At 35.3% G+C, this 72,089-nt stretch overlaps 2 protein-coding genes across 2 annotated transcripts; both read left to right on the forward strand.

The window, feature by feature from the left end:
- The first annotated feature begins 7,312 nt into the window (after window positions 1–7,312).
- Window positions 7,313–22,710, forward strand: LOC142335957 (protein ABHD1-like). The gene is made up of 4 exons (XM_075384373.1): window positions 7,313–7,617; window positions 7,882–8,243; window positions 16,747–16,992; window positions 21,987–22,710. Exons 1-4 carry the CDS (start codon window positions 7,397–7,399, stop codon window positions 22,319–22,321), a joined length of 1,164 nt encoding a protein of 387 aa, XP_075240488.1. The 5' UTR covers window positions 7,313–7,396; the 3' UTR covers window positions 22,322–22,710.
- Window positions 22,711–29,247: 6,537 nt separating this feature from the next.
- LOC142335958 (uncharacterized) lies at window positions 29,248–37,362 on the forward strand. Its single transcript, XM_075384374.1, has 7 exons — window positions 29,248–30,095; window positions 30,623–30,784; window positions 31,114–31,264; window positions 31,640–31,832; window positions 33,348–35,609; window positions 35,902–36,106; window positions 36,666–37,362. The coding sequence occupies exons 1-7, from the start codon at window positions 29,911–29,913 to the stop codon at window positions 37,105–37,107; spliced, it is 3,600 nt and encodes a 1,199-aa protein (XP_075240489.1). The 5' UTR covers window positions 29,248–29,910; the 3' UTR covers window positions 37,108–37,362.
- The last annotated feature ends 34,727 nt before the right edge of the window (window positions 37,363–72,089 follow it).

Raw genomic sequence — 72,089 nt, forward strand, 5'->3', positions numbered from 1 at the left:
GTCCTATGAACTGTTTTTTCGGGGCTTTTTTCTATTTTTGAGCTACAAATACGTTGACCTATCACGTTATGGCATGTGTTTTGGACCCGGAACGCGTTTTCATTGTTCGCGGGGGTATGCTAAATCCGTGGATTTGGTGGTCCAAATTCAGAAATGCCGTAGTAGTAGGAGTAGGAGTAGTAGGAGTAGTAGTAGTAGGAGTAGTAGTAGTAGGAGTAGTAGTAGTAGGAGTAGTAGTAGTAGGAGTAGTAGTAGTAGGAGTAGTAGTAGTAGGAGTAGTAGTAGTAGGAGTAGTAGTAGTAGGAGTAGTAGTAGTAGGAGTAGTAGTAGTAGGAGTAGTAGTAGTAGTAGGAGTAGTAGTAGTAGGAGTAGTAGTAGTAGGAGTAGTAGTAGTAGGAGTAGTAGTAGTAGGAGTAGTAGTAGTAGGAGTAGTAGTAGTAGGAGTAGTAGTAGTAGGAGTAGTAGTAGTAGGAGTAGTAGTAGTAGGAGTAGTAGTAGTAGGAGTAGTAGTAGTAGGAGTAGTAGTAGTAGTAGTAGTAGTAGTAGTAGTAGTAGTAGTAGTAGTAGTAGTAGTAGTAGTAGTAGTAGTAGTAGTAGTAGTAGTAGTAGTAGTAGTAGTAGTAGTAGTAGTAGTAGTAGTAGTAGTAGTAGTAGTAGTAGTAGTAGTAGTAGTAGTAGTAGTAGTAGTAGTAGTAGTAGTAGTAGTAGTAGTAGTAGTAGTAGTAGTAGTAGTAGTAGTAGTAGTAGTAGTAGTAGTAGTAGTAGTAGTAGTAGTAGTAGTAGTAGTAGTAGTAGTAGTAGTAGTAGTAGTAGTAGTAGTAGTAGTAGTAGTAGTAGTAGTAGTAGTAGTAGTAGTAGTAGTAGTAGTAGTAGTAGTAGTAGTAGTAGTAGTAGTAGTAGTAGTAGTAGTAGTAGTAGTAGTAGTAGTAGTAGTAGTAGTAGTAGTAGTAGTAGTAGTAGTAGTAGTAGTAGTAGTAGTAGTAGTAGTAGTAGTAGTAGTAGTAGTAGTAGTAGTAGTGGGGGACAAAATCCAACCTCACCTCCACGTGGTGTCCCCTGGGGGTAGGTCATGTGCTGCGGCTCTACGCTCACATGGTCGAGCTAACGAGGCACTGGTCTTCTAGTTTGTGGCGCAACTAGTCGTATCTCAGCCTTCAAACACCAAAGCAATGAGTACAATCAACCATGGCCCCGAGTCCCGGGTAAGGGGTGCTAAGAATCTCCCGAGGAACCAACTCAGAATTGCAACTTTAAACGTCAGAACACTGACCCAAGCCGGATCTCTAGAGGCTTTGAAAATGGATCTGGCGCGATACAAGTTGGATATTCTGGGAGTGCAGGAGACGAGATTGCAGGAGCAAGAAATTGATCTCGGAGACCACAAGCTCTACCTGTCTGACTCGTGGTTGTCTGGTGTAAAGTCGAGACAAGGAGGAGTGGGCGTTGCTGTAAAGAAGTCATTGATAAACAGCATCGTAGAACAAGTGGCTCTAAGTGAACGTATTTGCTACGTCAAGTTCGCGGCTCAGAGGAGAGCCAATCTAGCTGTTGTTGTCTGCTACGCACCTACGAATGAAGCTAGTCTCCAAGAGAAGGATTTGTTTTGGAGTCAACTTTCAGACCTAGTTTCCAGTTTCAAACATAGGGAGCGTATTTGTGTCATCGGTGACCTCAATGCAGAGCCTGGACACCAGTTGAATGACACCATGAGCTGCAGAGGCCCGTTTGGAATGGGTGAAGAAAATGAAAACTCTGAAAATTTGTTATCATTTTGCACTTCACACAAATTGCTCGTAGGTGGTACATGGTTCCAGCATCGACAAGTGCATCGGTACACCTTCAACCCTCCCGATCCGAGTTGTCGAAAAAAGATGCTGGATCACATTCTGTTTGCAGAGAGATACAGAGGATGTCTGACGAATGTGAGGTCCAGAAGAGGGAAAACCACAATTACCGATCACGAACTGGTCATTGCGGAAGTATCTATGAAACTTCTGTCTAAAAAGTCATGCTTCACGCCCAGAATCAGTTCTGCAAAGCTGCAAGATGAAACAACGCGTGACTTATTCACGCAGGAGGTCAAGTTACATCTTGATAAGAGCGGCGATTTCGAGAATACAGAGCAGTCTTGGGACAATTTTCGAAAAGCCCTGAACCAAGCAGCAGTGAAATGCCTCCTTCCGGACAAGCGAGTGAACAAACCTTGGATTTCTCCAGATTCTCTGGAACTTATCCGGAAACGAGCCGATCTACAGTTAAAGAAACACAGCAGCGCGGAGGCGCTGTTAGAGTTCACAAACTGCTGTAAGGAAGTCAGAAAAGCTCTACGTGCAGACAAACGGGCATGGCTTGAACGCAAAGGCCAAGAAGTGCAAAGCTTCGCGGACAGAGGCAACTTAAAGGAGGTTTTTGGGGCATCACAGCAGATTTGCCGAAATTGGAGGCCCCAGTTGACCAAATTAGTTTCAAGCACTGGCGTCAACTTACGGACGAAAGAGGAACGAATTGAACGCTGGACGGAACATTTTAGTCAACTCCTGAATCCCTCAACATTCAGTTGCAGTACGAGATTGGATCCCGAAGAAGCAGCTGAAAGCTTGCCGATTGACCTGAGCCCAATTCGATTTGAAGAAGTGCTTGAAGCTGTCCGCAGGTTGAAGAATGGCAAGGCAAGTGGACCCGATAACATTTCCTGTGAGATGTTGAAAGCACACAAGGGTATTGTCGAGTGGCTCTGGGACATCATAGATAAATGTTGGTCGACGGAAGTTCTGCCCGATGACTGGAAGGTAGCAGAAATTGTCCCATTATACAAGAGTAAAGGAAAGAGGTCAGAGTGTTCGAACCACCGAGGGATCTCTCTATTGTCAGTACCAGGCAAAGTGTTCGCTTCCGTTACTCTCAATCGATGCAAAGATTCAGTGGATCGCGTCTTAAGGGAAGAGCAGTGCGGCTTCAGAAAAAGCAGAGGATGCGCCGATCAACTCTTTGCCCTGCGTCAAATAATAGAGAAATCAATGGCGTTTCAATTGGATATTAGCTTTTGTTTCATAGACTTTCGAGCGGCATTCGATTCTGTCGATCGTGAGCAGATGTACCAGATAATGAAACACTATGGTCTGCCGCAAAAAGTGATAAACATCATAAGAAACAGCTATGATGGATTCAAATGTCGAGTCAAAGCCGAAGGTGAGAAGGGACGCTTATTTGATGTCAGAACAGGCGTTAGGCAGGGTGATGTGTGGTCCCCAATCCTATTCGGCCTTGTCATCAACTACATTTTAGCTAACTCGGTGCATGGAGGATTAGACATTGGGAGATTGGTGGCTGACTTAGATTTTGCTGATGATGTTGCTCTCGTGGGGGTCTCAGACAGTGAGGTGCAAGAAAACCTACATCGAATCGAGGCCCTAGCGGAAGCCGCTGGTCTGAAGATTAATGTGGCCAAAACAAAGAATATGGGTGTAAAATGCGACAGCCCAAATGTTGTTGCAGTGCCTAATATCCAACAGAACGTGGAGATACTCACTGGAACACATAAAGGCAAACTAGGACTCCTGGCAGAGACATCTAGCCAGTCACGACTAACCATCGGCACGGAGGTGCTGCTGGGAACGAAAAAGAAAGCGGGCTGGCTCGAAACACAAGATAGCCGGAAGCTCAGATTGAAAAGCTTAGCGGAGGCTAAGCCAGCGTTGGTAGCTTCACAACAACAATCTGCAGTAGCGGATTTAGAGTCGCTAGAAAATGAGAGTGGGTCAGCGGTGGCTGATCAAGAGTCTTTAAGATGTCAGAACTGTCAGCGGCAATTCAGTACAGTTACTGGACGCAAAGTGCACCAAACAAGATTCTGCAAAGCCGGTTTGTCAAAGAATGTCGTCGACAAGTCAAAGTTTGAGCAACTAGAGGCGAGCCTCACCTGTGACAAGTGTGAAAGGAAGTTCAAAACAGTCAATGGCCGAAAAGTTCACCAATCGAGATACTGTGGCAAACCTAAAGCAGCTGCCACACGCGTGTTTTCCTGCAAAGTACAAGATGTTATCGGAAACGAGTTTGAAAACATAGAAGCGTTCAAGTATCTCGGATCATATGTCAGCCTCAAGCATGGAGACCTCCAGGAAGTCAATTGCAAACTTGCAGAAGGTAGACAACGGTTTGCTAACTTCCAAAATCTCTGGAAGAGCAAGCAGCTCAGCGTGCACCTCAAGTGCAATTTGTACAAAGCACTCGTTTTATCAGCCGTGCTGTACAGCTCAGAGACTTGGACTCTTTCGAAATTAATGGAGAGAAAACTTGAGAGTTTCCACTGTGGTTGTCTTCGGAGAATTCTACGTGTGTCATATCTGGAGAAAGCAACGAACGATGAAATTATGTCAAGATCGCGAATGCCCCAACTATCCACGATGATCATGCTCAAACGGATAAAATGGTACGGTCACACCCAGAGAATGGAACCAGGAAGATTAGCCCGCAGTGCCTTCGATTGGGACCCGCCCGATCAATACGCCCATGCCAGACGCGCTCCTGGGGGGCAACGGAAAACGTGGATGAGTCAAATCGAAGGAGACTGTGTACGAAACAAAGTATCGTTCACCAGATTGCAGGAGAAAGCAGCAACCGGGTCAAAGAATGCCTTCAACAATTTCGTCGTACAGCACTTCACAGAATAACCAAACAAATAACTCTTCTTGTTTTGTTTGTATTTGTATTTGTATTTGTTGCCAACCGTGCCTTTATTTCATATTTGGAATTAAAGTGTTGAAACAGTAGTAGTAGTAGTAGTAGTAGTAGTAGTAGTAGTAGTAGTAGTAGTAGTAGTAGTAGTAGTAGTAGTAGTAGTAGTAGTAGTAGTAGTAGTAGTAGTAGTAGTAGTAGTAGTAGTAGTAGTAGTAGTAGTAGTAGTAGTAGTAGTAGTAGTAGTAGTAGTAGTAGTAGTAGTAGTAGTAGTAGTAGTAGTAGTAGTAGTAGTAGTAGTAGTAGTAGTAGTAGTAGTAGTAGTAGTAGTAGTAGTAGTAGTAGTAGTAGTAGTAGTAGTAGTAGTAGTAGTAGTAGTAGTAGTAGTAGTAGTAGTAGTAGTAGTAGTAGTAGTAGTAGTAGTAGTAGTAGTAGTAGTAGTAGTAGTAGTAGTAAAGAATTCGGGTATGTTTCCCGGGGCTCACTTTGTTCCCCTGTGTCAGTCCAGTTTCAGTTGTCAAGTTTTTTCTAATTGTTACAATCGTCACATCTGCAAATTATACGCCAAGAGCATTTGTTTGTTAGGCTGAATTGAATTGTGAATAAGACCCAGTATGCTTTAGTGATAGTGTGTTTGTTTAATCTGCTTCCAAATTTTTGAATACGTTGTACAGTTGTTTCGTTCGGTTGAAAAAATTTTCATCGGATTTGACTAGTCGGTTGTTTTCAATATTCGGTTAACCTCTACAGTGTTGCCTTGTCCTTTCGTCTTCAAAGGCTTTAAACTTCGTTGGAATGTCATACTCAATACGTGTAATAGCTATGACGAGAAGAAAATCATGCAGTTCAACGTAGTGACTGAGTGGGAGGAGTTTTAGGCTAATCACACTTTCTATGTAACTTTGAAGTGAATTCCCTATAAGCCACCTAGTGACCATGATCTGCGCTTTTTCATTTTTTAAGTTGTTGGTGCGGTTTGGCAACGATGCTTTTGAGCAATACGTCAGTAACTGAAAAATATAACCAGTATAGCAGTTCATTTTTGACGTTGAGCTGATTGCTGACATATTTCGTTTTATTCGGAAAAAACAGTAGTCGTTTTTTTACTTGGTGGTTACTGTTGCCTTGCCATGAGACGTTTGATGTTATTACTAAACCAAGGTCTTTTTGATATCCAGATGTCGTGAGCTTACCCCTAACATTTAACAACTTGCGTTTGTTTGCATTTTACACCATTCCAATCTCTCGGCAACAGTCTTCAGTATTTTTTGCGCTTCTGTCTAATTCTACTCGATCATGAACAATGAAATTTTAGTCTTCTGCAAATCCGAAACCTTGAATATCTGGGTTTGCATCTGGCAAGTCACTGACTTGTTACGTTCTCCAAAATTGAACAACAGTTTCCAATTTTGACAAATTATTTTCTATCTTATATTGTGTCGAGAAACAGTAGAAGCTTAGGTGTTGCCGATCTATTCTTGCGGAAGCCAAATTGATTTTCGTTTAATCTTTGACGACAACGAGAATATATTTCGTCAAAAGTTACTTTTTCAAAAATTTTGACACAACAGTAGTAGTAGTAGTAGTAAAAGACTTAAATTCCAACAAGAGGAATACATACTAAAAGAAAGACATGACAGTACAAATTAACAAAGCACAGTAGCAAATTAAGATCTGCAGTCCACACGGCGACATTTAAGAAAATATGTACAGGGCCGATAGTAATTAAAAGAAAGTGTTTTGGCTATGAGAAAATTATCTAAATTCTTACAAAAAATATTGAAAGATGACCTAAAGTCAATGAGCCTGTAGACTAATGAGCCTGTAGCAATTCACTTCTGCTTCCCTCCTTATAAATTGGATTTATTTGACTTATTTTCCAGAAAGCTTAGTAAATAATGCTTATAACGTTTTACATTTTTAACATCCGGAGAAAGGCAGTTGCTCATTATTTAAACTGCATCAAATGTTTGCGCTTTAGTTTCCTTGGAAACTTTTTCGGATCTTTTCGCTTTTTGCCGCCCAGCTTAGTGGGTGCATGTTATTTACGCCCCCAGACGTACGTGCACTATTTTTTTACTGGGGGTGCATAACGTACGGGGCACAAACGGAAAAGATCCACTTTCTAGAGTAATTGACCAAATAGCTTAATTAATACTTAGTTCTTTTTCACAATAGCGTTAAATGAGGCAAGGTGATGGTTTCATTAAATGTTGTAGTAGGAAACAGTATGCTGCATATCATACTTATATGGTTACCAGAAAGAGTGCAGGTTCAATGCCCTGATTTTCTTCACGGTGATCGTTATTTTATGCTTGGTGCAAAGTATATTACCATAGTAAACATGAAGCGGAAACGTATATTTTAATATAACTTGCTGTGAATTGGGAGCAATGTTTGCAGATCTTATCTGACGGCGCATGGCAGTGGAGAGCGTTCAATAACGTTCTGTGATAGCTGGAATTTTTTTTGACTGAGTAGGAAATTTATCGGGAAATATGAGAAAACAGATTATTGGCTAAATTACCAATCGGCTAATTTGGTGTTTGCATTCTACAAATATAGACCTTGTGAGATTATCGATGCTAAATTGGGCAATTGGTTTGTTCAAAGATATCTGATCTAGCACACTGTGAACAAACGAGTTCAATAAACTATTGTCATTCACTTGATTATACTTAGAGAAAATATTGAATTGGCTGTCCGTTTGATTTTCAGGGCTATGGCGGATTGGCTTTTCATGATACTGTTTGTTGTTTTTCTCTTCTTGCTCAAATTTTTCCTAACAGACAAAGCACCCAAGCTACATGTTACCAATAATTCCAAAATCAAGATAGTTACCGCCAAATGTGGGACCTTCAAACAGCGATACACACCGACATTTTGGTGTTTTCCTGGACATCCGATGACTGTGGTCTCTGCCTTGATGAGATATCTACTCAGGTAAATTTGTAATAAGATTAATAATAAGCTTCAATATATTGCGTTTTTTGGTTGAAAATAGGAACTTCTTCCCAGTAGATTGCCATCCATAATTTGATAAATAATTTGTTTTTTTCGCATTATAGTGAAACCGAAAGTTTTTCTGTCTGGACCAGGTTTAAATCAGTGGGATTCATTTAAGATATCTGTTCCGATCAGATACGGAGACCAGATGCAGTTTGTAATACATGGGGTAATTGTCTATTTGAAATCGTTAGTTTTCAGGCAAGACTATCCATATGAGAGAGAAGTACTTACGACCCCAGACGGAGGCTGTGTTAGCATAGACTGGGCCAGAGGTCGCAATGATAACAAAAGCAATTCCTCTGGAAATCCTCCAGTAATTATCTTTCTATCCGGCATTACAAATTCCAGCAAGGCTGCGTATCTCATTAAGCATGTGCATCATTTCCTGGAAAAAGGATGGATATGCGCTTGTTATGTGTACAGAGGAGCAGACCACACAGAAGTTAAAACACCGATATTGTATTATGGGTCGTTCTACAATGATTTGGAGCTGATTGTACAACACGTAAGGACAGAGTATCCAAAGTCACCCATTTGTGTTATGGGCGTTTCTCTCGGAGGTTTGTAATTATTAGATAATAAATCCTAACTCATAAAATGCGTCAATCAAGTCATCACTAGAATAAACATAAAGAAATTCACCTGATCTTCGATATGCAGATCCGAAAACTGCACGCAACGGAGAAGTAAGTTGAAGAGCAAGGAACCTGCATAATGATTTACAGCTCGCCACATTCTGGTAGTCGAAAAATTCACTGTGAACGATTGTGCAGACGACAGAGTTAAAGAAGCCATAAGTTTAAGTTAGTTAAGCCAACCTACATTACGCATAGCCAGCCAAGTAGTCACGCATAGCCAGGATCAAGTAGTTAGCTCTTAACTACCAAAGGGCAGAAGTTGTTCGTCAACGACGTTGCTCCGACACCAGAAAAAGCCACCAGTTGTTTTAGTACAAAATTATTATACAATATTATTATCAGAGTGTACACCAGCTACGGAAAATATCTCAATAAAGACACCATCTCCAAAATCTACTGGGACTACTTTCTGAGAAAATATGACAAGAGGGACAAATGCACTTGGCGAATTGTTTGCAAATGTGACCACTGCAATAACTGGAAAAAACTAGACTAAACTAAAACTACCTTTGGACTGAACTCATGTGGGTCTAACAAACCCTTGGATTTATTTATGTTTAAATCCTAAAGCCTTTACTACTACTACTACTACTACTACTAGTAGTTGTCTAAGTGTTTGAAAAATGATCCCAGACACACAGTTGAAGCCGCACGTAAAGATGGATTTAAGTGAGCCAATCTGTTGTCATAAGGATGACTCAAGCTTTCATATATTGGATGCCCCGGAAGGTGAATCATCTGCTGACTGTTTCCCTCATTATGTTTCTTACATGTTACTAGCATCTTTCCTTCAGATTTAACAATTAATGGGTGCCCGGAGAAGATTTGGCATGGGTGCCAGGAATGTCCTCCAGTTACTTCTAAATAACTTTGTCACGAACTAGATAACTGAACAAATGGTCGATGGCTACATGCCCACAGTCATAAATGTACCGAACAGCTACGGATTTTTGGTTCCGAAAACTTTTCAAGTACTACCACGAATTTCTGGCTCATAGTTTTTTATCAGCTAAGAATTCTTTCACTTCATGCGTGAGGTCAAGAAACAACGACTGCGAAAACCTGCCCGGAGGCTCAAATGAGCTTCATCTCCTGACATCTGAGGCAGTTTCCACCAATGTCATCATTCAACGAAAAGGGGTCGAACAACACAAGCGCAGGCGACTCCCCGTGGTTGAGCACCCGAACATTTATTAATAGCCGCACAGCGATAGCTGGGGCTATTATTGGCCTTCTCTTGGTTTTTTACAATTCAAAGAATTTGAATTGTATTGGGGCGCTGTCTTTTTTTTAAAGATCTGTTCACACATTTTCATGATTTTTGAAGTCAAATTGGAGTAGTGATTTTGGTCACGCCGAAACAGGAAATGGAGCAAAAAAGCGAGTGGTTTTGCGGCGTGAAATTTTTTCGCTCTAATTTTAAAGTAGAGTGAGAATACGGTGTTTGAACAAAAATTCGCTTTATCGGTAGTGGTTTTTTGTTCACATGCGGCAATTTCACTTTGATTTTTTACTGTTTTTTCGATTTTTTTGGATCGGATTTTTTTTCTAAATGGTTTCTCCAATCCATTCATAGTCCGTTCAAGGTCTAGTTTTCTGTTTAGTCCATGAAAATTCTTTGAATTGTACGTCAGGACTTGTCCTGCTATGTTTTTTATTTCGTCGTCATGATTTTTGTTACGACCATTTGACGTCACAGCCACTTTTTGTTCATTCGTTCATGCAATTTCAACTGAATTGCATGTGTGACGTCATTTTTCGCTCTTAGTGGAGCGAGTTTTTTTGTTCGTGTGCGTGATTAAATTATTGGTCACACTTGACTTACCTCACTCTCAAAAATGACTTCCTCACTTTGAAATTGACTTTTATTTACTTTAATTCAAAGAGATAAGGTCAAATGGGTGTGTGTCACTCTAAATGAAGGTTATTTGAGATCAGCTAATAGAGGCAGCAATAACTTATACAGATTTTTAATCAAAATATAACAGATCAGCCTTCAATGAAAAGACGAGTTTTTTGTCTGTCTTTTTTACTGTTTTTTTTTAGACTGCCGATCTACGAATCTATTGCGGCTATTTTCTGGCAATCTGCCAGCTATGTTCTAATTTTGGATACTGGAAGCAGAGAAAGCACAATGATACCTCTGTACATCTTTGTACTGAAGCAAACTTTTGTCGCTTTGTTGTCGAAAACGATACATTTCTCAAATAGGGTGGATACTTAACAATAGACACCCTGCAGTGTGCGTCACAGAAAACCGTAGATTTGACATCCTATTTAAACGTATTAGAATCTCTTTGTGTTTCAATGTCATCCGTTAACACAGGAGACAGATCGATTCGAAACCCTGGAGGATTTGCATATTCTGAAACAACGCGTCCCTCTTTCCAAAATACAGAACCGTCGCAAATCTGGTTGACAGTTTCCCGTTCATCTTGAACACTCGACAGAAGTGTACTCAAAGTTAGCCGAGGATCAATAATATTGATGAGGATCAATAATATCAGCAGCTAGCTGCTCATTTTTGCGTTGCCTCTGGCAACAATTGCTCCAGGCTCTGAAGGTATGTAAGTTTTTGAATTGAACTTGGTTGAAGTTGAGCAAATTTTGATTTTCGGTGAACACCTTGCATGCAAAAACAGCATTTGGGGTAATTTCAGGCTGCCATTTATTTCATACACACCTCCGATCATTCAGAAAATGAAAAACAGTGAGTGTTATCTTAGTCATCGATATCACAAGGGTTTATTCATGAGTCAGTAGCTGGCCACGACGGAACTTTTTCATCGGTCATTGTCCGTGCTAACCGCTTGGAGCACGAAGAGAGCTCATCGATTCCGGTGACATTCAGCTAATCGCATTTAAAAACAAACTTTACTCACCAATGTTTTCTGCTGGGCGACAGAGTACACCCACACGCTGCCTCGAGAAATTCGGAGTCGCACGTCAATCCTCTGCCAATGTTGTATTTGTTTGCAGCCTTCAGCAACCGAACAGTTGACGTCAGAAAGTCTAAGTAAACCTATAATTCGTTACCGAAATAAGCTGTAAATCACAATTTTCTGACCGATACTACCATTTGATGCGGGGAAAACAACCAAACCTTGTCTCCTGGACCAAAGGTTTGCACAAAACGTAAAAACACTTGCTTTTCAGCAGCCGTTGCCTGAAAAACGAGATGTGGCGTTGCAGGCACAACGAAAGCACCGAAAGTCGCTAGTTACCCCCATTTGTCATCCGCGCAAAATTTTTGGGAGTGGCAAATTGGAATGACCTCAAAATTGTGCGCTTTGTCGCACATGCATACAAATACAATACCCTCAGTCTTCAACGTATGGGAACTCATACTCCACATCTACACACGCCTCGTATTTGCCCTAAACCACTGCGCTAAAGAAGCTGATATATTTTTAAAGGCTGTAAAGCGTTGTAGCTGTGAGCAATGCTCAATTAAAACAAAAAATCGAGACGCCAGATTGAGAGACTGAAATGGAAACCTTAAACCATTAGTACTTTTTTACTGCGGTGTGCTAGTGAAAGTACTATCTATTTTTGAGCGCCAATAATTTAGCATGCACTTACCATTTAAAATAATCTGGTTCTACGCTCGGAAACGGTTCAGGCAGTTTTTAGTCGTAATTTACTACTCCCGACAGAGCGCCTTCCGATGGAATCAAAATTTGAAGAGATACATGAACACACTAGCATGGCTAAATCAAGAACAATCGTTGAAACGCTGACTGAAATAAAGTTATTGCAAGTGGGAATGGAACTCTCGACCTAAGTGCGAAAGTAAGGCTTTATCCCTTGCTCCACTGAACCCATTTTCTGAAATGTTTTCAACACTATATAGCGAAAATTGTACGTCATCAATTAGTCCCTCCATTTAATACTGATGCTTGTGTTAACCTTTTTATAAAACATTCCTTTTTATTGAATAAATAGAATTCAATTCCAGTTTTTGCGTTGCCTCTAGCAACAAATGCCCTAGGCTGCGAAGGTGCATTGGATTGAGGGCGCACAACTAATGTAAGTTACTAAATTGAACTTAGTTGGTGTTTAGCAGTGTTTGATTTTAGGTTAACATATTGCCTGCAAAAAACGGCGATGGAATAATTTCAAATTGCCCTTTAGTTTTTACAACCGCTTGGGGCACAAAGCTCATCGTTCGCGATGGAGTTCATCTCATTGCATATAAACACAAACTACTCGCCGTTGTTTCCTGCAGGGTGTCTTAGTGCACGCACACGCTGCATCACCAAATTCGGCGTCGCACATGAATCCTCTGTAGACCTTATCTTGGGGTGCAGCATTGAGCAATGGAAGAGTCAAAGTTAGAAAATCAAAATAAACATATGATTCTTTACCGACATAAGCTGGCGGTAAAACAGAATTGTTCATCTCTCAGAATACTAACCGGTAGATTAGCCCTCTGCCCTTAATCAAATTTTTCGGGTGATATTGCCATCTGATGCGGGAAAAGGCAACCAAAGTCGGAGAAAACTTATGCGCAAAAACACCTAGCTGTTGCCTGAGAAACGAGGACATATGGATTTTCAGGCACCCCAAAAACACGAAAAGCGGCCATCTACCTCCTTTGTTTTCCTCGGTCTTCGCAAAGCTGTCGGGTTGGCAAATTGGAACGATCTGTCGCACTTGAATACAAGTACGATCTGTCGCACTGGAACGATTGTGTCTATTTTCGCACTTGAATACAGATACACTAACCTCAGTCTTTCACGTGTGTGTGCACATCTCCCCTACAAGCTCCCTATGCTGTTTTCCAGTGATTAATATGAAAAAATCAAGTACTGCGAAAGCTATTCGAACCCGAGACAACAGATCGAAAGGCCATTAAAATCGAGAGGCTAAAATGAAACCATTAAACCATTATTGTTTACACTGCGATAATTTCAGGACAGTACTATCTATTCTTGAGCACCAATAATTTAGCATGCACTTACCATTGAAAGTTAACTGTTTCTACACTCAGAAACAGTTCAGACAGTTTTCGATCGTAAACTACCATTACCACCAGAGCGTCGTCCAAATGCGAAAATATGCGAGCGTCGACAATATAGCAGCCAAAATTGTATGTTAACAATATGCAACTTCATCGGCTAATGATGATCGTAATAACCTTTTTTAAAAACAAATCTACCAATTTCTGGACAGTAAGCGAGCAACAGAGATCAAATTAAAAGAAAATAACAAGAAACGTGAATAAATGTTTTGGAAGTGACTGAGTAAAAAAAGCAAAATTTAATTACAATTATAGTTTATTACAATTACAGTTGTATTGGACTGAAAGAACACAACTAATGTAAGTTTTTAATTTGAACTTAGTTCGAGTTAAGCAAAGGTTCATTTGCGGTAAACACATTGCTCGCGAAAACGGCAATTAGGGTAATTTCAAGCTGCCATTTAGTTCCTGCGCGCTTCCGATCATTCAGAATTTTGAAAGCAGTGAGTGCCACAAAATACGTGCAAGACTTTCTAACAAATTCAACTGGCTTTAGATCGCGCCAATTTAACAAATGGTTTATTTCAGAAATTAAACGTGATGTGAGAAGAAAGTTTCACTTATTTCTTCATCATAAGGTTTTATTTCCGAGGCATTAGCTGGACACTTTGAGACGTTCTTAATGGATTGGAGCACAAAGAGAGCTCATCGTTCGTGATGGCGTCCAGTTCATCGCATGTAAAACCAAACTTTATGCAGCATTCTGCAGTCGATCAATTGACGTTAGAGAGCCAAATTAAGCACATGATTTGATACGGAATTAAGATGGCCGCAACACAGGATTATTCATCCCTCAGAGAATACTAACCGGAGGAATAGCCTTCTCTCAATCATTTGTCTGACCGATATTACCATCTGATGCGGGGAAACAAACTTCGTCTACCGGGTCAAACTTCTGCGCAAAACGTGAACCTTTGTTTTCAGTAGTTCATGCCTGAAAAACGAGGACATATGGCGTTTCAGGCATCCCGATGTCACGGAAAGCGGCCACCTACCTGCTTTGTCTTCTGCGCTCTTTTCGCAGCTCTTGGGTTAAATTGTAACGAACGCGAAATTGTGCGCTTCATCGCACTTGAATACAAATACACTACCCTCAGTCTTTCACGTATGGGCACAGCTCCCGCAAAAGTTCACTATACTGTGTCAAAGAATATTGTCTCTACTTCCCTCTGACATGTGCGCAGTGATTTATATTTAAAAAATCCGCTAATTTTCATAAAGCAACGGGTTCAATAACGATGAGTCGGCAAACGTTTTCCAGCTCTGCAAACTGAATTTTTAAAAGTGTTTGCACTAATCAGCGAGCTCAGGGAAAAATAATAGCGCCTACATCAAGTTTCATAATGAACAAGGAATGAAAATTAGCTCTTGTCTCAGGTTCGAAATCGCTCCTCACATCTACACACGCCTCTTATATGCCTTACACCACTGCACTAAAGAAGCTTATCCTTTTCTCCTTCCAATACTGATTACTTCTCAAAGGCTATAAACCGTTGTAACTTCGAAAAATGCTTTAATTAAAACGAAAAATTCAAATGCTGCGAAATGAATTTGATCCCGAGACGACAGATCGAGAGGCTAAAATGAAACCTTTAAACCATTTTTGTATATACTGCTATAAATTCATGACTACTATATATATTCTTGAGCACCAATCTTTTAGCATGCACTTTCCATTGAAAGTAAACTTATTCTACCCTCAGAAACGGTTCAGGCAGTTTTCGGTCGTAAACTACCACGCCCGCCAGAGCGTCGTTCAAATGAATCAAATTTTAATGAGATACACGAACGCAACAGCGCGGACTTAAAAACGAAACGTTGGAGTGCGGAATAGAATTCTCGACCTCAGTGCAAAAATAAGGCTTTATCCCTTTCGCCACTGACAGTTTCTTCTGAAATATTTTCAACATTATATAGCGAAAATAATATGTTATCAATATGTACCTCCATGTGCTACTAATCTTATGAACCTTTTATAAAACCTAATGCTCAAAAATGAAATCACGAAACAGGATGATAAAATGAATTTATTTGATCGAATTAGTAAAATAAACCACATTTAATTAACTTGCTGCGTTGCCCTCGTGTTCCTTTCCCCATTTCAAAATTATTTTATCTGCAGTGCAGCTACGTGAGTAAGAGTTCAACTGTTAACCACCCCGTTCAGTAAACTTATCCCAAGCATTAATTAGGTTTTAACAACTACAAGGTTTTTCATATACTTCTTCTGCAGTTTAAAACAAAAACTGACTTCTTACATTCTTACATCTGGACTAAATAAGAGTTTGCTTTTCAAAACAAATCCTCTTCTTCTCCTTGGACTAGTCTAGATATCAATGTTCAGCTTACATTTTTGTGAGCAATTTTGAGAGTATTTAACATTTGAAGGTTAAAATTTTTGCTTGCTGCGATTTTTGAAACAGGGAAATGAATTCAGATTAAAATAAACATTCAATTGAATTTTTGCGTTTCCTATTGCTGGACGAGCATTTGGTGGGTAAGAAAATCATTTTTAGAGAAAAAAATGTCCTTTGCCATACATAGTTTTTAAAGTTTTGGAGTCCAGTGGAAAGCGCCTTACGTCGCTGTCCACTGTAGTCGTGACCGACGCCATTACTTGCTGCAAAAACATTCCACAACAGGTTTGAACCCCGGTCTCGGTACCAGCTGTTTCATATTATATCCACTCTGCTACTGCAACTTGGTTTCCACGCTAATTTTTAATTCTCTTTACTAGTAACTAGTCAATGATGGTAACTAGTAGACGGAGCGAGAACATCTCGTTAGCGCTGCCAGGCCTAGACACATTGATCAGTCGTTCTTTAATCAAAATGGTTGTTTTAGACACGCAACTGTACTTAGATACGACAAATTGATATTTCCGAGGTAACAATTTTTCATTTGAAAGCTGTCATTACCTAGTGTTTTTTATTTATAACAATGAAGATTTCTCTGATCGACCAGACAATAGTTTGTTTTGAAAAACACACACGCAGTAAAAGTTCCGGGTAAGAGTGAGCTTGTAATGCTCAGCCGGTAGGGCGCGTACCCAGCCAACTCTACGCGATTAGCGATCGCATGCGTGCGCGACCACCAAGCATTAACTGCTTTTGCAGCACATCGTTTACATATTTTGTTTGCTCAATGCATTTGTTAGATGAGACGTTCCGATCTAATGATGAGAGTTGATGAGTGCCATTAGCTTTGGTGGATCATAGAGAGCGATTGTGGTGCAATCGGCTAGCGCGTTTGGCTGGTAAACAAAAAGTTGGTGGTTCGAGCCCACCCAGGAGCGAACTAAAAGTTCTTAATTTTTGGTCATTTATGAGCAACCCCCCTCGCATCTATTAATGGCAATGAAACGGTAGCAGATTTGCATTAATTGTATACTGCACATTTCAGGCATGATAACATTCAACTCTCTATGCAGATCGCAAGTGGTCAAACGAGAAGTATCGGCAATCACCTGTCTATCGATGCCATGGAACCCATTTGTGTCGTGCAGAGACATCCATTCCGGTATCAACTACTACTTGTTCAACATGCCCATTTCCGCATCTCTCAAGCAGTTAGCTACTAAGCACGTGAAGGTGTTAGCAGGACTAGGAATCAACCAGAAATTGCTGGATCAACTTCACACTATAAAAGGTTATTTTTTAAACTCATATGCGTGGGAATGTATTGAGTTGTTTTTTATCGATTTTTTGCTTTCCCTAGTAAACTGTCAATGCCTAAAATCATCGGCAAGTCATGAGTTGTGTATTAATGGTGTCACTGTATTTTTTGTTACTATAAAATCAACAATAATGAAGTTTTTCGTAAAAAGTTCAGAGAGCGTTTATGCTCCAGTGGGGATTGCATGTGGGGGTTGAAAATTTTTGTCGATTTTAGGTTTCTCCAGCCTCAAGAGCAAGGAACCTCCCCAAGGGTTTGATTATAGATTACTGTATAGTTTCTAGATGTAATGGAATGTTTTTCTCGAATGGAAAGATTTTAACATCACATTAACTTTTTTTTGTCTTTTTGACATTTATTGTCATTATTCAGGTTTTTTCAGACTCAGGGTTCAGAAAACCTCCTTAAGGGTTTGATAATAAGTTACTGAAAATTTTTTATTGGCCGTGGAATAGTTTTCAGCTTTTTAATATCACAAATTTTAGCAATTTTTGTTATATAACTTGCATTTTTTTTCAAGTTTCTAGAAAATAAGTTACTAAAAATATTTTTTGGCCACGGAATAGTTTTCAACTTTTTAATATCACAAATTTCACCATATTTTGATGAAATTTGCATTTTTTTACGTTTTTTGAAAATTTTTGCCGATTTTAGGTGTCTCAAGACTTAAGAGCCAAGGAACCTCCTCCAGGGCTTGATAATAGGTTACTGCATAGTTTCTAGATGTAATGGAGCGTTTTTCTTGATTTCAATATCACAAATTTAGGCATTTTTAAAAAAATATTCAGTTTTTTGAATATTTGAATATTTTATGTTATTGGAATGGCTATCAATATTTTAATGACTCAAGTTTCAGCAATTTTTTTATATGTTTTTTTTTCAAATTTTTGAAAAATTTTTTATCATGTCCCAAGCTAATGGATCTTTATGAGCCAGTGAAACTAATTTAGGCTTGAAAAAGGGATGCTGGATAGTCTCTTGATACAATGAAATGGCTCTGAAGATATTAATATCACGAATTTTAGCAAGATTTTGTTGAATTTTGCATGTTATTAATAGCCGCACAGCGATAGCTGAGGCTATTATTGGCCTTCTCCTGGTTTTTTTTATTTCGTCGTCAAGATTTTTGTTACGACCATATGACGTCACAGCCTTTTTTTGTTCATTCGTTCATGCAATTTCAACTGAATTGCATGTGTGACGTCATTTTTCGCTCTTAGTGGAGCGAGTTTTTTTGTTCATGCGCGTGATTAAATTTTTGGTCACACTTGACTTACCTCACTCTCAAAAATGACTTCCTCACTTTGAAATTGACTTTTATTTACTTTAATTCAAAGAGATAAGGTCAAATGGGTGTGTATCACTCTAAATGAAGGTTATTTGAGATCAGCTAATAGAGGCAGCAATAGTTTATACAGATTTTTAATCAAAATATAACAGACCAGCCTTCAATGAAAAGACGAATTTTTTTGGTCTGTCTTTTTTACTGTTTTTTAGACTGCCGATCTACGAATCTATTGCGGCTATTTTCTGGCAATCTGCCAGCTATGTTTAAAATTTTTGAATATTGTTGTCCCTTTCTGAGTTTAATGATCATTACTGGCCAACCAAATTTTATTGTCTTGCAGATGGGTTACATGACAGAACTCAAGAGACAAAAAATGGTTTTGAACATTTTTTCCGGGTTTAAATGTGGAAATTTTTCTTCGGAATTTTGCACGTTCATTCCTTTATGATTTATTTACGAACAAGGCTGGAAAAGTAGAAATTGCAGAGTCGGAGCTCATCACTCTCCGACTCTGCAACTTCTTTCTCTCTCTCTCTCTCTCTCTCTCTCTCTCTCTCTCTCTCTCTCTCTCTCTCTCTGTTGGTTGGTGTTTCTTTTGCTCTTTCTGGTTCACGTTTCATCTCTCGCACACTATCTCTCGTCCTCTCTTTCCTTTCGTCCTCTCAACTCTTTTGTTGATGCCGCACTTCAGCTGCTGTTATGTGGCATGATGTCATCATCTTTTACCATCACCTCACGCCCCTCCAATTAAGCTAAAGCAAGCCTCACAAAAGCGTGGCTAGCTACTGATGAAGTCAACCGCTCGCCGGTCGTTTGAGATCATTTCGCCCGACGCTAGTCGGCTACGTTTAACAGCCGCAAAGGGATAGCTGGGGCTATAGTTGGCCTTCTGGTTTTGGTTTCGTCATGAAGATTTTTGTTATGAGCATATGACGTCACAATCCCTTCAAATCTGCTTTTTCTTCATTTGTTTATGCAATTTCAACTGAATTGCGTGTGACGTCGTTTTTCACTCTTATTGGAGCTAGTTTTTGTTCATTCGCGTGATTAAGCTTTTGGTCACACGTGACTTTCCTCGCTCTATAAAATGACTTCCTCACTCTGACATTGACTTTACTTTCAAAGAGAAAAAGTAAAATGAGTGTGTGTGTCACTCTAAATGAAGGTTTTTGAGAGCAGCTTATAGGAACAGCAATAACTTATACATATTCGTAATGATTTTTTTCCTGCTATGTATTATTTTGGGTTTATTTAGGAATAGGTTTTTCGACTTTATTAAACTGAGTGGTTTTTTATTTTGTTAAAGCTGTTTGTAGACGTGTCTTTTTTCTTGCATTTTTTCTTGTCCTCTTGAGTTTTTGTCTTGGCATTGTTTAGTTTGATCTAAATGGTTCTCACTTTAATCTGGTTTTCATTAGTTATGTTTGGCTGTGTCTATAATTTGGACAGTTCTATTTTCGGCGGCAATATATTAAGTTTACTTCATGTTTTCGGGTGTTTTGTGTATTAATTGTCCTTTTTGGAAAAACATGTATTTTTCGTGATGAAGATACATAGCTGAGTAGTTTTCTTTAGCCATCGTAGTGGTATTATGTTATTAACCGCACCTGCTGATGAGACTGAAACTCAAGCGTGAAGTGAAGTTCGTGAGACTTGTCTGTGTAAACTTTCGGTTGCTACACAAAGCCAACCCCATGGCAGTTGTTTATGATTAGTTCGTCTGACGTTATTGGGTTGTTTTTAATTGCTCTCAAACGAAGTTTGTAGCAATTATATTAGTCCTGTTGGTCTTTTTTATGCGATTTTTCGCTTGACCGATTTTTCGTCTGACGCTTTTGACTTTTCGTCCTCAAAAACGGGATAAACAGGTAGCGCCCAGCGGGCATTAAGTGCTCTTAGAGCCTTTCAGCTCTGTTTCAGCTCACTGTTTTGGAGACTTATACTTATACTTATGGTGTGAAGGGCGGTTCTGAGAGGTTGAGAACCCCCCCCCCGTTGACCCCCATCCCCACCGCGCTGTTGCCCCCCTCAACCTAGTGTTGCCCCCAGTGCCCCCCCCCCCCCCGTGGCTAGCTACTGACGAAGCCAACCGCTCGCCGGTCGTTTGAGAGCAATTCGCCCGACTTTAGTCGGTTATGTTTCTATTATTTGTCCTTCTTCAATCCTCCTATATATTAAATGCATGAGAGTTTATAAGGCACCATGTTTATTGTAAGGCGAAAATGCATGTTTAAAAGGCCTCTGAAGAGCATTGTTAAAAGGACAGGTTGCGAGAGGTCACTGACTGAAAAAGCTGATCTCTTGAAAGTTTAATGCCAGACAAAGAGCAGATTGAAAGTCATTGACCCAAATGCAAAAAGACTCAATGACAAAAAAATGAAGATGCAAAAAGTTTTTGTGCCAAAAAGTGATGTAATGCAGTGACCGAAAATGTGTAAAATTTAGAAATAGATGCAAATAGAGGATAGTGACCAAAGAAATTTCTGATGAAAAACGATTCTTCAAATAAGCGCAGTTTTTCCCTTCTGTTTATTGATATTAATACAGTGATCAAATGATTTTTATTAATAGCCGCACAGCGATAGCTGGGGCTATTATTGGCCTTCTCTTGGTTTTTTACAATTCAAAGAATTTGAATTGTATTTGGGCGCTGTCTTTTTTTTTAAGATCTGTTCACACATTTTCATGATTTTTGAAGTCAAATTGGAGTGGTGATTTTGGTCACGCCGAAACAGGAAATGGAGCGAAAAAGCGAGTGGTTTTGCGGCGTGAATTTTTTTCGCTCTAATTTTAAAGTAGAGTGAGAAAACGGTGTTTGAACAAAAATTCGGTTTCTCGGTAGTGGTTTTTTGTTCACATGCGGCAATTTCTCTCTGATTTTTACTGTTTTTTCGATTTATTGGATCGGATTTTTTTCTTTATGGTTTTCCCAATCCATTCATAGTCCTGTTCTTGGTCTAGTTTTCTGTTTAGTCGATTAAAATTCTTTGAATTGTACGTCAGGACTTGTCCTGCTATGTTTTTTTTATTTCGTCGTCTCGATTTTTGTTACGACTATATGACGTCACAACCACTTCAAATCTGCTTTTTGTTCATTCGTTCATGCAATTTCAACTGAAATGTGTGTGTGACGTCATTTTTCGCTCTTAGTGGAGCGAGCTTTTTGTTGATTCGCGTGATTAAATATTTGGTCACACTTGACTCACTCTCAATAATGACTTCCTCACTTTGAAATTGACTTTGATTTACTTTAATTCACAGCGATAATGTCAAATGGGTGTGTGTCACTCTAAATGAAGGTTTTTGAGAGCAGCTTATAGAGGCAGCAAAATCTTATACAGATTTTTAATGAAAATTTAACATATCAGCCTTCAATGAAGACGAATTTTCTGTTTCGTCTTTTTTACCTTTTTTTGAGACTGTGGATCTACGAAGCTATTGCGGCTATTTTCTGGCAATCTGCCAGCTATGCTCGTTTCATTGCGTTCCAACAATTTTTTTCATGACATATTTTTGCTTAAGGGATATGGATTAGCTAAAAATTTTACAATATCGATTTTTCATATACTGTTACTGCTTGGATTGGCAAGTATTGAGGTGTTCCAAAATAAGGTCTTATTGTTTTCAACTAGTAGCTGATGGTTCAATAAGCAATTAAGTTTTCATAATTTTCGTCCAGGGTATGACCAGAATGTTGTTGCAAAAATGGGTGGGTACGAAACATGTGAAGACTATTACGCTGATGCTGGGCCTGTATTCAAACTGGACTTAATCGAAAAACCAGTCCTGGCAATTAACGCACGCGACGATCCATTCTCAAGCCCTGCGGGATTCCCTTCTCAACTTGAGATGGACAAATGCACGTCACCCATTGCCCTGTTGGAATACAATTTCGGAGGACATATGGGATTCGCCTCTAACTGGCTGGCTTCTGACATCATAACGTGTCCTATTGTGTCCGAGTTCTTCGAGAATGTCATCTATTATGACCAGAATCAGGCAGTGAGTGCATAACTGAGTAGACAAGTTAAAGATAAACAAGCTACAATGTCCAAATTTGAAAAGCCACTGCTGCATGCAGATATTAGTTTGCAGAGCACATCTATAAACAGACATGATCAAATCTTTTGCTGTTTAGCAAATCTGTTCCTTCGCTTGCTCCTCTTCAGGAGTTAAGATACATACGAACTCCTACGGATTCATTTTGTGTTGCAATTGAATGCTCCTGCCTGTTGTTAAGTTTGACACCATTGCTAAAAATTTTATTGTCTGTGCTATATTTATATGCAGTAGGAGGATTGCGCCTCATTTAGATGTTATTTTCCAAAATCAGGGAAAATAGCAAAAGAATTTATCAATGACTAATTTAAATACTATTTTGTTTAACAGAATTTTTCACATTCTGCTTTTTAAATCCCTTGGACAGGAAATAGTGAATTTGGGACTGAAGCGCCTCCGAAAACAATATCACATTCTTTATCAGAACAGTCAACTACCACAGATTCTGAGGCATTAAACCTTTTTGGTAAGTGTATGGATGAGCGACAGCGTTATATTGATGGGCCATATCTTAAAACCTGCTTTAATGAGATACATTAAGTTTATCATTAAGTTTACCAAAATTTTGTCCTGCTACGGCTGTTTGGATTTAGCTCATTCCTTATTGCAAAGTTTACATGCTGCCTGAAGCATATGTTCCCTTTATGCTTCAATTTTCCCTCAATGTATTTTGGGAAGCAAGTCTAATCTTGTATTGTAATAAAAGGCTTGGTCTCAGAAGATTGTTTTTTTTGTTCAATATTAGTTTGGAAGATGTGGTCTGTTGCGTGGAGAGTATTTTGATGCCATGAAAGACTTAGAGTGAGTTCACAGATTTCACAACTCAAATACCATAGTCACCTTTCAACAAAATTCTTTGGGAATTTTCATTAAACAATGATTTTGTGTCAATTCAAGTACTTGCTAGACGTAATTTATTAAAATTTTCTTTCTATCGCTATTCTAGAGTGTTATTTATCTGGCGTATTTAAGTTTCTGGTGGTTTTGCAGTCCTGAGACAGACTTTGGCGCAACTTCAAAAGTGACTCTTCAGCCCGAATTTGTTTATTTGTCAACGGTCGTCGGGTTATACCAATGTGACAATTTTGAGGGTCATAACACTTACCAGGCTTTCTTTAAAAAAGTTTTTAGATGGCAGCGAGTTTCTTTGGCAGTTTTGAGTATACATATGAGGGCTTAGAGTTTTCACCTAAAAATTAAGATGGTTGTTCAGTTTTGACCAATGCCTGAGCTCGATAAATTCGCCATAAATTGCGATAATAATGAGGCACAGTCATAATTTCAGTGAGCCAGCGCCTGGCGAAGTACATGCCAAGAACTCAGAGTGGGCAAGTGAAGTGGGAAAGTAGGTCATTGCCGGTTGTTTCTCATATGAAAATTGAACACCGTAGTGTTTTTCAAGGGAAGCCTCTCATACGACGTTAGCAGCCCAGATGAGCGATCTTAATTTTTTGGAAATTACGTAATGAAGGAGTATCGTAGTTGTCTTCATTGTATAAATTGTGCATGTCTATGCCATGTTTATTTTTACAGCATTTAGTTATGGACTTTGCTAAAGTACGATCTGCCGGCAACAAGAGGCTATAGCTGGTATGGACATTATAGGGTGTATCCTCAAGATAATTTGAACATGCTAGTCGCAAATTCGTTCAACTACAGCGTCCCTCGTTAGAGTTCACAGCTAATGCAATTAGAACGCCCCTTTTCATGTTGTAGTGAACTTGTAGATTTTGATTCCGATTTTAAAAACAGGGAGGTCGGTTTCATTAGAGTGCCCAATTTTAAAGATGAATAGCTTGTTGAGAGTCACTGTTTAATTGCACTCAAACGAAATTTGTAACAATTATATGAGTCCCTTGGTATCATTTTTCGCTTGACCGATTTTTCCTCTGACCTTTTGACTTCTCGTCCTTAAAAACGGGATAAACAGGAAACACCCAAAGAGCATAAAATGGCTGAGCAGCTCTCTTAGAGCCTAATGCTTTACTATTCTACAATTATGGGATTCATCGGAAATGTTTTGAAGAGACATAAATGCATGATGTGAAGAGGGGTTCTTAATTAATTGCTCTCAAACGAAGTTTGTAGCAATTATATTAGTCCTGCCGGACTTTTTTATGCGATTTTTCGCTTGACCAATTTTTCGTCTGATGCTTTTGACTTTTCGTCCTCAAAAACGGGATAAACATCTAGCGCTCAGCGGGCATTAAGTGCTCTTAGAGCCTTTCATCTCTGTTTCAGCTCAAACTGTTTTTTAGACTTATACTTATGGTGTGAAGGGCGGTTCATGAAGGTTGAGACACCCAAAAAAGTTTTACAATTTTGTTATTTTTTTTCCATTATTCACGTCTTTCCAGACGCAGTGGCCAGAAAACGTCTTCAGGGGTTTGATAATTAGTTACTGATAAAATTTTTCTTGCCATGGATTAGCTTTCAATTTCTTAATATGACAAATTTTTTTTTTGGTAGCTTGCATTTTTCCAAGTTTTTTGAAAAATTTTGTGGGCTTTTAGGTTTCTCCAATTTCAAGAGCCGAGGAGCCTCCTCTAGAGTTTGACATTTGGTTACTGTATAGTTTCTAAATCTAATGGAATGTTTCAAGATGTCAACGCCATGAATTTGAGCATTTTTTTTAAAACTTGCAGTTTTTTTCAATTTTGACATTTATTGTCACTATTCAGGTTTTTCAGCCTAACAGAAATTTTTTCTTTATGGTTTGATAATAATTTACTGGAAAATGTTTTTTGGCCGTGGATTAGTTTTCAACTTTTATTATCAAAAATTTTAGCAGTTTTTTCATGCAATTTTTTCAAGTTATTGTGAAATTTTATCATTTTTTAGGTTTCTCCAGCCTCAAGAGCCACATAGCCTCCTCTAGTGTTTGATTATAGGCTATTGCATAGCTTCTAGATGTAATGGAATATTTTTTTTCAAGATTTAATTATCAGCAATTTTTAAAAAAATATTTGCATTTTTTTCAAGTTTTTTGAATCTTTTTGGTTTTTTATCATTTTTTTGCGGCACCAGAGTCCTAGGGAGCTACTCCAAGCTTTGATGATAAGCTGTCGCTTAGTTTCTAGATTTAATGGAATTTTTTCATTATTTTAATGACTCGGAAAATTATTATCATGTTCCAAGTTTATGGATCTTTATGAGCCAGTGAAACTATTTAAAGCTTGAAATTGGGGTACTGGATAGTCTCCTGAGACAATGAAATGGTTTTGAAGATTTTAATATCTTGAAGTTTTGCCGGGTTTTGTTAAAGTTTGCAATTGTTTTCTAAACTTTTGAATATTTTTGTCCTTTACTGAGTTTAACGATCATTTCTGGCCAACGGAGCTTTTCAAGTCTTTCAGATGGGTTACTTGACATAACTCCAGAGACAAAAAATATTTGTGAACATTTTCACTGTGAAATCTGGAAGCTTTTTAAAATTGCAATATTTTGCAAATTTTTAAAATATCAGTTTTTTATTTGATTTATTTACTAACAAGGCTAGAAAACTAAAATGGCAGAGTCGAATCAAGCTAAAACTAGCCTCGCTAAACCGTGGCTAGCTACTGATGCAGCCTACCGCTCGCCGGTCGTTTGAGAGCAATTCGCCCGACGTTAGTCGGTTATGTGAAATGTTGATCAACCTATATAACACTGAAATATATGTAAGCAATAATTGGTTCACTGCTCTGGTCTTGTGGTATAGTCAGTCTTTTGTTTCAAGTTTTTTTATTTATGCTTTTATTTCATCATTGTTTCAAAAGGTAAATTATTTGTTTGTTCATCTTAGAGGAAAGAAAGAGACATCTTTCTGTACTATATAGGGGCTAATTTTGATTTTTGTAAAGAAACTACTTTATTAATTTCAAGTTGTAAAAGGGCAGTAGTATAAAAAATGAAAAGAAAACACGAAAAAAGGGGAGTAGTATGCGGTGGGGGGTCAAAATTATGAGGGGGATATTATTTAATTATATTGATAACTTTTTGAAATAATATATTGTTACATGCTGTGAACTTCCATCAGTTAATTATATCTGATTATACGAATTTGTTTGAAAACAAAACAAAGGGAAAATTTAATTATAGGAAATAAGTCTTCACAACACAAAAAATGAAAGAGGAAACAACTTAACTTTTTACGGACTCTATATCTTCTTCTTAGTGCCCATTTAGGTTTCTAGTTTTCGCAACTCAATAATTTCAATCTAACCACAACAGAAAAACTTTATAGAACATGGGTGTCGAAAAGATACACAGGCACAAAAATTGTATCAAAATATGGAAAAAAAGTTATCTTCCTTTCTGTTTGAACTCTGAAATGGATTTAAGATTTTTTTTAGTATCTCATAAATTATTTTTTGATTTCATTTGCTAGAAAATGTGTCGAATTGAACAACTGATTCTACTTATGTACATGAAATTTATAGAAAGAAATTTTTCTATTCGTTAAGGATTTCCGTAGAGATTTTTCATTAAACTTTGCTGATTTCTTTGGCTTCTCGAACAAAATAATTTCTATAAAAAAGAAACTCTATCGCAGAGACTATTTGATTCCACGGAAAAGTATGAACTTTTTGAAATACGAAAAAGATCAATAGTTTATTTAAAATTAAATATTGTTAAAATCCTGTTGGCAACTACCGCTTAACCTCAAATGCACGTCCCCTTTTTCATTCAAAAATTGATTGGAATGAAATTTTACTGACTTGAATAATTGCGGGATATTTGAGAAGAGAGAAACAGAAAACATAATGAATTTCGGACAAAGGAAAATTTGTAAAATAATTTTTTATTTCTACATTCTCTTGTTTGTTGCTGATTCTTCAAGTCTTAGAGTTCAAGGTTCCTTTTGGCCTCCACTTGACCACCAATATCATTTGATGAGCAGTTCAGTTTAATGAAAACTCTCTTGAAGTGATCTACGTCACTTCAAAAATAAAGGCCGTTTTTTGAAGTAGAAAAATATTTATCAAGTAGAATTTATTTTTTAAAAAAGAAAATACTAGCAAAGAGCTGCTGCAGTAAATTAAGGATTATATATGACTATGATTAGCCAAATTGGTGGCAGATGGCGAATCAGTCATTTGATGGCGAAATATATGAGAAGCAGTCATTTGAGAAAATGAAGTGTTATCTTTGTCAACACTGCTCATCCTGTGCTTTTTTATGCCTTTTTACTTCAAAAAATAGTTTTCGATTTGACGGAAAATTGATTGATTCATCAAATTACAGAATTCACCTGATTTAGGTAATTAAAGTACAAAAACGTCATTATTTCGTTGAGAAAAATGTCAAAAACTTTAATTGCATACTTTTTCTTCGATATCTCTCTTAAATATCGCATGGAAATTATTTTTTGTTTGATTTCGATTGTACATATTTATTAATTATTCTAATATAAGACAATTCAAGTGAAGTTTCCAGTGACAAAGTTTTAACCAAATTTTTAACAAAGTTTTAACCAAATTTTTAACCAGTGACAAAGTTTTAACCAAATTTTTAGGATTTTTAAAAAACATTGACTTTTAAAACCTCGCCATCTTAGGAAAGTTCCATGGCACCGTATGGTGAGTGGTAATTTTATTTGAATTATGAGGTCTACCTGGATACTCTTTGTCAGTTTTTAGCCATCTTTATGTAATCAGTTGAGAAAGTGTCAAAAGTGAGATTTTGTTATTACCAGAGGGAGACTAGTACTAATTTAGGGCAAGTAAATTTTGAGGATTGTGATAGAAGAATCCTATCATGCTACTTTTACGTGTTGTTTTTCACTGCGTGTTCACGTGAGTCTATGACGTAACTACAAAAAGTAACTGGCTAAGTTCAGCTGCTGTTTGCCGTAGACGCCTTATTATCCTTATTAATTTTTACCCTTATTTTCCTATACCGTTATTTTTACCGTAAGATTTATAGCAGCTCATTAATATTGTTGACCATATGATATGAGGCCGCACCATCGTTCCAGCTTTATCTCCAAAAAACTACCTCTCATAAAACATTTTACATGCGCTTTAAATAGTCTGTTTTGTTGGATGTCATTTCCCGAAAGCTCAGTGTGATTGGTCAAAATTGTGCAAGCGCACTTTGCCGAGCCTCTTTCTTGACTTTGTTTTCTCATTTTTGTAGGTCACAATGGATTAAAAGTAAGTCGATCACCCATAAAGAGCCATGTGTTCATGGAATGGGAATCAGATCGAGATGAGAAACGTTGGACTGACTGACATGCTGACTCGAATAAGGAATCTTAAATAGTCAAAGCCGACATTGAACGCTATATGAAGTTTTATGTAAAACGGAGGTGATTGGTACTTTTTAGAGGACTCCGGTGAAATAGAGAATTGAATGATCAGAAGATCTATTTGATTGTAGCATGCAATTTTGTCTTCTAAGTTCAATTCAAGAAATGAGGGGGGGGGGGGGGGGGGGGGGGTGATTGTTATATTTTGATTTCATTATAATAAATTATTTATTATTTTAAATGTGTTTAATTAATCCTGTGTGTAAGTGAAATGTTGTCACGTGTTGCATGGGCCAAGGTGTGCCTTCATGTGCCGTTTGATGTGACCAAATTTTAATTAATAAGAGCTAATGAGAAAATAAATAAGCTGTAATTCTTTCTTATTAAGGGTGATGCACCGAAGATTTTAATAAACGATTTCAACACATCACAAATGCTGCCAGTAGTTTTCAAAACAAATTGATAGCCAGAGAAATGTCATTTGTGTACTATAAAAACAATCATAGCCGAGTTTGTTTAATTGCTGTTAGATGAATTTATTTAGATTTATTGTTTGTTTTGCCTACTTATTCCTTTAACTAAGATAAAAAAATTCATACTGATTTGAACAATTTTTTGTTTCGCTTAATTTCATTAACAACTAGGTTTTTAAAAATGTCTTCTTAATTTGATCCTGTTTCTGATAGAAATTACCATTTCTAACATCGTCTTTTGCTATTTCGACACATACAGTTGCAGACGTTTCTATTACAAAAATTAATTTACTTTAATCTTCACAATTTCATGTCAATCAAGTGAATTGTTACTGCAGTATTTTCCCCCATAGCTCTTAATTAATGACGTCCCGAAATAATCGATCAAAATTTGGAAACACCTGCTAAAATACCTGAGCGCTTAATTGATCACACCTGAAGCTAATATCCACAGGACTCACTTGCAATCAACAGCACCAACCAAAGTAGGACATTCTTAATTGCTGTTTAATTGAGAGACTAATTGCAGCTTTAATCAAATCACAAATTGACAAAATTCATTTTTTTCATTTGAAAATTTTATTTTTATTACCAACTTTTATTATTAAGTCTATTTGACCTATCTTATCTTTTGAGTTTTCCCCGAAAGCTCTAAATCCTCGAATATTCCACATAACTCACATTCAACTCAAGTCAGGTTGTCAGAATATCAAAACTAATAAAAGATTTTATTTTATCTTTTAAATCAAAGTTTTAAACTTACGTATAAAATTCTACTGTCCACTGGGTGAATTAAAGTCATCCGATTCCTAACTTTGGGACTGGACTCTTCAGTGAAGATGAACATCCCGCCTGACAGTTCGTGTCATTTTCATCACCCAAATAATGATTCAGTTAGAATGGAACGACAGCAGCAACAACAATTGGTGATGGAGAAGATGGGAGGTGACGTCACGGTGAAGTCTATTGAAGACACCCTCCTGGCTGAGAAATTGATGGACGCTGTACAGGATAAACACTACGGGTAAGTGATTGTTGGTGGGGGAAAATGTATCTTGCTGTCACTGATGGCTATGTCAGTTATAAGGAAACTGTGCGGCTATATGAAGAATTGAAACGAGTGCAGTTTTTGTGGTTCAGGCAAGAAACTCAAATTTTAAATCATATCTGTTTTGAATTTTAGAAATTGTTCCCCACGGTATAATATGGCTACCCATGCAGTTTTTTACCTTGATTATAGATAATAGTGGCTAGTACCACCTCTTGTAAGGGTATTAAAACAAATTTCGTTATTAAACACGCATTAGTTAGTTCACGCAAGGTTATGAAAACAAAATATTATTCATCGAAAAAGGAGACATTTTAGGAAATTGGTCTATCAAAATGTTTATTTGCATTAAGTTCGACAAATTATCAGACGCTTTTGCTCTTCAGAAGAAAGATTCGCATATAAAGCTTCTCAAATTGCATAGTATATAGTCTCAATTAAATGTCATAACCCAAAAAATCGGGGTAAAGAGCCGCAAACAAAAAGTTAGATTGATTGTTTAGGTTGTGCCAAGTGTTGTTGTGTTTGCGAGCGAGAGGTGATCTGGTATGTGAAGAGAAAGGAGGTATGGCCCCCATCCACTTGGCAGTCGGTTTGGAACCTCTGGGAGACTCGCTTGATTTCCTCCGTCTCCTGTTGCAATATGGAGCCAATCCTAACGTCAGGTCAGTTCATTTCTAGCTGCTACAAAGGTAACTTTACTTTAACTATTGCAGAAAAAAAATAAAATTTGTAACCCTTGCACTTACATTCAACAGTATATAGTATCCACTTATGTATATCTTGGGGCATCTTGCAGAGATGAGGATTGGAAAGGGTTTTTGTAACGACGATGGCATGTGAAGAGTTAGGAGATCCTAGACTCAATGTGATCAAATTTTTTTCTGCAACATAGTAAAATACGTTTGCACATCTTTTAACTCAGATTTCAACTCTAAATGGAATCGAAGCTCATTGAATAGTTCAATGTTTTTTTAAGTAGGCTTCTGTTTAGAGCGACTTGTGACGGCATCACTCCAGTGCACTTAAGTGCCATTCTACAGAAGCCCAAGGCCATGAAGCTCTTGCTGGCATCTGGAGGAGATCCAGACATTCTGGACCAAGACGAGAAGAGTGCATTCCATCACGGATGGGACTGTGAAAAAGTCAACACTTTATCATCCTACAAAGCATAAACTTCATTGCTTTTTTGTTGCATTAACCTTCGACATTCGTTAATTAGTGAAAGTTGAAGCTTATCTTTTGTTTGAAAATTGATGGAAAACAAGTTATAACGATATTGTTTTGAATTTTTGTAGTTTTAGGCCTGCAATGGGTATTCATACGTTTATTTCGCCAACTTTTTTCAGTTTTCCTTTCAATGCAGTATAATTATAAAAAGACTGCTGTTTAAATAATAGAATTTAAATTTCACTTTAAACATTCCGAAATTGTTCGTCCACGACTGAAAGAAATTTTATGATATCACAAGTCTCGTATCTCAACGGTTGTTCCTCATTTATAATTGCTGTACTTTTCAGATACGAAGGATCCTGCAGAAGTATCTCAAGGAGCAGCAGAGCTCAAGCAGTTCAAACAGCAGTAGTGACTGTTCCAGCTCCGATATGGACATGGATCCAAAATTTTCGCCAGTTGTTGCACCCAAGAAGAAAGTGAGACGCCCACTGGTGGCGTTAGATGTGAATCAAAAACCAAATTATGGTACTGATTTAGGTACGGGCTCCTCTTTCTTCCCTTGTCCCAAGAGGTGGGGAGGGTGTAGTCCATAGTCCACATACTCCTGAATAACACAAAGACCTCTAAGACTAGCTGCTCTGAGAAAAACCATTTTTATCAGCTAAAAGTAGCAGCAAGGTGTAAAATTGCGTCCACTAGATCTGTTGCCTCTCTAAAAACAGAAGCGGTGCTGACAACTTCAAACTACATACATGGATATGTTAGGGTGACAAAAATATATTTTACGATTTTAAGAAATAGGATAACATTTTGAAGATTCCAGCAATTGATCTGATTTTCCCAATGATTGTCAGTAGCTTTTTCTAACAACCGAGAGATATTGTTTAATGATGTCCAAAATTTTTATTCATGCGCAACCCATACAACTTCGACTTAAGTTCAAAGTAATTGTTCAAGGTCAATGAGGTGTTATGAAGTTCTGACGGAAATTATATTGATAGTTTGAAGATGGAGATGTCACGCATCAATTAAGCTTGCAGTCAACTGTCTTGTTGCTACCTCAAATTTAATGTTCCTCAATAATGCATTGTGAATATCTCGGAAATTTTTTCAACCTTATTTTTTACGTTTTTTGAAAAGTGCTAAGATTTTGAAGGCAGTTTAAATTCAAATTTAAACAAAATTTTATTGTGATGATTTACGCTATTGTAGACAGGTAAAAACATCGAACTAATGAATTGAATAACAACGCTTCAACAAAAATAATTATTCAACTGGATTACTGTACTTCTATAGGTTCCTTGTAGAAATTTGAAATTCAGAAACAATGTGTTGTTTTTTCTTATTATTTCCTCTTGTTGAGAAAATTGTTCCAGATTAAAGGTTTATTGTTTTATAATGGTTTCCTTTATTTACACAAAGATTCTTGAATGATAGCACCACGTTTTAGTGTATGCTCTTTGGCTTACTGACTATTAATTTATCTTCGAAACACTTGATAGTTTTTAATTGCTCTCAAACGAAGCTTGAAGCAATTATTGTAAACGTGTGTTTTATCCAAAATTTTTGCTTGACTTTTTCTGCGCTTTTATTTTTTGACAGTAAAAGTTTTTCAAAATTTATGGAACATGCACTACGCAATGAGAAAAGTGTAATGCAATCAAGTCAATAGTGACAATTCAAGAAAAAGGGTAGTTGGTTGAGCATATTTGACACTTCTGATAGTTTACATCTTTTTCGCGATCTATTTAGGACAAAAATTAATAGAGGTTTTTTCTTTCAAGTCTGACTTAACAGTTAGAACAACGTATACGAGCGGTCCTGCAATTTCTTTATAATGTGATGCATTATAAATAGTATAGTGTAGGAACATTATATGACGCGGGCATAACGATGCGAGACTTCTTGTTTTGTTTTTGGTTCGTCTTGAGGTTCATAGCCACATTTCGGTTATAATAGGTATCTAATATATCAGTTATATCTGTTCAAGAATTACTGAGTATTATAAACCCTCACATACGTCGTGTATTTATATGTTATGATTTATTCTAGATGTACCAAGGACTCGTCGGCCAGCTACCAGTGACCAAGAGGCACAAAAGTGTGACTTGTGTGTATCACTGAAAAGACGTCGCCATTTTGATAAAATGATGTTGAAATCAATGGGCGTCCATTTCTCCAAATACCACAGCGTCAAATTAGCTGAAAGTCAAAACAGCCGACAACAAATTGTGAGTAATCAATGCCAACGATGCTTCTGCTCTGAGAAACGGATGAACTTTAGCTATCCGTTAGAGCGAAAACTGAAACTGTGGTATGAGTGCAATGCTGGTAAAGAAAGTTTCATGAAGAATTTGGCGAAGTCTTTGCCAGCTGTTTCCCCAACCAATCTGATGAAACATAAACGACCTTCAACCAAAGTTGAGGCTGTTGAAAAAATTTGTCGAAGGTTCTCATCGGGTCAAACTAACATTTATCAAGAGATCACGGGAAGTAACAGCAAAGCTAAAGCCGAAGCCTCAAGCAGTGGAAGCGAAAACGAACCAATTTCAAGTAATGAAAGTCTGTCAAGTCAAAATTCGAATTCGGGCTCAACTTGCAGTTCAATTGAGAGTGCAAAGAATTTGCTGAACATGCAAATAACTGAGAAAGACTTGGATAAGATTTCTTTAATTGATGGTGAAGCTGTTGGACTGAAGCCGAATGCCCAACTTGATGTCTCCTCGCCTAATAATCCTGTGATCAGAGAGAAAAAATCACTCTCTAATCCAAATTTCAGCGAAGGCAGTTGTACTTGTAGATGTTCGAATCATAGAAGAAATTCAGGATTGGATGTCACCCTTGCTCCTAGTCGAAGATCTTTATCCTTGTCAAACGAGAAGCTCTCAAAACCAGAACTCGTGACTAAAGATGTTTCGATGTGCTGCTCTCCGTTGAATAACCAGCATTCTAAGCCTAGGAAGTCATTCACTAACAGTCCATTGCTATTCTGGAAGAAGAAAAACAATCTTGAACTTGAAAAAGAACTTCTAAAAACACCTAAATTACTTGAGCAAAATTTGTCTCTGAACAGTGGAGAATTGGTGAACCATAACTTGCTTCCGATAGAATTATGTGTCGCCAATGGAATGGAGCTCACGCCTCGGGAAAAAGTATCGATGCCTTTGAAATACAATCAGAAGTCTAAATACACTCAGTGCAGTCCACACACCACAAATTGCCAATCATCTGAGCCAAGGTCTGACTCTGAATTCTGGGACACGATAGACAGTGCAAATGTAAAACCCAAATCGCTGTCACATTCTAAACGCCTAAAATTTAAAAATGTGAAAAGGACAAAACAAAGACATGTCCATAATTCAACTAAGTGCAATGAATGCGGATCTAAATTTAATTCGCCAGTTGTACAAAGGGTGGTAGAAAAAAACTCTTCATCAAAAACTGTTCAGGCCAAATCTGTTCAAGCAGGCAGCTTTTTATATCGTGATGACTTTACAGGAGGGTTCAAAACTGGTCTGGAAAAGGTTTCACGAATAGATGAAGTTACTGGCAGCTCAACCACTTCTAGAAAAACTATCGCTTCTGGGCGTCGAGTAACCTTTTCAGATCAAGCGAGTAGCCACTATTCGAACCCGCACTCAAGTGATGAAAATAATTTATCGCCCTTGTCAAATGAGGACCTTGTCTGTTCATCATTTAGTTATTCTAGAAGAGCAAACGACAGTGTTCGGGTTTCTCCTACTCAGTTTTATCGCTCAATATTCAATCGAAACAACTCCAAGCGAGTTAGTAACTGTTCGAAAGTGAGCAGTGAATTGATTAGAGAAGGTGATTTTGTGTTTGAACAAGTCTTCATTAAACCAAAATCGGAAGAATCTTTGATGACTAACGATTTGAGCAATCACTCTTTCAATACTTCTTTCGTCACCTGTAATGACTGGAAATCCTGTCGTACCGCTTCAACTAGACAAAATTCGATTCACAGTGAGTTCCAACCAGCAGTTAACAGCTCGCGAGTTGAACCAAAGGAAGCTTCAAATAACGATGCCACGAACCAAGGCACAGTTCAAGAGCAGGATTCGATCAGAGTCACTGATAACTTACAGCAACTTAGCAATGCGGAAATTTTTGACAGATTAAAGTCACTAAATTGCAGCAAATATGGACCGGTGACAGATACGACGAGATCTATCTATCTCAAGATACTGGCGGGGTTCCAAGCGAGACTGGATGGATCTTTTGAGAAGCTATCAATAGAGTCTCAGAAGGAGAGTATGATGGCCATACAAACAGAATACAGCAGCAATCCTAATGGTTTGTTTGTTTAGTTTTTCACTTGAACATCTTTTTATTGAACCATTTTCTGTTAATCTTCCTTTTTCTCCTTGTTTTGCTTAGCATCTTCATTTGATTTAGCATAGTAACAAAGTAGCATAACTGAATCCTGTAATTAAATTAGAAATGAATCAAAAATGTTATTTGAATAGGTTTCAACAAATTAAAAAAAGTAAAATAATAACAATGAACCGCGGATGTAATGAATCTTAGAAACTAAAAATAATTGGTATTATGAAGGTTCGGAACTTCTTATTGTAATATGTTGCAGAGTTTCCACGACTTCTCTCTGACTATCTGATGCTTGAGGAACGAGCCCGAACAGGTGCTGCAGCTTCTGTGGTGACGTCACTGCCTGACCTGGAGGGAGAAGAGCAGCTGATGACGTCATTGTTCGGTGACCCTAAGCGCAACTGGAGAGAGGGCAAAAGAAAAAAGTGCTTCAACTATCTCCTCTTAGACCCTCGAGTAACCAAGTTAGTATGTTTTGAGTCAACGATTTAAAAGTGATATGGGTTAAAATATTTTTCCATGAAAGGAACCTGAAACTCACCTTCCTATGAGAAGAGTTTTGAGCTCTTTCATATTAAAAACAGAACTGCTATCAGAAAATGAACACTGTGAATGTCAAACAAAAACAAACAATGTTAACTGTGAGTGAATATCAGCAGCCAACTGTCAGTGCTTAGAAGGTATGGATCCAATTTTGAACAGCAGGAATATTGGCTTCATAAACTGTACACTGAAGCCTGAACCACTCACAACAGTTGCATCCTCTATCGCTTCCCGGCAAATTTCAATTGATAATAATCAATCGGTGCTATGCTATCAATATGATTGCATCGGCAGGATAAATTTAATTTCATAAGCTTTACTTAAACAGTTCTCGATATCTGTGCTTAACTTGAGTCACTGATACGAAGAGTATCGATTCTATAGTTGCTTCAACAAAGTGCTTAAATTTTCTGTTTATTAATGATGGAATGTTTTAAAACTGATTCAGCTTCTTACGTTAACTGGTTGACTATTTCACAGGAACCTCCAAAACCGATCAAGAGACCTGAGCGAGATAGAACTGTTCGGATATTTCGTGCGAGCAATTTTCTACGTCGGAAAAGGTCAAGCTTCTCGGCCTTTAAGCCATTTCAACGAAGCTGTCCGACATACCAAATCTGATTCGACATCCTTGCCCGAAAAGATTTCACATATCAAAGACATTTGGGAATCTGGATACGGTGTGGTCAACTTGCAATGTTATCAAAACGCGATTCCAGCCGAAGCGTACACTCGAGAAGCGCTCATGATTGGTGCTTTGGGGCTGAATAGATTGACCAATCAGAGGAAAGGGGATTGTTATGGAGTGTGTAGTACATGGCCTGATTCGAGACGGCAACAGTTGGGTATTTATTTGCTCAAAAAAGCAATGCTGATATTTTTACAGGATGGAGAACGACAAATTAAGCCTACAGATTTCTGAAGAGTTTAGCGTGGAAGTGGCTGCAGTGTAGTTCTTGTACTATTAGTGATGTTCGTCCCTTCGTGAAATTCTTTTCCCTTCAGCTAAATACTCTCGACCTTAGTTATTTTTGTTGAAGCTGAACTTTGACTGCAGCTCTGCATTTACAATTTGGACACATTGCATTATGAACTCATGAGTCTTCGTTGTTTTTCAAATTGTGTACATGAATTGTATAGCCCGACTTTATAAATCTAATTTACCCATTTTTAGAAATGCTTGTTTTTAATAGCTGCGATAAAGATAGCTGGGAGGAGCTACTGTTGGTCTTCTCTTTTGTTAATAGCCGCGTCAGCAATTCCAGGCGGCTATTATTGCGCTCCTAAGTTTTTTTACAATTCAAAGAATTTGAATTGTATTGGGGCGCTGTCTTTATTACGACTCGAGGAATTTTTTCTAAGTGAGCAATTTTTTTTGTTCACGCGCGGCTTTTGAAAGCAGTTTTTTGCAACTTTTGATGATTATGAGGTTGGATTATGATACTGTATTAGTTTTAGGCTTGTTTTGATGGGAATTGAAGGTTTCAAGTAGTTAATTTGAGTTTAATGCTAAATTGGAGGTTTTTGATTGGTTTGCTGATTTTTAGACAAAATTTAATGATTTTTTGCCTCATTTTTGTTTTAATGCTTTAAGTGGGATTTGAAAAGAAGCTTTTTACTAAAGGAATATTAAATTACCAATTGACTAAAGTTGTCGTGGTATAAACCATTTTTTCTTAGGAAAATTGACAGAAAAATTGAGAAATTTTAAACCTTTTTTCTTTTTTTTGCAGTTTTTCTTTAAATATTATACAAGTTTCTTAGCTTATTATGACTTGCCCATTGTTTTGCGAGCTTTTCATTGCTCTTATTGCACAGGAACTTTATTCGGCTTTATATTAAGGCTTTATTTAAAACGTCATTAAGTTTTTCTAGTTTCTTTTTGTTTAATTTGATTTTGAATGCAGTTTCTATTCTTCTTTAAATTTTTAAGGCATTTGTGGACGTTCAGGGTTCACGATAGTTATTCTAGATATGGGCAATTTTCTCCTTCGAGTCGTTTCCGGAATTCTTCCTGCTATGTTTTTTTAAGATCTGTTCACACTTTTTCATGATTTTTGAAGTCAAATTGGAGTAGTGATTTTGGTCACGCTCAACAGGAAGTGGAGCCGAAGAGCGAGTGGTTTTGCGGCGTGAAATTTTTTCACTCAAATTTTAAAGTAGTGTGAGAAAACGGTGGTTGAGCAAAAATTCGGTTTCTCGCTAGTGGTTTTTTTGTTCACATGCGGCAATTTCTTTTTTGATTTTTTACCGTTTTTCAATTTTTTGGATCGGATTTTGTTCTGACTGGTTCGGAGCGAAAAAGCGATAGGTTTTGCGGCGTAAACTTTTAAAGTAGAGTGAGAAAACGGTGTTTGAACAAAAGTTTGCTCTCTCGCTTGTGATTTTTTGTTCACATGCGGCAATTTCACTTTGATTTTTACTGTTTTTTCGATTTTATTGGATTGGATTTTTTTCTTGACTGTTTTCTCAATCCAGCCATAGACCATTATAGGTCTAGTATTCTGTTTAGTCAATGAAAATTCTTTGAATTGTACGTCAGGACTTGTCCTGCAATGTTTTTTTACTTCGTCTAACAGATTTTTGTTTCGTCTTACCCTGACTTTTTCAATGATTTCAGTGACTTCTACTGCTTTGCAGGTAAATTTTGTCTGTGTGACGTCATTTCTGCTTTTAGGTCAATTGCGTGACTTACCTCACTGAAAAATGACTTCTGAACTCGCTTATGGAACTTTATTTTATGAACATTTACTAGTTAAATATCAATAATGTGCATCTAAGTAGTACCAAACTTATATGCCCTAATTCTTGAGTTTTTGATTTCGAAAATCAATTTTGAAAAAGCTCTCTTAGGGCTTTTTCCTTATAGACCGTATGTGTATCATAAAAAGGACTGTACGTATCTAACCCAAAAAAGATCTAGTCTACTAAATGACTTTTGGTCAATCTGCCTATCTTGTTTTTTTAGTTGTTTCATTTCATGGAAGGCCACAAGCGTCTCGCGGCTATTTTCCGGCAATCTGCCGGCTATGTTTTTATTTATTACGACTCGAAGAGGAATAATGGTTTTCTTGACGTTTTTTCAATCAGAAATAAGGTTTGTTGTTTTTTATGTTAGAATAAAGTTTTTAATCCCTCAGTAGGCTAGGGTTCAATGTGATTCATAAGGTACTTGTTTCTAGGAACAGATTTTTTTGAAAAACAATGAAGATAGTTCGAATTTGCGGTTTTTGCTTTAACATTTTGTCAACTTCATTTTTCGACCAAAGTCGTTTTTCGCAAATATTTTGACAATTAATTGTACGTTTGGCTGTGTTTCCGACCGTCATTATTAAACATCAGACTTTGATGCGAAATATTTTTAGCCGTTTTAGAATAATTTTGCGGTTTTGGTCACCGTCGGCGGAAAACTAGATTTTGTAAGATTTTGGAAGATCTCTGATTAAAAGTTAGAGATCAATGAGGAACTGAAGGTCGAAGGAAACGCTTATAATAAAACTATTCGCTAAGACAACAGTAATACGAGGAGAATCAAATAGAAAAAAACTTGAGTTTGTTTCAACTAAGAGTTTGTGGTTGCAAATTATAAATCGCTGAGGTTAAAACTAGTTGTACAAAGTATCATGTTAGTACGTTAATACCTTCGTAATCTTGGAGTTTACCCTCATAATACCTTCGTAATCTTGGTTTTTTTTTCAGGTTTGTTCATCAACCTTTTTAGTCTTAAGTGTCCTTGACACCGTCATTGATAGTTAAAAATTAATCATTGGTTCATACAATGACAAAAACAAAAACTTCCCACAGCTTAATGCGGAAAACAGTAGCCCAGCGTTGGACATTCCTTAAACTAGTCAATGCATCCCTTCCAGAAGAAGTTAACAAAACTGGCTAGGGATACGAAAAATTCATGCATAGGAAATACCACATTGCCTTAACATGTCATCATACGGGTCTGAAATAACAGCTGGAAAAACTCTTCGTTGATAGTGTTTCGAGCACCACTTGGTGCCACTGCCTATTTCTCTTACGTTGCTGACAAGGTCTAGGATTCCAGTTTTAAAGCACACGAATTGCAACACAAAGCACGCTATGATAGCTGAGGAACACATTAGGACTACTGGGTGATCTGAACATATTATGGGCAAACTGCGTCGCAAATCAGCTCTGCAAATTTAGAACGATTACAGAATCTTCATGTGGCTGAACTAGTTGTCTGCTTTCAAGTGGTGGAGACTAAAAGTTTAGAGGTAACTTATAATTTAGCAGAAAGAAAGGAACAATAATTTAACAGTCTTGAGAGCTATTATTTCAGAACGTTTTGCTCCTCTGCAAAACTTGCTCGAAGCCGTCTGAGTAATTAACACACATTTTCTGTATTTGTGGAGGATCCTTACAACATAAACAACCAAAACAGTTGATCTAAGTTCAATGGTCTGAAAATTGAGGTTTTTAAAGGCAAGTAAGGCTACTCTAACACAACTATTGAACAGAATTGAGTGCTGGAAAAACTGACACTTATCCTGGCCGTCTGTTGTAGTAAGTTGCTTCAATCAAGCAAGTCAAATAAAAATGTGGAAACTAAAATTCAGGCAATTGCTTGACGATGATTCAAATTTTCTCTCAAAGAACAATTTGGGACAAAGACCAAACTTTAAACTTTGGCAGGTGTAGCTTCTTCCATTAAAAGGACGCTGAAATCTTTAAATAGTCTAACTTCTAGTCAACAAGTTAATTACGACAGCTTCCCGTAGGCTGACGTCAGCAGCTCATCTATGTTCAAGGAAGATCCAGTTTCAAAACACAGCAGCTGATCGAGGTAAAATCCAATATATTTTTACAATATTTTGCTATACAACTGAAAGCGTAAAAATTAATTTCCTTCGTTTTACATCTCTTTATGGAATTTTAGTTATGCGCGAAACTCTCACCAGTTCAAATCAAGAACAGATCAAGTTGTCGTTTGAGCTCATCTTGAAATTGTAATCCACACAATCGGGTTTTCAATGATAAAGTAGTCCTCATGACAACCCTGATCTTGAAGTTTGGCAGTTTAATTCAGTCCCCCGCTCATTGGGTGAGACTACAGAATAATGAAATTATTGATTCCCATTTTACTGCATTGTTGATTAGTTTTGCTTCCAAAACTCGCTCTCTTTGGATGAGTTTTCATCAACACAATTAGGGATGTCATGGTGCTCTAACAAATATCTTGAATGCAGTTTCTTGGAGAGCGATTACGGAAATTGAAATGGCTAACTTATTAATGGCAACTGACATGACCTCTGAAATAAGCATCTATTGTCAGCGATAACAGCTATTCTTTTCAACGCGTTCTCGAATGTCTGTGAGAAAGAACCGAGCACTTCAATAACTAGCGGAACAAAAAGAATGCCGCTTTCAAAACAATTGCTTTTATTTGGGCTGTGCTTGCGCTCTTCTGCTGCTTCAAGAGCATGACCAGCCTTCAAAGCCGTATTTGCAATTGAGTTTGGCTCAACGATTAAGTCATAGTCACTTCGAAGGCAGCCGGCCTACCTTCTTGTCAAGATGGAACATAGATGCCACCCGGCCGTGAGTTCCCGTTTGGTATGAGGTTCTTCGTTTCTACGCCGGGGGCAAAATTTGCTGCAGAGCAAGCTGATAGGATCCGTTGCCTTCTGTAAGCTTTATGCAGTAGAGTTGCTAAAGAGATACGGTAATATTACTAAGGTTCGAGATATTGACCCAAAAAACTTGGAGCAAGTGCTTGGTTCTGCACATGATATCGCGCAATGTGTAACATTTCAGAAATGAGTTTAGAAAATAGCACTTTTGCATGAACGACGAGTCGATTGCGTTTTCGGGATTTAAAGACCTTCTTAAGCCTCAGGTAGAGGGCAAATTTTTTGAAAGACGGCCACAAAATGTCTCGAAGTTGTTATAGTTTTTTGATAACTTGCAGCAAAAAGAGCCTATAAAAGATTTCTTGTAAGCATCTCAGAAAAAAACCTTTTAAATTCCAGTCGACCTAATATCTCTTATAAGATTTCGGTTTCCAAATTCTCGGTATAAAGTAGAGAAATACTATTGGTTACCTTTCTAATGTTTTGTTTCTTTCTAAAAAACTGGAAATTCAGTAAAACGAAGACATTTTTGAAAAATATAAAATTCAGAGCTCTAAAGAATAAAAAAATTCAATGGACCGTGGTCAACTTTTTTTACACCTTCAGGAAGAAAGACAAACTGGTTGGTCTTCTTTTATTTGAATTACCGTAAGCAGGGTAATGGTACGCACATCTTTTCTTTTATTCTTGCTTTGGAGCTCCATTGGGTTAGATTGCCAGTTTCCTACGTCTGTTGTTGAGAAAAAAAAACTAACTCCTGAAATTATACAGTAATTCAAAATCAGTCCGAGTTATGTGTTCATACTTTTATGTAGGTTGCTGTGTCTTCAGCGAACACAGTTCTTATTTCTGCATTGAAGTCAGGATCTGCAAATTATATTGCTGAAAAGCGATAGTTTAATGCGCTTTCTGCAAAATTTGAGGTGTAATGTATCTTTTTCGTGCCACTTTCACTAAAAAAATTGTGGTCGGATTCTAGCTTTTCTTTAAAGGGTGGCTTATCAGAAAATTTTTATTTGTATTCTGAGCGGCTATCGTTTGCCTACACTAAAGTATCGCATTCTTTTATCTACTGTTGCCATTAGGGGTCAGCGTCTTTTGTTTTGACGAGGGCTGTAAGACCATTTTTTAATCCAAGTTTGATGTTTTTGTCAACGTTTTCTTAATTTTACTTTGTTGAGAGGACATGTCGTTTCGCAAATTCGTAATTAGATGTGTTGTCTTCAAATTATAAAGAATTATTGCACAAATTATAAACATTCAGTTAATCTTAGTTTTAAACAAAGTTAAAGTTCATACTTTTACTCTTCAAATTATTGGTGTTCAGTTAGAAAAGGCTTAGATTAGCGGTTTGTTTGTAACCTATCATTATTTTGTTTATTTAATCGTTGGGACTTGACTCCCTAGCTAATAGAACATAATAAAAAATATTCACTACCACAGATGTTTATGTTAGACACACAGTTAATTAAAACTGCATGAACATAACAGCCTGGTTGCTATTGATTCTATTATTAAATTATAAGGCCATAACATTTTAGTTTGAAAGTGTTTCAAAATGGAGATAGCAATCTGTTCGATTGTATTTGGAAGATTGTGGCGCAGAACGTCCAGTTGAAATTGCTCTGTTATGTGACTGTTTGCTTTTTCGTGAATACTGTAAACAGAATTCACGCTGACCTTGTCTGTTAATCACATTCAGGTATAAATTGAGCTAGACGGGGCAAGATCTTGATGTGTCTCACTAAGCAGAATTTTGCCAAAAGCAGTCAAGTTTTACACAAAAAAATAAGAAAAATTTGACTTACTTGTAACTCAAAGATACTGATGTATGCAAAATTTTTCCTTTGAACAATCTGTGGTATTAATAGCCACAAAATTAGTAAAACTAGAACAGAATAATTAGCTGGCAAAGTTTCTATGAAAGCATGGTGGCGTGATAGCCGAGAGGTAAGCTGTGTGATTCACACGCCAATGATTGAGAATTCAATCACCTGCCTCCGTGAAGCTGTTTGTGTGAGGATGAGCTCTTAATCAACCATAGCTTCAGGTTGACCATAGCCTGACCAATGTTGGCTGCAATGATGGTACCACGTGAAGTTTCAGACGCAAAAAAGTGGCCATAGTCACCAAAAAAGAACAATGCTGCTCATAAAAAGATCAGTCTGAAAAGTGGGGAATAATAAGAAACAGGGCAGCTAAGAACAGGCCGAAGTCGCCTAATGCTGTTCCGCTGCGATTACGCAGGAACCAAAATTACTAATTATTATTATAAATCATAGTTTCTGTTAACAGCTATATAGTGTTATTGTTCTAGTTTTGGTAATTGTTTTGTCTACTGAAGAACAAGTTTCGAAATTAGTACAAATTATACAATAAAGTTACAAATCAAAGGAAATGCAATGCCACTAATTTGTATTCTATAATTTTTAACTGTTATCGTATTTGAGACTGATAATCAAAACTTTCATCTCGACTGCCACGAACGATTTTCTTTGTCAAGGGTTGACAAGTCTGAACTTGAGGAATTTTATTTTTCCATCATAAACAAAAATTGCGGAGTAGTGCGTTCGAAACTGCCTCTGATCAGACTCAAGTGCGCTCAAACCGCCTTTGATAAGATTATGCTTAGACCTCAGCCCGTTGTTCATGAATTGTATTGAAAAAAAATTCCAGGCGTATGGTTAGCTAAACTTCAAAAAATATAGATTCAAATTTGTGTAAAAAATGCAATTTTATGCTTAACCGCGGTTCGTCGTTTCGAACGTCGGAATTGACAGCGAACTGTTTGCTTTAATGTACCTCTGACACAGTTTCTTCTCTGTTAGAACTCTGCTCTAACAGAAGTACAATATTGATTTTGTGTTGGTTGTTGTTTTTGTTGTGTTGTTGTCATTTAATCAGGGGAGCTTAGTCCTTGGATATGGGCTTTGATTTCCGAAGAACTTTTCCGTTTAGATCATTTTTGATTTCTCTTCCCTTTAGTGTCAAGTATCTCAGCAAGTTTTAACTGACAAATCTTACGATTTTTCCTCTCTCTCTCCCCTCTTTTTCCTCTCTATCACACACACCCGCACGCATGCTCTCTCTCTCTCTCTCACACACACATACACACACACGCACTCACACACACATACACAAACACTCGAATACACAGAAGCGCACAAGTTCTTCCGCATACAGACCTCAAAAATTGTTTCGCCCTCTTAATTCCAATCATTTTGCATCCATTGTTCCTTTCTATTTATTGTGATTGCTTTTTTACCACTCAAGCAGTCTAGCTCTCCAAACCATTATATAAAGTGCAACGGGATTAAGGCTTTGTTAGAGGCCTTACCACACTGATGTCACAGCAACAATAAAATAATAATTTCTAAGTAGTTTTTCTGTTTCGCTTGAATGCTTTAATTTTTTATTGTCTGTTAGTGTCGTGCAGCGAAAGCACTATTAAGGTAAGAGACAGTTGAAATTTTTTTATTCGGTTTCAAAGTTCCATCAGAAATAAGCGGAAACAAAATTCGCGAAACTGAAAAGATCTTTCAAAAAGCCGCATAATGCCTAATATGCAAGGGGGGGGGGAGGTTCACTATAATGTGCGTCCCCAGATTCTCGAGACCAAATCGACGGTGTATGAAAGTTTTATTCAAAATTTTATTGACTTTTCCAGATATAAATTTCAATTGAAACAACTACAAGAATGCTTTTAAATGGGAAATTTTCCAGATGGGCTAGAAAGTTTAGTAACTTTTTCGATTTTATACCGAATTTCAAAAGCCAAATATTTCAAATCGTGGTGAAAATAAAGACTATCGCATTTTGATCTTGATTCATTTTCAATCCAAAATGAGTTCTCTGCCGGGGCCTTCATTTCAAATTTGTTTATCGAATAAGCACAACTTAAGATTGAAAACCTAGCACAACAAATCCTGACTTAAAAATAGACTTTATACTAAACGAAAAACATTATAGAATGAAAGCATTTAGAAAGAAACAACCAAAAAGCTAGAAAATACAGTGAAAACAGACATTTTGCTGCAACTGATCACAGTTCTCTCAGAGATCAATTTTTTTAAAACACAGTTTTCTCACACTACTTCGAAAACTTCTCAAAATCTTCACGCGCTAGTGCAACTCGTGTCTTTGTTTTAATTACTACTGCGTGACTAAAATGGGGCTCAATTTTGGTTTTAATCTCTAGTGGAGGCACAACAAACAAATGCAAAACTCAAAAGTTTGCAGATTTTTTTTCTGGAAAACAAGTGGAGTCGAAATTAAAAAGACACTAGCTAAGAACCTTAAGAATCATTAATTAGGATAATTTGAGCCTCATTGGCAACGGACGAAACCTGCCATTGATGAGACTAATTGATAAGACATCAAAATGAACAACGCTTTCAATTTTCATCATTTTGCTGATAATTTTTTTTTGAAAACAATAAGTATTAAAGTCAAAATCATTTAGCGAAAACTAAATGATTAACATGATTCATTTATACCTCACTAGAAACCAACGAAACATGCCATTAACAAGGCTAAGTAATAAGACAACAGAAATCAAACAAATGCGTGCAAACATAAAAAATTTACTGGTATTTATGACAGCGAACGGCTTCAAAGTCACAAAAGGCGTTAGCTGTCCTTCTGGGTCTCAAACAGCTGCAAGTAGTTGTAGTACATTTGAAACAATTTGACAGCTCTGAGCAAAAGCGCTAAAAACAGAAGTCAAAGTGCCACACATGAAAAATGATAACTCTGAAGAAACCAATAAAAACAAGTCAAATTGACACACGTGAATAAAAAATAGCCCTTAAAGACTTTTTTTTAAAATACAAAAATCTCACACTACCTTAAAAGTAGTTTAAAAAAATACACTGCAAACCTATTAGTCATTTAGTGATTTTACTACGTTTACTACTCCAATGTCTTTGAAATTACTACGACATCATCACTCTTATTTGAATTCTCGTTGTCAGTAAAAAGTCTAAAGAAATGTAAACAGATCTCAAAAAGCACAGAGCACCGAAACAATTCGAATCTTAGATTGTAACTAGCGTAAACAACGCTACGTTAAAATTTTAACGCTCACAAAGTATTCGACAAAAATGCAGTAAAAAAGGCTACAAATAAATCTGTCGGGCAAGAAGTGCCGTTTAGATACGGCGTTTATTTTTTCTCATTCGAAAGCTTTCAATTGTTCAACATTGGTCCAGAAAGAAAACAGCTATGCTTTTTTTGTTCTGACCCACTTGTGAGTGAAGGAACTATATACTCAAATGTATTTTTGTTGTTGAGTCAATTTGACCAATCGATATATTCACCACAAAGAGTTGAGACTGATACCAATAGAAAACCCATACCACGTAAAGTATGGAAATGAAAACGTTTTTTAATTATTGTTTTTTTACAGGGAATTTTCCGTATTTTTTCCGTATTTTGTGAACAAATTTTGGTCAATTTTGCTAAATATTGAGAAAATTGTGAAAAACAATGTTATTGGTTTCACTTCTAAGGATAGAAGAGGCTTATCGGTTGGTTAATTTTATCCGCGTCTTTTGTTTTTTAAAATAATTTATTCGAATTTCGGAGTTTTTGAACGAAAACTGGCTTCAAATACGGTCTTTTATACCGCTTTGTTCAAATATGCTGGAAGTAGAGACCTAACGCTCTGCTGTCACATTTTTTGTAATCTCTGAAAAAGTTTAGTTGTACTTTCGTTTCCTATAGGAGTCTTCTGGAAACAAAATTTGGCGGGTTTTCGAAAATATAACTCAATAATTATACAAAACGTATAAAATTCTTTAGTTTATTGAAACTTTTGTGTGTTCATGTTCTTTTTCTGCAAACGTAGAAAAAATAATTCCTTTTTTTGAAAGCACAGCGAAATCGGGGTTACGTTTGGACACATATTGGGTCCGAACAATCAATAATTGTTCGGAACAAGTTACTTAGTCTCATTATTGACAGAGCTCGTAAGTTTTCTGTTGGTGCGAAAAATATTTTCGGTTTTGGTTATTTTTTGACTGACGCCTCTAGAGCTTAGAAATTTTTTCATAACAAATTAGTTGGTCTCGCTGATTTGGTCTCACTAATGACAAGCAAAACATTTTTTCTGACCAGTTGCAATTTATTTTGTTTTTGCTTTAGGTTGAAAGCTTATGATTTGTTTGAATTTTTGAAAATATTTGTATTAAAAAAATCTTCTTTCTACTTCTCTCAATTTTGCAGCATGGTCTTTGTACCGTTAGATTGCATCTAATTTCTAGTGAACCGCGATTTCAGTGGTTCTACTTTCAGGTAATGGTTTCCTTGGCTTTGGTACTACGCATTTTCGGATTTTTGCCTTTTTCTGAGTTTTTTCAAATTTCTGATTACATTATCACACTAATAGGGTTCTTCAATTGGTGTTGATCAACTTTACAATCGAAGATATTTGTTTTTCATGGATATCTTATGTTTTCAACGGTTGCGACACCGCTTTCTTGTTAATTTAATTTGATTTTTAAATCGTTTTTAACATTCCCTTTGTTGCCTCTGACATAATATGGATAATGACAGGTCTCAAATGAGGTGTATAATGAGGTCATGCTTCCTATGAGGTATAAACTATCCTCGTTAATGTGCCGCGTTGATATGTATTGGTTTTAATTTTTTGGAAATAGTTGCTTTCTAAAAAAGAAGCGAATTTTTGAAGTTCGCGCTTTTTGCTCTTCTTTGTCGACCTCTTACCAAGTCCCAATATTGAGCGGTCTCATATTGTACCTAATGAAGTACAGGTTAACTTGTTTTGTTCAGGTTTTATCTGATTATGTTTTAAAGTGTTTTATAAATAAATATATCGACTTTTGGTCGTAATTAATGTTTGCTATTATTTGATTTTAAGCATTATATTTTTCACTTATTTTGTTGAACGATACGTAAATTTTCGGAAAGTTTTTTTATCTCTTCCTCATTTGGTCGACAATTATATCAAAACGTTGGTGGGCGTGGTCGTGACTTTATGTGCGAACGCTCATTACCGAGCCTCCTTTTTTACTTCACACTGAACAAAGTGTGTTTTATTTGTTAAAGAAAAATTCTATAAAGTAAAAAGAAGTTCGGCGATAGTTTTAAATGTGATAAGATCTAGGCTGCTGCCCAATCGACATGAATCTGGTGCAACCCGTTGATATAGAGAATTGTTACGGTGCTGCACAAAGAATTTGATCTCCAGATGGTTTTCGCTGTCTTTACTCTCGTCAGAGCTATTGTTGTGTCAGAATGTTTAGTGATGTTTATACCCAAGATTGCAGATTAATTGTCAATAGGCAAAACCATCAAGAAGAAATTTTTCTTGTAAGTTTGTTAATTCTCCCAAAAAAGGTTGCTTACTTTTCGTTGGTTTCAAAATTGCCACTAACGGACACCGAAAGTTGAGCTTTTTTAATTTAAAAAACAGTTATCAAACGTCTATTGTTTTGATCGCTGCTGCGACCATATTGTGAGTCTCTAAAAAGTATGATTGGTTCTCCAGTGAATAAATTAATTCAAAAGTCCTCAAATGCCTGGAGTACGTTCACACTCAATTTCCAGAGGACCAGTAATTATCGTTTTTAGTTCATTTAAGCTTCAGAATAAGTTTAAAATAAGCTATAGTTTGGAGAGAGATAGAGAAGTGGAAATCTGTGATTGCTCTTTCGTGTTACTTTTCTGCAAAACCTCAAGAGGCTATGGGTTGAAGAAAAATCCTTGAACAGAAATCAGGATTTAAAAAATTCGCACGAGTTTCTTCATCGTGTTTCCTTCATAACCTAATGAAGAAATGATCAGATGTATCAGCCGGCAGTAAAATGAGCACATGGTTACCTTTCAAACAGCCGTTTTTAGTGAATAAATATACTCGCACTTATAAACTTAGTTTTGTTCCCATGTTTTCAAATTAGTATTTTATGGACTGGATTGATATACAAGCCACATTTTTCTGCGAACAAAAATATTCAACAACCCATAAACTAGCGATGACAATTTGTCCTGATTAAATTTAACTGTGAGCTGTTAAACAGAAATTTTGAATCTAATTTTCGAGCAACCTTTCCGAGATTCTACAGTAAAATAATTAGTTGAAAATTAAAGGTATCTAGTCTCTGCCTTTTTATAGTCATTGAAAATAACCGTTTCTCAGCGTTGTATAGTCGTTCCTTTACGGGTTTAAATTTTAAAATTCAACCACAAACTATAGGGCCTGAACAAATTTTTCAAAAGTTAAATGTACGATATGTCTTAAAGCTATAGATCTGCTAATGAAATGTCTGAAGAAAGTCGGAACCATATTCTGCCGTGCATTTTATGGGCTTGGGCTTGCTTCGTTGTTAAATGCCCATAGTGAAACCAGAGTTCAGTCTGATTCAACAATTGGGTGATGAAAACCTCAATGATTTATTTTACCGTGAGCCGTAGTGCTGAGAACAGAAGAGGCCGATGGCTGTTAAATTTATGAACAGTTTTTTAGAAAAAAAATGAACCAATAATTAAAAACATTATGCAGAAATTTTACCCAGAAAAGACAAATAGGCAAAGTATTTTGAGACATGAACACAGTGTTTTAGTCATGCGAGAACGAGATTTAAAATTCATAAACGAGATTTAAAATTCATAAAATTAATTAATCAAGTTCAAACTAATTTTTCAGTATAAAACTTTATGACCAAATTCGTAAACTTACACTATAAAATTCCAAAAAAGAGGAGTAAACGTGTTTAATGCAATCAACAATATTACGACATAAACTGAAAACAAATAAAATTTTACAAAAAATCTAGGAAAATTTAAAAATTAAAAAGGACTGAAAACAAATAAAATTTAAAAAAAGTCTTAAAACAAAGTAAATCAGAGATCTCCTTCTGTTCTGGAGTCCTAAATAATTTTTTATTTTTCACCATTAATGCTGAAGAAACCTTCAACTTCAAAAAATTGAGACCCTGAGATTATAGCGAAAACAAAATCAATAAAATCAACCAAAACCATCACTTATCAGATTAGGGGGGAGATTTATGAGAGTTTTAGAGTCGCGACTACTTAGAGCATAAATATGTGTTAAAATACAGATGGCCGCTCTAACAATCTTGTGAGTCTCTAAAGAGTATGAATGGTTCCTTATTGGAAAAATTTGTTCAAAAACTTTCAAACGTTTTAGGAAGAACGTTAACATCCTATTTTGAGAAGACCTGTATTTAGTGTTTGGTTCATTCAAGCTTTGGAATAAGTCAAAAAGAAGCTATAGTTGGGAGAAAGAAATAGAAATCTGTGATCTCTCCTTTGCTTTACTTTTTTTCGAAACCTCAAGAGGTTATAGAATGGAAAAAATCCCTGAAGACAAAGCAGTATTAAAAATTTACGCACTTTCAAAGCAGTATTAAAAAATTACGCGTTTCCTCATTATTTTTCCATCCAAAACAGTTAAATGAATAAACTTTAGGTATGAGCCGGTAGCAAAAAAATGAAAACCATTAAATAGCAAATAGACGTTGTAGTGAATAAAAATACTCGCACTTATAACTCTTCTTTGTTGCTTTATTTTAAGGTTGGTATTTTAAGGATTTGATTGATAGAGCCATTTTTTCTGCAAACACAACTGTTCAACAACGCATTAGTCAGCGATGACATTTTGTCGTTATTGATTTTAATTGTAAACCATTATACACAAATTTCAAAACTAGTTTTTGCAACCTCGAAGTAACTCTTTTCTAAAATTAATCCTACATTAAAATTTTAATACATTAAATCCTACATTAAAATTAATCCTACATTAATCTAAAGTTACGAAAAGTGAAGTTATCTAGTCGCCGCCTTTTTATAGCCAATGAAAATAATTGTTTTTCATTGTTGTTTAGTCACTTATTTACAGGTTTAAATTGTTCAATTTCAACCACAAAATATAGAGGCTAGAATTCCGACTATCGCAAAAATTGGGTGAAAGAACTTCAATGTTTTACTTCACCGCGAGTCAAAGTGTTGAGAACAGTAGAGGTCAATAGCTGCTGTTTTTATGAATAATTTTTAGATAAAAAAAGGAACCAATAGTTTTGAGTTATGTAGAAAATAATTTATGTAGAAAATTTTTTTCCAAAAATGACAAATAGGCAAAGTAATTTGAGACATGAACAGAGTTTTGGTCAAGTGAGATCAAGGTGTAACAATTGATAAATTTATTGCACTAAAATCCCTCAGTCCTAAGTTTCTAATTTAAGTAATCAAATTCAAATTAATATTTCAGTGCAGAATTCTATGAACAAATTTGTAAACTTAAACTATCATGCTTCAAAAAAATAGGAATTAACATGTTTTATGCAATCAAGAAAATTATAGCAAACACTGAAAACAATTAAATTTCAAAAAAGACTAAAAAAATAAATTTTAAGAAAGACGGAAACCAAAAACAATTTAGGAAAGACTGAAAACAAGTAAAATATAACAAAAAGACTCAAAACAAAGTAAGTCATAGAAATCCCACTGTTATGGCATCATAAAAATTTTATTTTCCTTTTTTTCTTTGTAAACCTTCATTTTCTAACAATTTAGACCCTGAGAGTTAAAATTCATTAAATAACAAAAACATTAAATTCAACCAAAAACAATCTTTTATCACATTATATGGGAAGTTTATGGTACTTTTAGAATTGCGACTGGTTAGAGTTTATATATGCGTTAAAAAATTGTTATAATTCCTACTATTGAAGCGCCGCGGAAAGTGCATAATTTTATTGAGAACAGAGCTGTTCTAAAACCAATAGCGACAATGTGGCAAAAAAGTAAACAAAGTTAATTGAATGAGGCAAAGAAAACTGAACGGCATAAAATTGACTTATTAATTAACAATATTAAATAAACTATAGGAGCTAATTCACTTTAATATTCCCATACAAAAGGCTCTCTGTAGTATTTCAGAGCTCTCATATATCATACAAAGTCAAAACATTCTCTCAAACACGCAGAATGTTAGTTACGCGCCGGAACAAGCAGACTAATTTTCTTAATGAGGCCGATGGGATTGAAGAAAGGAGGCCATTTTGTAAATAAAGAATTTCAATTTTAACTTGTATTTCATACTATTTACTTGAGTTTAAAGGCGTGCAAAGATCAAAGATTTCAATATTTATTTTCACCAAATTACACGCAAATCGAGTATTTTATTTAATATCAATTAATAATGATAATGATAACAAGGAGGCTCGGTAATGTGTGTTCGCACATTAAGTTCCGACCCCACTCATCTACATTTTCCACTTAATTGTCTACCAAATGAGGAGGCTCTGATCAGTCTCAGGCGCATCTCATCTATCTACCTGTACCAGGTGTACGTCCCTGCCGCCTCTCTCGTGCTCGTCAGTTGGGTCACTTTCTGGATCAACGGAGACAAGACTGGAACTCCTGCCAGGTTAGTGATCATTGGAAACGGATCTATTTTGTATCTCCTCCAGGATACCGTTTAATTTCTTGCCATCGCCACCATCGTTGTGATGTTTTGAGCACAAATCACCTTTATTTCGAATATTTTGGTTTTTAACAAATCATTGTTATTGCTAAAGCTGATGATTAATTTTTTTCTTTCATGATGATTTATCGCCACTAGTTTGATTTCGAAGCCCACTTTTTTGAAATTATGTAATACGTGAAAGTTATAATGATTGTGATATGTAATTTGATCGGAGATTATTTTGAAATAGCGTGTAATGGAACCAAATATGTGCAACTTGTTAATTGAATTATAAAAGGAGAAACTAAAAAGGAACAGCTTTATGACGACCGAAAGCTATCGTTACCACTTATTATTCATAAGTTCAGGTCAAATAAATGACAGAATCATTTTTACAGAAGCATATAAAAAAATCTTGAGATTATGTTTCTGTTGTCGTTATTCAATTTCTCAGCACCGCGATGCATGAAATTTTCGACTTAAGTTGAACAAGTACGTTATAACATGCCAAAAGTCTGTACTGCCAGAAGTAAAAAACCAGAGGTTCATATGTAAATAGGCAGAAGTTGACTTCCATGAACTTTCAGCATTTTCAAATTAGAAAGATGCGAGTTTTAAGCAAGGTTACATGACTCTGCAGAAGTCAGTTGGAAATTCAGGCTCCAAACCTTGAACTTCCTTGTTGTTCTCGATAAGCGCCAGCAGTTCTCGGTGACTTCAAGCAAAGTCGAGACTTTAAAAATCAGATATTCATCTACTGGCTGTACCCAATCAATGAGCGACACTTGTTGTCAAAAAGAATATTCTGATGCGTCGAGATGAATCTCAACAACTTGATTAAATCAAGATTAAGGTATCTCATAGGACAGATGGGTGAGCATTATCTTTCATAAGTCGAGGCCTAACCCACGGAAGCCCGTCAGAACAAACTACTGAGTGTTTTAACTTTGATACTGGTGGCGGACCATTGTGCCATAAAATGACACAAGGAGGCTCGGTAATGTGCGTTCACACATTAAGTTCCGACCCTGCTCATCTACATTTTTCACTTAATTGTCTACCAAATGAGGAAGAGATAAAAAAATGACATATCAACATATCGTTCAACAAACTACTAAAAGAATAAAACAATCTAATCTAGAGGGCCTATGAGACCTGTGGCTACCATATTATGACTACCAGAAAAGACGACAATAAAAATCAAATGGTTACAAATATTAATTACGACCAAAACTCCTTGTCCATTTTTTGAAAACCTCTAATAACCAAATCAAAATGGCATCAGAAAAAAATAATACCCAGAAGATTAACCAGCGCTTTTTTGGAACAAAATATGGGATTTTTCTTCAATGCGACTTGGCAACAAGTCGACTAGAAATGAGCAAAAGGGCCAAAGTTTATTAAAATATTGCTTTTTTTAAAAAAAAAAACTAAATTCGAACTGATTAGAAACAAAAAGCATCAAATTAAATCATTGAGAGAGTCTTTTATACCTCAATGGAGAGCAACTTAGGCCTTTCATTATCCAGGATATGTCATACGACCACAAAAAAAGGGACAAATACAGGCAAAAATAAAATATTGCACGAAAAATTATTCACGGAAACTATGTCCCCCCAATCAATTAAATATTAAGCCGATCACTAAAAACAATAAAAATCTTCAAGTGCATTTTTTGAAGGTAACAAATTTTTTAAATCAAATGACGCCCATTATTGTGATACTGTGAAAAGAGAACAAAAACCTACAAAAAAAGGGGCAAATATGCAAAAATCACGAAAATTGGTTTTTATGAAAACTGGTTGTTCCAAGAAAAAAGACATTTGATGAAAATAAAACCGTTATGAAGAGCAAATTGTATTCCAATAGATAAATGATGTGAATTGCATATGGGGATGCTTAGCTACAATTTAACAGTAATAAAATTGGCAGATCTCAAAAATCTATCTTTTTTTAATTAAAAACAAATACTTTCAAAATTCATATGCAACAAATCTTTCAACTAAAAGAGTAGACAGTTTGCCTTGCAACTACGTGGAAACCAAATAGCAACTGTTATTAATGAGACTAAATCATAAGACTATAAAATTACATTAAATTTAAGCTGAACTAATAAGTTTCACAAACAATTTTACGAAACCACAGCTTTGAAACCATTAAATTCATAAGATAGTAACCTTGAAGATTTAACATCTTCATATGCGTCTCCTCTGACCATCATAACGTCTTTTTGTAGAACGACTAGCACAAAATGACAGCAAAAAGAACCACAAAAACTGAAAAGTTTCTAAACTTCACAAAATTCTTCTGAAACAAATTGTCTAAGCACTGAATACATCATTTAAAACGTTTGAACAACAGAAAATTTATTTGATTCAACAAAAACAGTAAAAAGAAATCTAAATAATGAGGCTAACTTACGAAAATGATACAACATTGTAAAATACGAAAAAAAAACGCAATCCAGAACAAAAAGGTATGTTGAAGAAAGCTAATACTTTTTTTTAGAAAAATAATTCGAAAATGGAATCAATCATTAGCCATTTACTGATATCAGTTATTAAGTTCCTTTGTTTATCTATAGATGGCCACTGAGACTTTTAATAACACAAAATTTGGCATACGACAACAAAAATTAAAAACAAATAAAGAGCAAAACAAACTCTACCAATTTCTGCAAGAGAACGGTGTCACAGCCCTTCAAACCATATGTTATGAAAAGAAGAAATATGTTCATTTTCAATAATAGGTTCATGTTGTAAAGCTTTTTAGTTAGATTGTAATGTTACAATTTACAAAAGAAACAAAAACAACAGCCAAAATGGGAAATTATGCAAAAAAATCAGAAAGTTTTGTATGAAAACTCGTAGTACCAAAAGCAAGAAAACCTTCTGTTAAAACAATCGGCCACAAAATTAGTTTTTATTCTATACGCAGGAAAAGTTGATCTGTTCTTACTGAGAAAAAGCAGAATGTTCACTAAAATAATATAAAAAATTGACAAGTTCAAAAAATCAGAGAAATTTCCTTAAGCCAATTACATTCAATAACATAAGAGACATTAGGTAACAACCGAATGAATAAAAAAAGGTTCACCTGCACCTCTTGAGGAAGAAATTTAGATCTTTGAGCGGTTAAACTCAAAAATCAGACTGCCAAAGGAATAACAATTGAAGGCAAAAGAAAAGAATTCAGTTAAATTTTACTAAAACTCTTCCTAAAAGCCAAAAAACCCTTTGATTCTCCGAAAACAAACTGTATCTACATTTGGTCTTAAATTTACGTAAATTAGAGCTGTCAGTAACGGAGCCGTGAATAAAAAACATTGTCAGTAATTAACATTAAAAAAACAAAGGCAAAATATTTTGAAAATGGGCAGCATCAAAATAAAAACCAAAAAGTCTCTGATTCTAAGAATCCATGATATTGTCGAACCTCTGCCTGATTTTGTCGCGCGCCCAGCAAACCGACCAAGTATTTCAAGTATTTGCGAATTAGACCAATTGTTGCACGGAATTCTTCAAATTTTTTTTTAAAAAAAGGAACGATGCATTTTGAATAATCATCGAGTTAAATCAGCAAAAAACGGCAAAGTTTTAATTCCAGAAGAATTTCAAACGGCGCCTAATTGCAACTAGGGCTCTTTTTCAGAATATGGCGTCTGTTTTAAGTTTTCTAGGTCACTAAGTCTGGAAAACTTTAACAAAGTGGACCAAAAAAAGCATATTTTGTTCCATTTTTGATGGAAAAAAGTTGAATTTTGAAACTTGTTTTAAAGATTTTAACCAAAAAACATCAAACAAACAAATCAACAACGCTCATCTGTCTCTAACGGTATCAACAACACTTTGTCGTTAACAATTTTAACTTATTTTGAATTATATTAGCGAAATTGAGCCAAATTTTAGAAAAAATTTACTGAAAATGTGAACAAAAACAGTCGAATGTTCACAAAACTTTAAACCTCGATAACTCCCTGTGAAAAACGAAAATCGAAAACATCTTTTTATTTCCGTATTCTACGCTGGACGGGCTTTTCAATGATACCACTCACAATTCTCTACGATGAATATATCGATCTGCCAAAATTGACTGAATAAAAAACAAAAAACCCAGTTGAGTATATAGTTCCTCCCTCCCCACTAAAGTGGGGTTCGGAGCAATAAGTTCAATTTTAATTAAAAAAATTAACGATAGCAAATGTACATCTAATAATTATAATTAAAAATAATACTAATAATAGTAATATTAATATTAATAAAAATAATATTAGTAACATTAATATGATGATAATAATAATAATAATAACACTATTATTATTATTAATAATAATAATAAGAATGATAATAATAATAACAAAAATAACAGAAATAAAAATTTTAATAAAAACAATATTAATAATAATAATAATAATAATAATAATAATAATAATAATAATAATAATAAGTATAATAATAATAATAATAATAATAGTATAGTAATAATATTAGTAATAATAATAGTAATACTATGGAAAAATTTAATTATAATAATGATAATAATCGTAATAATAATAATAATAATAATAATAATAATAATAATAATAATAATAATAATAATAATAATAATAATAGTAATAATAATAATAATAATAATAATAATTATAATAATAATAATAATAATAATAATAATAGTAGTAACAATGATAATAATAATAGAAATAATAACAGTAATGATGATAAAAATAATAATAAAAACGACAATAATAACACTAATAATCATTAAATTAACAAGTAGAATCGGTTATGTGCGTTCGCACATAATATTCCAACTCAGCTCATCCACATTCGTGGCTTGATTGGGTACCAGATAGGGAAGAGATAGGTCACTTTAGAGGGCTGATGAAACTTGTTGTTAATAGGACGCCTAGAGAAGACAATAGCACAAAACGAATAACAAACATTAAGAGGGATCAAAAATTGATATCTATCTTTAAGAAAAAAAACAAATTCAAACTCGCACCAGGTAAAACCTAAACCAAACAACTCATCCTCCATTTTGATAGGGAACATATGGGTACTATCTTTAACGCGACTGGGTAAAAAATTGAACAAAAACAGAGCAAAAAAGGGGCTAAGTTCTAAAATAATTTTATATTTTCGAAAACAATTTTTTTCAAAGTTAAAAAAATCATTAGATATGGGTTGAAGTATCTGAAACGTTCACTTATATCTCCATAGGACGCAATTGAGACCTGTCATTATCCAGTTTACGTCATACAACTACATAAAGAAATACAAATACTGGCAAAATTTGGTAATTCAATCATTGCTTGAAAATAGCAGTGAATCCGTTAAAATAATAAAACCGTCTTTATCTGCCTTATCATTGAAAAAGTGCAATTGCATGGTTTGTCAAAACCAATGGGATTTACAATTATTGTTGTAATTAAAACAGAAACCAACAATCCTATAAATTGTACAAATATCTAAAATTCGCACATTTTTTAGGAAATCTCGTACTAAAAAATCCAAGAAAGGGTTAAAACCTGTCTTTACACAGTGTAAGCTACAAATCAACCAAAAAATGATTTAAAAAATGGTTGAGCTCGGAAATCCAATTATGTTTTTAAAAACAAATTTCCCTATAATATTAACCGCAAGAAGATTTTAACTAAAAGGGTTGAATTGCATTGCAACAATAACGGAAACCGTTTTTACCTGTTATTCATATGAGTCAGTCACAAAATTACAAAACGACAACAAATGCAGGCAGAAGCCAAAACTTCACAATGAATTTTACGATATCACAGTGTTAAAGGAACTATAATTACTAGGTGTTATCTGCAAGAACTGCAAACATCACTGGTTTGTCAACTGAACATCAACAGGTCTTCCTATGAAAAAGACGACGTGGAAATAGCAACAAAAACCAACCTAAAAATTGAACAATATCGAAAAATCAAAGTTTTTCATTAATTGCAAATGTCGAAACCACCATTGAAAACTCATTATCAACAGAGAACATAATATTTGAATCAATGTAAGTATTCAAAACTTCTTGGTTGAGTTTCATGATGAAGAAAACGGGAGGAAAAAAAGACAATTGGAGCAATCTTCTCTTAAATTTCAATTCAAATTCATTTAAAGTTCAAAAGACATAAAGAGAAATTGATAAATAGCTTTAATTTTACGTCTTGGGAAAACAATTGATATATTTTTTTAGGTATATGCAATGCATCAAAAGAAAGCACAGAACAAAATTCATATGTTGTTCATTAAAAAAGACAAAAAATTTTTTAACAATTCAACTGAAATTTGCGAGAGAACTGTGTCTCAGCCCATAAAATCGTAAACTATTCAAAAAAATTAGTTAACATTTTCAGGTGGCACCTTTTTCACCGCTATGCATTCTTCCAACACCGCATTGCTTCAATTGGACTTGTCAAAGTTCCACAAGGAATCCAAATGAACCTGTAAAATGTGCAACTGTAATCAAAAAGCATTTTCTTTTCAAAAACCGTAGTATCAAAACCAATAATCAATTAGTTATAAGTAAAAATTGTTAAAAACATTCAATTAAAACTCACAGAAATTGAGGTTTAACCTGTCTTTAATGAGAGTACGTCAAAACGTGGAGAGAAATGGTGGCAAATTTTAAAATTTACAGACATTTACTAAAACATGTATATTCAAAGTGTTAAGTGATATAAGATAACAATTGAAAGCAATGTATAGGTGCATTCTTAACTTTTGAATTTCATTGGTCTACAAAAGTATAGCAAATGATAGCAGAACATGAGAAGTCCACAAAAATCCACGAAAACAATTGGTCAAACTCATAATTGTCGTGAACTTAGCCCTGAAATCACATTATATGTTCGTTGGGCCTCAGTTTTGAGCAACGTTTACCTCTCAAAAAATGAATTTCTTGTAAGTAATTTACATTAAAAGCCACAAATTCGGAAGTGTCTTGGAAAAAGACCTTGCCCAAGAAAATCCTAACAAATTTTACTGTAAGGACCCCTGGGGCGATCAAGATCTACCCTGATATTGCTTCGCGTGTCAAAAAACACTCTTTTCTTCAAATTATTGCGAAATATATCAACTTTTGAACGAAATTTTCTGTTTTTCAGAAATAAATAATGCATTTTTTTTTATAATTCTCGAGTTTCGGTTTGCAAAAAACTAGCAAAATTATAATTCCGGAAGCTCCTAATGCAAGCATTATTAAATTTAGCCCTCTTTTGGAGCTCACAAAAAATATTTCCGCTGTTTTTAGTTGTCTACATCCGGCAAATTCAAAGAAAAATGCGCTAAAGTCATATTTGCTCCCATTTTTGAAGAAAAACGTGTGAATTTTGAACAATTTAGCATCAATTCTAGCCCAAAAAATCGGATCGAACAATTCAACGGTATCCTCTATCTGTTTTGGATCAAACCATTAACACTACTGTTAACAATCTTAAAATTTTAGCAAAGTTGACGAAAATTGGTGAAAAAATTGTAGAATTTGAACGAAAGCAACGTAATTCGGCCGAATGTTAGCAAAACTTAAAATCTCTATAACTCTCTGTGAATAACGAAATTCAAAAAAGTTTTTGCTTCCTTATTCTACGCTGGATTGGTTTTCTAATCATACCACTCACAGTTTTCTACAATGATTACATCGATCGGCCATACTAATCTGTTTGAATTACTAGAGTGACTAAAAGCTTGTAATTTGTGTAGCTCAATTTGTCAGTTGTAAGGCACTGAAAAACACTTTTTTTACAATGCTCATTTGGATGTCCTCGAATCGAAATATAGTAAAATAAATTCGTAAAAAAGGGTTACAATTTTTAGTCAAGTTTTGCAATAATTCGTATTTACTATGCCTATTTTGAAATTTTTTGCGCAAAATTATCGGGTAGGAGTGACAAAAACTTAGCAATTTAGGCTCCGGTTTTGGAACTCTTTTTTTGCCATGCAATGACTAACAAAGAAAAAAAGTTTCATGCCCTCGCTACCAGATAATGTGGTGACCGATTAAATCATGCATATGAAAATTTCGAAAAAAAAATTATTAAGAAACCAGTTATTGGTTTTGAGCAAAAAGGACAAAATTTTAAAACACAAAAACTTAAAGTGCAAATGAGTTTTTAAAAGCTTGTAAACGTACACAAAAACTTGCTACTATTATATGCTAGTAATGGTGCCTTTCGTTAACAAAGAATAATCGATAACAGACGTTTATTAACTTAGTCTTAGTTAAAAACTTCATGAATTCATATAATCCTAATGCTAAAAATATAAAATTTAGTTCAAAAATATTTCCTAGCATAAACAGCCTTCCCATTTTAGGTTAACCTTTATGTCATTCTTGTCAATTAAAAGTTCGCAGACTGTGTCAAATATCGTCTTCTTATTTTCATATTAGATATATCTTGGATATTGTTCATTATTTGTAATATTCAATGATACACATTGACTCAGATTAGGATACTGTTTTTTCTTCACCAGTATAGTTACCAGAGTTTATTTTTTATAAGAAAACCGAAAGAGGATTGCCTTAAGGTCTTTCTTGTTCTATGCATATTTTATGCATGTTTTATTCGCAGGCGACAAGAAGGATAGACAAATAAGCTATGCCGTCTTTATTGCTTTATCTATTTTGCTTGTTATAGATTCTCAATCCAGGAACTGCAGGTGAGTTTATGACTAAGTGGAGATTTGTTTTGGTTTAAAAATTATCCTTGAGTTAATTTAACATTTGGTTAGCATTCAAAGCTCTGGTTTACAAAAAACGACTCGAATTTCATTGAGAATCTGCTTGTGAGGTCATTTAAAAGTTTTCAGGTGAGCTTTAGTTAAATTTGATTGCAGCTTTCCAAAAAATAAACGATCTTTTCGATTTCTGCAGATAATTGATCTTTCTATTGTCCAATTAAAACAGATTTAGTTTTTCATCTGCATGTTTTGTCCGTTTCGAAATGAAAAAGTTCTGAAGCATTAGTTCTGAAAAAGGTATTGAATTGCTGCTTAGCATACAGTATAGAAAAAGTTGACGCATGCCCGTATATACTAGTTTTAAAGAAAATTCATTGAGCTTCATATCACGAAATACAGTCAGTCCCATAAAGTTGCAACGTTATTGAACAGATCAAAGTTCGAATTTAAAACATGCAGACATCTAGCAAAACCCTGTTGTCCATTTGCATGCCCCGACCTTTTCGAACGTTCGCTTGCGTTGCATTTTTCTGGGACTTACTATAACTCTTTTGCATTCTATCTCTAGCAAATACCCATTAAAAAGTGCAAGTGAAAAACATCCAATAGAAAATTTTTCACAAACTTGTTGTTTACTGGAAAACCTCTAGAAAAATTTTTTGAGTTAATTCTTTCATTTTTAACTCAAAGCAAGCAACCGTTCACACACTTGTCTAAAATAAGCTAAAATTGCGTTATGAAGGGGAAATTGCAGCAAAATCAACATGATATCACAAAAATTGAAATTAAGCCAAGAGATAGAACGCTGCAGTCAAATCCAAAAATCTTTGCACAATTTGATTAAACACAAAAAAGTTGTTTTGAAATTAAGCATCAAGCATAACTATAGCTACTACTAGAATATAATTCAACGGCGACTTACACAAATTTTGTTAAAATTAGACTATCGAAGGTTCTTAAGTGCCAAATATTGCTTGCTAAATGTACTAAAAAATAGTTCTTGTTTTCAGTATTTAAAATTTTATTTACCATTTGTTTTTGCAAGATTTCTATCAATTTCAACATTTTTTTTCAATTAAGGGGTTTAAACAACTGCAAACCGGAATCTCAAATAAGACAGTTTTTTTGAACTATTAAAATTTATCAATTAAAATCGGAGAAAATTTCCTCCGCAATTTTTTGATAGTAGAATTCTAATGACGCCATTTAACTTGGTAATTGATGAAAAATTGAGAAGATTAACACAAAAACAACTGCTCCAAATACGAGTCCGAATCCCTCAAATACGGGAAATATTTGAAGGCAACAAAAAATTTTCACGTTTCAACTACTCAGTCATTAGTACACGCGGAACTTGGTAGACCATTTTACCGATGAGACACAGGCTTTGGCGTTCAAAAGTATTTATTTGAAATTTATGAGCTACTAGTTGTTTGAATTTCATAAAGAACAAGGAGGCTGGGTAATGTGCGTACGCACATAATGCTCCGACCCCGCTCATCCCCATTCTTGACTCAATTGGCTACCAAATGATGAAGAGATAGAAAACTTTCAATAAAATACACATCTTGCAATAAACAACCAATGAAATACGATAAGGCCAAAACAGAGGGCCGATGAAAGCTGTTGATATTAGGACTACTAGAAAGGACAAAAATAAAAAACCAAACAACAAACATTACTTACCACAAAATCTATAAAAAAACATAACTTAATCAAACTCGCAGTGGACAAAAATCAAAACACTTTAACCTATTCTTCATTAAAAAATATATGGGACCTGTCCCCAATAAGACTTTTTAACAGGTCGACAAAAAAAGCAAATAGGTGCGAAGCTCAAAAATACTTTTCAAATTTATGAAAACAATTAATTTCACATTTAATAATTTCATTAGACATCAACTAAAACCACTAAAATATTCATTTATATCTACATAGGAAGCAACTGAGACATAATATTATGCAATGTTCGATTGCGCTAATGTTTAAATCCAATGGGCCCAACGATTTTTGTTTTAACTTAAAAAGAAAACAAAAATCCTTTGAAATGCACAAATATAAAAATCTAATATTTTATGAAATCTCGTAGTAACAGTTGTAACGAAGCCAACAAACAAGTGAAACAAGTTTAAAGCTGAAAAAGTTATAAATTATGCCTCACTGGAAACGGTTTGCGACATGTGTTTACAAAACTGAACTACAAATAGACCGAAAAACTATTTTAAAAAGACGAAGCTCAAAAATCCAAATTTATTTGTGATAACAGACATTTTCAAATATCATAAAAAATTTAAGATTACAACAAAAAGCGATGAAGTTTCAACATCCCAGGAAGCCACTTGGACCTGTTAATAATGAGACTAAATCACGAGCCCACAAAAAAAACATCTTCATAAAGAAGCCAAAACTTCAAACAATTTCACAGCATGACACTGTTCAAGGCACTATAATTATAATGTTTAACATCATTTTTCCTTCAACTAATCATCGAAGAGTCTTACTTTTAAAACGACTACTCACACATGACAACAAAAATAAACCCAAAAATTGAACAGTATAGAAATCTTGAATTTATTTTGATAAAACTAAATGGTCGAAGCGCTCAGTCACAACGCATAACAAAGCGAGGGACAAATTTGAATCAACAAGAATAATTCAGACTTCTAAAAAAGGAGATTGAGTTACATGGTGACGAAATTAAAAGCAAAAAGAAGGCAGATAATTTTTTTTCAAATTTAATTTGAAAGTCGTTAAAACAAACAGCTATAGACTCAAATCTTCATTTCGGTTGAGTTGCATCTCATGAGGAAGCAATTAAAATCTATCCTTATTAGGTATACGGCGTATAACAACGAAAAGAAAGACAAACTTAGGCAAAACCAAGAACCCACAATACTTTGCGAGATAACTGTGTCTAAGCCCTAAATGCAAAAACTATTGAACAAAAACATTTAGCATATCAAGATACGCCTTTTTCCAACGTTATGCATATTCTTTAAAATGCGTTTCTTTAATTGGTCTCGTCATTAATCTGATAATGGGACACGGAAACAAAATGAACTCATAAATTATGCAATTATGGTAAAACTAAAGGAAAAACTGAAAACAGGTAGTACCGAAATGAAGGAACCATTAGTTGAAATTAAAATCGTTACCAACATTATTTTATACATCACAGAAAGTTGGTTTCTGCCTGTTTTTACTGAGAATGCGACCGCATTTGAGAGAAATAAGAAAAAGAAACTGGCAAAGTTCAAAAATTCACCGATATTTTCTTTAAAAAAATATATATTCAAAGTCTTATCAGACATTAGCTATCAACTGAAAAAACGTCTATGTTCTATTGAATCTTCTAAAAATAACTGAATCTTTGATTTGAGACACTAAGTCATTGAACTACAAAACCATAAGAAAAGAAAAGAAAACCCAAGAAGTCCTTAAAACTTTTACGAAAACAGTTGGTCAGAGCCATGAAAAACCATGAGCTTAATTCTGAAACCATAAAATAATCTCCTTGGGTATTTTTTATTGCAAACAGTATTTGTCATTAATTGAGCCTTGGTTTGAATTTCTTGTCCGTAATTTACATAAAAAACATTTACATAGCGGGAATTTTTTGAATGAAGGTCGTGCCTCATTAAAATCTGAAAAATTGATGTCATAAGGATTCGTGGTGAGATCGACATAAACCGTGATATTGCTGAACGTCTAACAAAACTTCAGCTGTTGAAATGGTTTCGAAATAGATCAATTCTGTGCAAAATTTTTCAATTTGTCAAAAAAATAATGCATTTGTAAAATTATCGACTTTAAAACATTGGCAAAATTGTAATTCCAGAAGACTCATAAAGACAGCTGAGTACAACTATCTCTTTTTGAGAGTAAAAAGAATATGGCCGCAGTTTGAAGGTGTCTACTTCCAGCACATTTAAAGCAAGTGGGCTAAAAAAGCCATTTTTCGACAAAAAATGTCTGAATTTTGAAAAAAATTAGCAAAAATTCTAGCCAAAAAACTCGGACCGAATAATTCAGCAGCCCTCCTCTATTTTTAAAGATAAAATTAATAGCACTACAATTAACAATTTTAACATATTTTAGCAATAGTGACGAAAATTCGGTCAAAATTAACGAATATTTGGTCAAAAATATGAAAAAAAACCGTTGAATTACCTCTATTATTCACAAAACTTTATATTACAACAAAAAGCGATGAAGTTTCAACATCCCAGGAAGCCACTTGGACCTGTTAATAATGAGACTAAATCACGAGCCCACAAAAAAAACATCTTCATAAAGAAGCCAAAACTTCAAACAATCTCACAGCATGACACTGTTCAAGGCACTATAATTATAAGGTTTAACATCATTTTTCCTTCAACTAACATCGAAGAGTCTTACTTTTAAAACGACTACTCACACATGACAACAAAAATAAACCCAAAAATTGAACAGTATAGAAATCTTGAATTTATTTTGATAAAACTAAATGGTCGAAGCGCTCAGTCACAACGCATAACAAAGCGAGGGACAAATTTGAATCAACAAGAATAATTCAGACTTCTAAAAAAGGAGATTGAGTTACATGGTGACGAAATTAAAAGCAAAAAGAAGGCAGATAATTTTTTTTTCAAATTTAATTTGAAAGTCGTTAAAACAAACAGCTATAGACTCAAATCTTCATTTCGGTTGAGTTGCATCTCATGAGGAAGCAATTAAAATCTATCCTTATTAGGTATACGGCGTATAACAACGAAAAGAAAGACAAACTTAGGCAAAACCAAGAACCCACAATATTTTGCGAGATAACTGTGTCTAAGCCCAAAATGCAAAAACTGTTGAACAAAAACATTTAGCATATCAAGATACGCCTTTTTCCAACGTTATGCATATTCTTTAAAATGCGTTTCTTTAATTGGTCTCGTCATTAATCTGATAATGGGACACGGAAACAAAATGAACTCATAAATTATGCAATTATGGTAAAACTAAAGGAAAAACTGAAAACAGGTAGTACCGAAATGAAGAAACCATTAGTTGAAATTAAAATCGTTACCAACATTATTTTATACATCACAGAAAGTTGGTTTCCGCCTGTTTTTACTGAGAATGCGACCGCAGTTGAGAGAAATAAGAAAAAGAAACTGGCAAAGTTCAAAAATTCACCGATATTTTCTTTAAAAATATATGTATTCAAAGTTTTATCAGACATTAGCTATCAACTTAAAAAACGTCTAGGTTCTATTGAATCTTCTAAAAATAACTGAATCTTTGATTTGAGACACTAAGCCATTGAACTACAAAACCATAAGAAAAGAAAAGAAAACCCAAGAAGTCCTTAAAACTTTTACGAAAACAGTTGGTCAGAGCCATGAAAAACCATGAGCTTAATTCTGAAACCATAAAATAATCTCCTTGGGTATTTTTTATTGCAAACAGTATTTGTCATTAATTGAGCCTTGGTTTGAATTTCTTGTCCGTAATTTACATAAAAAACATTTACATAGCGGGAATTTTTTGAATGAAGGTCGTGCCTCATTAAAATCTGAAAAATTGATGTCATAAGGATTCGTGGTGAGATCGACATAAACCGAGATATTGCTGAACGTCTAACAAAACTTCAGCTGTTGAAATGGTTTCGAAATAGATCAATTCTGTGCAAAATTTTTCAATTTGTCAAAAATAATGCATTTTGTAAAATTATCGACTTTAAAACATTGGCAAAATTGTAATTCCAGAAGACTCATAAAGACAGCTGAGTTCAACTATCTCTTTTTGAGAGTAAAAAGAATATGGCCGCAGTTTGAAGGTGTCTACTTCCAGCACATTTAAAGCAAGTGGGCTAAAAAAGCCATTTTTCGACAAAAAATGTCTGAATTTTGAAAAAAATTAGCAAAAATTCTAGCCAAAAAACTCGGACCGAATAATTCAGCAGCCCTCCTCTATTTTTAAAGATAAAATTAATAGCACTACAATTAACAATTTTAACATATTTTAGCAATAGTGACAAAAATTCGGTCAAAATTAACGAATATTTGGTCAAAAATATGAAAAAAAAGCAGTTGAATTACCTCTATTATTCACAAAACTTTATATCTCGATAACTCCCAATAAAAAGTAAAAACTGAAAAAATCTTTTGAATTCCATATTCTACGCTGGATGGGCTGTCTAATGATACCACTCACAACTCTATACGATGAATATATCGATCGGTCAAAATTTTCTGAACAAAAAAAACCATTTGAGTATATAGTTCCTCCCACCTCATAGAGGGGTTGGAACAATAAACTTTTCTGTGGCATCTCAGAAACTGAAAACCGTATGCATAACCATAATGGCTGCCTAATGAAAGTATCAAGATCTTACATCAGGAGCTGAGAGGACAAGATTATATGGCAAAATTTTTGAAGTTTGCTTGACCATTGAAATTAATCATGTTCGTTTTGTTCATTTTTTATTCCAATGCGGTCGAGTTATTTTTTTGGTGCACCTGGTAAAGGCATGTAATTTCCACGATCTGCTTACAGTTTTTCACATAGACCTAAATCAAGAATCATGAAATTTTTTTGATAAAACTAAATGGTCGATGCGCTCAGTCACAACGCATAACGAAGCGAGGGACGAACTTGAATCAACAAGAATAATTCAGACTTCTAATAAGTAAGATTGAGTTACATGGTGACAAAAATAAAAGCAAAAATAAGACAGATAAATTTTTTTTTCAATACTTATTTTGAAAGTCGTTAAAACAAACAGCTATAGACTCAGATCTTCAACTGGGTTGAGTTGTACCTCTTGAGGAAGCAACTAAAATCTATCATTATTATGTATACGGCGTATAACAACGACACCAAAGGCAAACTTAGGCAAAACCAAGAACCCACAATATTTTGCGAGATAACTGTGTCTAAGCCCAAAATGCAAAAAACTATTGAACAAAAACAATTAGCATATCAAAATACGCTTTTTTCCAACCTTGTGCATTTTCCTTAAAATGCGTTTCTTTAATTGGGCTCGTCATTAATCTGATAATGGGAGACGGAAACAAAATGAACTCATAAACAAAATGAATTCCTATAATGCATTTTGTATAATTATCGACTTTGAAAATTGGCAAAATTATAATTCCAGAAGACTCATAAAGCCAGCGGGAGTAAAACTATCTCTTTTTTGAGAATAAAAAAAATATGGCCGCAGTTTGAAGGTGTCTACTTCCAGCAAATTTAAAGCAATTGGGCTGAAAAAGCCATTTTTTCGACGAAAAATGTCTGAATTTTGAAAAAACCAAAAAAATCGGAAAATAATAATTCAGCAGCCCTCCTCTATCTTTAAAGATAAAATTAATAGCACTACAATTAACAATTTTAACATATTTTAGCAATAGCGACAAAAATTTGGTAAAACTGACGAATATTTAGTCAAAAATATAAAAAAAAATCAGCTGAATTACCTCTATTATTCACAAAACTTCAAACCTCGATAGCTCCCTATAGAGAGTAAAAAGTGAAAAAAGTCTTTTGAATTCCATATTCTACGCTAGATGGGCTGTCTAATGATACCACTCACAACTCTCTACGATGAATATATCGATCAGTCAAAATTGTCTGAACAAAAAAACCCATTTGAGTATATAGTTGCTCCCCCCTAGAGGGGTCGGAACAATAAACTTTTCTGTGGCACATCAGAAACTGTAAACCGTATGCATAACCATAATGTCTGCCTAATCAAAGTATCAAGATCTTACATCAAGAGCTGTGAGGACAAGATTATATGGCAAAATTTTTGAAGTTTGGTTGACCATTGAAATTAATCATGTTCGTTTTGTTCATTTTTTATTCCAATGCGGTCGAGTTATTTTTTTGGTGCACCTGGTAAAGGCATGTAATTTCCACGATCTGCGTACAGTTTTTCACATAGACGTAAATCAAGAAATCTTGAAAAATTTTTGATAAAACTAAATGGTCGAAGCGCTCAGTCACAACGCATAACAAAGCGGGGGACGAATTTGAATCAACAAGAATAATTCAGACTTCTAATAAGTGAGATTGAGTTACATGGTGACAAAAATAAAAGCAAAAAGAAGACAGATAATTCTTTTTTCAATACTTATTTTGAAAGTCGTTAAAACAAACAGCTATAGACTCAAATCTTCAACTGGGTTGAGTTGTACCTCTTCAGAAAGCAACTAAAATCTATCATTTTTATGTATACGTCGTATAACAACGACAAGAAAGGCAAACTTAGGCAAAACCAAGAACCCACAATATTTTGCGAGATAACTGTGTCTAAGCCCAAAATGCAAAAACTATTGAACAAAAACAATTAGCATATCAAAATACGCTTTTTTTTCAACCTTGTGCATTTTCCTTAAAATGCGTTTCTTTAATTGGGCTCGTCATTAATCTGATAATGGGAGACGGAAACAAAATGAACTCATAAACAAAATGAATTCATATAATGCATTTTGTATAATTATCGACTTTGAAACATTGGCAAAAGTATAATTCCAGAAGACTCATAAAGCCAGTGGGAGTAAAACTATCACTTTTTTGAGAATAAAAAAAATATGGCCGCAGTTTGAAGGTGTCTACTTCCAGCAAATTTAAAGCAATTGGGCTGAAGAAGCCATTTTTTTGACGAAAAATGTCTGAACTTTAAAAAAACCAAAAAAATCGGACCGAATAATTCAGCAGCCCTCCTCTATCTTTAAAGATAAAATTAGGAGCACTACAATTAACAATTTTAACATATTTTAGCAATAGCGACGAAAATTTGGTCAAAACTGACGAATATTTAGTCAAAAAAATTGAAAAAAAACAGCTGAATTACCTCTATTATTCACAAAACTTTAAATCTCGATAACTCCCTATAAAGAGTGAAAGTGAAAAAAATCTTTTGAATTCCATATTCTACGCTGGTTGGGCTGTCTAATGATACCACTCACAACCATCTACGATGAATATATCGATCAGTCAAAATTGTCTGAACAAAAAAACCCATTTGAGTATATAGTTCCTCCCCCCCCCCTAGAGGGGTCGGAACAATAAAATTTTCTGTGGCATCTCAGAAACTGTAAACCGTATGCATAACCATAATGGCTGCCTAATCAAAGTATCAAGATCTTACATCAGGAGCTGTGAGGACAAGATTATATGGCAAAAGTTTTGAAGTTTGCTTGACCATTGAAATTAATCATGTTCGTTTGTTCATTTTTTTTCCGATGCGGTCGAGTTATTTTTTTGGTGCACCTGGTAAAGGCAAGTAATTTTGCACGATCTGCTTACAGTTTTTCACATAGACGTAAATCAAGAAATCTTGAAAAATTTTTGATAAAATTAAATGGTCGAAGCGCTCAGTCACAACGCATAACGAAGCGGGGGACGAATTTGAATCAACAAGAATAATTCAGACTTCTAATAAGTGAGATTGAGTTACATGGTGACGAAAAAAAAGCAAAAAGAAGACAGATATTTTTTTTTTCAAATTTAATTTGAAATTCGTTAAAAACAAACAGCTATAGACTCGGTTGAGTTGTACCTCTTGAGGAAGCAATCTAAATCTATCCTTATTAGGTATACGGCGTATAGCAACGAAAAGAACGGCAAACTTAGGCAAAACCAAGAACCCACAATATTTTGCGAGATAACTGTGAGAACAAAAACAATTAGCATATCAAAATACGCCTTTTTCCAACGTTGTGCATTTTCCTTAAAATCCGTTTCTTTAATTGGTCTCGTCATTAATCTGATAACGGGACACGGAAACAAAATGAACTCATAAACACAATGAATTCAAATAATGCATTTTGTATAATTATCGACTTTGAAACATTGGCAAAATTATAATTCGAGAAGACTCATAAAGCCAGCGGGAGTAAAACTATCTCTTTTTTGAGAATAAAAAGGATATGGCCGCAGTTTGAACGTGTCTACTTCCAGCAAATTTAAAGCAAGTGGGCTAAAAAAGCCATTTTTTCGACGAAAAAGTCTGATTTTTGAAAAAAATAGCAAAAATTCTAGGCAAAAAACTCGGACCGAATAATTCAGCAGCCCTCCACTATCTTTAAAGAGAAAATTAATAGCACTACAATAAACAATTTTAACATATTTTAGCAATAGCGACGAAAATTTGGTCAAAATTGACGAATATTTGGTCAAAAAAATGAAA

The sequence above is a fragment of the Convolutriloba macropyga genome, chromosome 3 (assembly GCF_964194025.1).
Source record: "Convolutriloba macropyga chromosome 3, txConMacr16.3, whole genome shotgun sequence".
Lineage (NCBI taxonomy): Eukaryota > Metazoa > Xenacoelomorpha > Acoela > Convolutidae > Convolutriloba > Convolutriloba macropyga.

What these genes read in the sequence shown, in the direction of transcription:
- LOC142335958 (XM_075384374.1), top strand. Translation starts at nt 29,911, where the DNA reads ATGAACATCCCGCCTGACAGTTCGTGTCATTTTCATCACCCAAATAAT. An exon ending in GTACAGGATAAACACTACGG is followed by an intron (nt 30,096 to 30,622) that starts GTAAGTGATTGT and finishes TTGATTGTTTAG; the next exon opens with GTTGTGCCAAGTGTTGTTGT. An exon ending in AAATTATGGTACTGATTTAG is followed by an intron (nt 31,833 to 33,347) that starts GTACGGGCTCCT and finishes GATTTATTCTAG; the next exon opens with ATGTACCAAGGACTCGTCGG.
- LOC142335957 (XM_075384373.1), top strand. Translation starts at nt 7,397, where the DNA reads ATGGCGGATTGGCTTTTCATGATACTGTTTGTTGTTTTTCTCTTCTTG. An exon ending in TTGATGAGATATCTACTCAG is followed by an intron (nt 7,618 to 7,881) that starts GTAAATTTGTAA and finishes GTTAGTTTTCAG; the next exon opens with GCAAGACTATCCATATGAGA. An exon ending in TATGGGCGTTTCTCTCGGAG is followed by an intron (nt 8,244 to 16,746) that starts GTTTGTAATTAT and finishes TGCACATTTCAG; the next exon opens with GCATGATAACATTCAACTCT.